The 72,089-nt window shown below is 44.3% G+C and overlaps 1 protein-coding gene across 1 annotated transcript; it reads left to right on the forward strand.

Moving 5' to 3' along the window:
• Positions 1–12,660: 12,660 nt before the first annotated feature.
• Positions 12,661–56,469, forward strand: LOC137373346 (peroxisomal N(1)-acetyl-spermine/spermidine oxidase-like). Its single transcript, XM_068038168.1, has 7 exons — positions 12,661–12,976; positions 29,477–29,643; positions 30,728–31,175; positions 32,298–32,491; positions 38,422–38,674; positions 44,176–44,236; positions 56,224–56,469. Exons 2-7 carry the CDS (start codon positions 29,478–29,480, stop codon positions 56,344–56,346), a joined length of 1,245 nt encoding a protein of 414 aa, XP_067894269.1. The 5' UTR covers positions 12,661–12,976; position 29,477; the 3' UTR covers positions 56,347–56,469.
• Positions 56,470–72,089: the final 15,620 nt, after the last annotated feature.

Raw genomic sequence — 72,089 nt, forward strand, 5'->3', positions numbered from 1 at the left:
GTTATAATGGACTGTTTGTGCATGGCATGACTTTACTTTGGAATATGGCATTTGGTGTTACAAAATCCAAGATTTCTTTAGCTTGGGCAGTCATGGGGACTTGCCAATATCCTTGTAAAAAATCAATTTTGCTGATGTAGGAGGAGTTGCCTGCCTAGTCAATACAATTTTTAATGCAAGAAATCAGATATGAATCAGTTCGAGTCTCTGTGCTAACTTTCCAATAGTCAATGCAGAGTTGCTTTGGACTTTCTGGCTTAGGAACCAATACTATAGGAGAACTCCAGTTGCTTTGACTAGCCTTGATTAGGTCATTGTCTAGCATGAAGTCTCCTCTCGGACTTGAGCCAATTAATCGGGGCTCACTCGGTATGGCTTCTGTTTAATAGGCAGGGTCTCCCCAACATCTACATCATCATGAGTAGTCAAAGAAGTGCAACTCAGTTTGTCCCTACACACTTCCCCAAACTCTCTTAGAAGTGTTGCTATGCCCTTCCTCTGTGTGCTATTTAAATAATCAAGTACTGTGCCTAGCCTCTCTTAGACTTCTGTGTTAGCTAGTTTCATAGTAAGGGGTTCAATCTGGGAATTTTCCAGGTTCTCTACTTCTCCTAGCTCCTCCTCACTATTGTTTCCACCTTCACCTGTCCTCTATGAGAGACTATTTCATGCAAAAGTCATATTGTGTAACAAACTGTGTAAGAAATGTGTTCCAAGACATTCACTCTTTTTAGACTAATTCTATCTTTAGTAATTTCTAAAAACTTGTACCATCAGTATCCGTGCCTTTCCTCTTATTTGTAAATAAATCATGGTTTTAGCCTGAACTTAAAGGTCTTACAATGTGGCATTTACTGGTTTTCAGTTTTGACAGAACATGGGGGCCATTTCGTGTGGTCTCAGGTGTGCTAATACCATCATGGGAATATAGGGGCAAGGCAAGTAAGTGGATTTGGGTAGAAGATCGGTCATGATCTTATTGAATGGTGAAGCAAGCTCAAGAAGCTATATGGCCTGCTCCTGGCCCCATTTCTTCTGTTCTCATATTAAGGGACAACTGTTATTCCTGTGGCACATTATCCCACTCATGGGGCTGAATTTAATGATCCTGCTGCTGGGATCAGTGGTGGGCGCGGATAATGACAGCAGTCCCGTGTGTCATGTGAGTGGCCATGCTGCCACGATTACGCGGCGGGCAGCCATTGAATATAATGGAGGCAGCCATCTCCCCCACTCACATGGTAGGGGTGGCAGGTGCGACACCGATCACGGCATCAGCTGACATCGGAAAATGTGTTGGCACCATCTTTAAAAGCCTGCCAGCCCCGCATTCACTCTTTCCTTGCATTCCACAGCAGCTCATTCATTGGAAGTGTTTCTCATTTAACATCACTTTCAACTTCAACAACAGCAACCCTCCCCCGCTGCTGGGAAGGCTGTTGAGGATGTCAGAGGTCAGAGCAAAAGGTGGCTCCATGCTTCACTGATGCCTCCCTGCTGATTCTCCTCCAGGCTACAAGGGAAAGGAGGGAGGTCCTCTTCCCCGGCAATGACAAGAAGAGGTCCTCCCGCCTGGCCAAGTAAACCTGGGTGGAGATCGCAGGATGTCAGCAGCCATGGGATCACCAAAAGCCACTGGGTCCAGTGTAGGAAGAGGGTCAAAGATCTCCTGCATTCTGCCAATCCAAGTGCTATGTTCCACATTTGTTGTGTGTGATTTTGGTGTCACTATATGGTGTACCACATGGTGAGGGTGCCACTGCCATTCCAAAGACAGGGAGGTAATAACATAATCATGGCAGACGACTATTCGCATCTGTGAAACAGGTCACCCTGGTTCATACCTCAGTCCCAGTAAATCCCATAACAGAGTAAGTCAGTATGAGATACATTACATTCTCCAGTTGGTGACAAGGGGCCATGGTAACAGAATAGTCATGGTGAAACATATGCCAATATGTAATTGTAACATCCTTCCTCTTTCAGGAGAAGAGGGCCCATAACATAAGGGAGGTATCCAGGACTGCTGGTGGTATCCCAGTCATATGACCTCTCAACCAGGCTGAAGAACAGCCTTAGGCTAACGGAGTGCCAAGACGGATGTGCTATATCAAACAGGGAGATCGGGGCCCCTGCCCAAGAGAGTGATTATTGCCGATCATCAAAAAATTCATCAATAATGAAGAGCTACCTTTGGCATGTTGTCCATAATGGGATATATGCAGCCTAACCCACACATGTTCTTCTTGCATCTTGCAGGTTAGTATTTATAGATGACCACAGCCCGGAGGGACTCCCGTAAACGTCTGAGGAGGAGTAACACTCAGAGGATGCACCATTCCATCAGCTTTCCTGCACCTCCCACCAGTGCAGATACTTTCACCTCAGTGGGTTTCCACTTGGCTTTAGAATCAGGGACACTAGCTAGTGACAGCACCACACACACGCTCGAACAGCTGGCTGGAGTTGAGACAGCCGAGGCCTCTGAGAGTTGGATGACTGTGGGTGTCCCAGGCTGATGATGATCCTCTGGTGACAACAGCACAGGACATGCTGGAGTTGTAGGTGGAGGGAAGGCAACATCTGGCGGAGATGCCACAGGCCATGCACAGCCTTGAGCAGATGATGGGGGAGTCCATTCAGGCCATGACACCTGCCACATCCCAGGCACATGAGCATGTGGCTTCCTCCATGAAGAGGATGGCAATCATCAAGGAGGGCCACATTCCACAGATGCGCGCACACCTGCAAACCCTCGCCTCAGACATGAGCTGGACACAGCAGTGGCTAGGCAAGAGAGGGAGCAGGGGCCTGGAGTGTGTCTCTGCTACTGTTTTTTTTAATTTCCAAAATATACTTTATTCATAAAAATCTGTAAAAAAAAACACATGACAAAACAGTTCCAAACAGCACCAAGTCAAAAATTACAAACAGTGCAAAGGAGATCAGTTTCCTTCAATACAATCATTTTTTTTTCTTATTCATTCATGGGATGTGGGCATCACTGGCTATGCCAGCATTTATTGCCTATCCCTAATTGCCCTTGAGAAGGTGGTGGTGAGCTGCCTTCTTGAACCGCTGCAGTCCATGTGAGGTAGGTACACCCACAGTGCTGTTAGGAAGGGAGTTCCAGGATTTTGACCCAGCGACAGTGAAGGAACGGCGATATAGTTCCAAGTCAGGATGGTGTGTGACTTGGACGGGAACTTGCAGGTGGTGATGTTCCCATGCATCTGCTGCTCTTGTCCTTCGAGGTGGTAGATGTCGCGGATTTGGAAGGCGCTGTCTAAGGAGCCTTGGTGCGTTGCTGCAGTGCATCTTGTACATGGTACACACTGCTGCCACTATGCTTTGGTGGTGGAGGGAGTGAATGTTTGTAGATGGGGTGCCAATCAAGTGGGCTGCTTTGTTCTGGATGGTGTTGAGCTTCTTGAGTGTTGTTGGAGCCGCACCCATCCAGGCAAGTGGAAAGTATTCCATCACACTCCTGACTTGTGCCTTGTAGATGGTGGACACGCTTTGGAAAGTCAGGAGGTGAGTTACTCGCCGCAGGATTCCTAGCCTCTGACCTGCTCTTGTAGCCACAGTATTTATATGGCTACTCCAGTTCAGTTTCTGGTCAATGGTAACCCCCAGGATGTTGATAGTGGGGGATTCAGCGATGGTATTGCCATTGAATGTCAAGGGGAGATGGTTAGATTCTCTCTTGTTGGAGATGGTCATTGCCTGGCACTTGTGTGGCGCAAATGTTACTTGCCACTCATCAGCCCAAGCCTGGATATTGTCCAGGTCTTGCTGCATTTCTACACGGACACGCTTCAGTATTTGAGGAGTCGCGAATGGTGCTGAATATTGTGCAATCATCAGCGAACATCCCCACTTCTGACCATATGATAGAAGGAAGGTCATTGATGAAGCAGCTGAAGATGGTTGGGCCAAGGACACTACCCTGAGGAACTCCTGCAGTGATGTCCTGGAGCTCAGAAGATTGACCTCCAACAACCACAACCATCTTCCTTTGTGCTAGGTATGACTCCAACCAGCGAAGGGTTTTCCCTCTGATTCCCATTGACTCCAGTTTTGCTGGGGCTCCTTGATGCCATACTCGGTCAAATGCTGCCTTGATGTCAAGGGCAGTCACTCTCACCTCACCTCTTGAGTTCCCTCACAACCCTTCCATTTCATTTCTCGTGCCATATACATTTTACAGCAAACGAAAATGTTCCCGATACAGTTGGAGGGGTTTCCCATGGATCCAGCCCCTCAGTTCAGCTTGGTGGGGGGACCTTACACAATGGTCTTTCCCCATTGAGCCTTTGCTGCGGCTGCCCCAAGCTTTAGTGTGTCCCTCAGCACGTAGTCCTGGACCTTGGAATGTGCCAGTCTGCAACATTCGGTCGTGGACAACTCTTTGCGCTGGAAGACCAGCAAGTTTCGGGCAGACCAAAGGGCATCTTTCACCGAATTGATAGTCCTCCAGCAGCAGTTGATGTTTATCTCGGTGTGCGTCCCTGGGAACAGCCTGTAGAGCACAGACTCCCGTGTTACAGAGCTGCTTGGGATGAACTTTGACAAAAACCACTGCATCTCTTTCCACACCTGCTTTGCAAAGACACATTCCAGAAGGAGGTGGGCAACTATCTCTTCCCCACCACAGCCACTGTCTCTGCTACTGGTCCTTCGCAGGAGAACAGCGAGGTTTCTACGAGCCTTGAGAGGGAGGAGGCGAGCCAGCGCTCTTTATCTAGGGTCCCCCCCCCCCCCTCAAGGTGATTCTAGTGTGGACACAGGCTCCTCAGCCCCTCCACCGGTGAATCGAGCTCCAGCAGCCATGACGTCTGAGGAGAGCCCTGCACTCGTGCAGAAGGTGCTCTAGCGGCCAGGGCCCTCCAGGCCTCGTGCGCCCAGAGAATGACCGCCCAAGTCATCCAAAGCCAAAGGGCATCCTGATCAGCAGCCTGCCTCCAGTCAAGCTGCTAGCGCAGAAGTTGCACTGCGAAGGAGCACCTGCAAACATTTACAAAAGACACCATGACACATAAGGGTTTTCACAGGTGACACGCCTATGTATTAATTCCTTCTCATTGAATGTGCTTTTCTAACATGTGTCTCATTTTTACTGTGTGAATGATGCATGCCAGCATGTGCCGATAATGTGTCTTCCCATTACATCATTGACCTGACAGAATTGTCGATGTATGGAAAAACATCATTGCCATGCCAGTATGCGTGATGTGTCACTGCGTGAATGCAGTCACATGGGCAATGGCTCAGTCAGCTGCTGCCAATAATGGTGGAGACACAGATGTCACAGATGCAGAAGACTGCCTACCAGATGAAGGGTGGTGGTGTGTGACGTGGGGAGCATATTGTGCACTTCAGGGATTGTGGAAGCGCTCAGCAATAAGGCGTTGTCGTGCATCCCTTGCTCTCTGCTCGCCATCTCTGCGTTGCATCGATGCTCTTTGCCCTCCCATGCGTGTGTGCTGCTGCAACTCCTCTGTGTCCTCATCGTCCGAGCATCTCTCATCATCCTGCAAGACCTCCTCGCTCTGTATTGCAAAGCTGTGTGGAACACAGCATACAGCAACAATGCGCCCAACCCTTTCTAGTTCATACTGTAGGGCTCCACCTGATCTATCCAGACAGCGGAAGCGCATCTTCAGCATGCCGATAGCCTGCTCGATGGTAGCTCGTGTCGAGCTGTGACAGGTGTTGTATCTCTCCTCTGCATCACTGGTGGGGTTTCTCACTGGTGTCAGGAGCCACATCTGCAAGGGGTAGCCCTTGTCCCCTAGAACCCCTGAGCTAGTGCAGTGAAGAGCTGTGGCACCTGAAAATGGCGCAGGATGAATGAGTCATGGCAGCTGCCTGGAAAGCGGGCACACACTTGCATGAAGCACTTCCTGTGGTCACAGACTAGCTGCACATTGAGGGAGTAGAAGCCCTTTCTATTGAGGTCTGGGGCTGGTTGTCTGGCTGGAGCCTTGATGGCCACATGCGTGCAGTCGATGACTCCTTGCAGCTGTGGGAGTCCCACGATGGCTCCAAATCCAAGGGCCCTCTGGGTCTGTCCTGAAGCACACATAGTCACCAGCCCTCCTGTACAAGGCATCAGTGACCTCCCTGGTACAGTGGTGCACTGCTGACTGTGAAACCCCACCCAGGTCACCGGTGGGTCCCTGGAATGATGCGGAGGCGTAGAAGTTAACAGCCGCAGTCATTTTGAGGGCCACAGGCATCGGGCGTCCAGCAAAGCCTATTGGCTGCAGGTCATCATTCAGCAGCGCACAGAGAAATTGGTGCTTCAGCTGCATTCCAGCCTCACCTAAATGGTTCGGCATGACATTGTCCATCTTAGCTTTGAATAAGAGCGGGGCAGCATGACCACAGTCATATTATTGACCTTGCCTGGATGGTACCACTGGCAACATGACCTTAAGCCTGCTGCAATTTGTGACCCCTACCCCACACAAAGTGGTCATGAAGTGCCATTGCTCCCCCCTCCCTCAAACAGCATTGGTCGATTACAAGGTCAACCCCCTTCCCACCCCACCAAACGTTAACAGGCGCAGAGTGGACCCTTTACGGAAGAAAGACATGGGGTACCTCTCTTCATGAATACAGAGTTAAAACCCCTCACATTGCAGTTCCCCACCAACCTCCTCTCTTAAATGCACAGCCCTCATATTGCAGCCATCCACCCACCTTCACACGCTCTGAGGACTGACGCCTCGCTGCCGCTGGCTTTTCACGGAGGTGAAAGTGAAGGCGCGTGAGTGCCGTACATCCGGATGAAGATCCTAACCTGCTGCCTGAATTGCTGCGGCTTGCATATTAATGATCTACATATAATCTACATATTCGAATCTAGGTCCCGTGGCTGAGCAGCGGGGCGGCTGCCACGGTGCCTCACCGCCACCGGGAGGATCAGGCTGGGCCCTGCCAGCGTCGAGGTCCATGGTAGGCCTGATCCGGAACCACCTTCAGGCCTCCTGCTGCCATAGATCCTGACGTTGAGGGCTCCTTAAAATCCAGCCCAGTGTGTCTGTTAACAGCACTCCTTGGTAGCTGCATCTCCACTCGTCTCTGCCCCAGGATTTTAAACAGAGGGAATTTTGCCCCAATAGCAACCGCAAGCCACATTTAGAAGCAAACGGCTCCATATGGAATTACAAAGTGCATTTCTGATGATTTGTGAATGAACACAATGACAGCAAAACAGTCTCCTGGTGTTCTGATTTCTTATTACACTTGCCTTGGAATGAGAGAAATCAGTTGGACAGCATTCTAACAGGTTATCAGAAATATAAGTAACACTGCACTTCAGTGCACTTCCAAATTTAAAAGGTAATTTTAGTTAAGATGCCTAAAGCTGATAAAAGGATTTCTCATTCCACACATCCATTCACAACTTTATTTAATATTTGAATATATAGATGTTGCTTCTTACTCATAGCCTGTTAAGTTTAATTAACTACTTTGCTTTAGCTTTAATGTTGCACTGAGGTGTTCAATGCTGTGTTTTTATGCTGGATTAATTTATGTAAAATTCCCCATGACTGCCATTTCGTCAACAATTTTCTTACTGGAAGCCCGATGATCCAGAATGGGTCCCGGCTCCAGACATTTGCTTGGGGGGAATGCGACATTACTGTTAATATCAGTGATCGATCAAACGATTTGCAAGGAGGTAATTACAGTATTTAATTTTAATTACATTTGGAATGTTATCATGCCCAGTGTCATGCCAAGCATTAGGCACACATTATTTTGCCACATGAACATTAAAACTTAAAATTGCTGTTGGGAAGAAAAGAGGGCCTATCACAAGGAATTGCCACGGCCCTCGCCGGAAATACCTTTTTAGCATGCTAGCAGACAGTGTTTGAGCAAAGGACCCAGTCCCTGCTTGCCCAATACACAGAAGACCTGGTCAGGCCAATTTAGTCACATGACCAACTGGCTGTTTGAATTTGAACTTGCCTTAGAAAGGCAGAAAGCTCTTGGCTGCTGGACTGAAATGACCTCTCTCCTGTCTGCTCTCATCTCTTTCTCACAGAACTGAAGACCCACTGAAGACACATGGACCCCAAGAGAGAAAAGCCTCCTACAGTGAACAAGATTTAAGAAGAATACTGGGCCCCAACGAAAAGCAAGAGTACCTATAATCAAGGAACTACAGTGAGGTCGAAGCACAGTTAAAAACCCCTCTTCAGAGATTGCCTCAAACTTTTTTACTTTATTTTTCTCCTGCTCTTTTCTGTCCCTATTTGCATGTGCGTATTGTGTATGCATGCTAGCGTGGAGCGCAGTGTGTATCTGTAGGCATTTACCATATTAGAGTTTAAGTTTAAGGTTTAATAAATTTCACTTCTTTAAACCTAAGAAAGCCTGTTTATGCTTCTTTCTTTGCCTTATAATTGGAAAGTGGTGAACAAGGATTCACTAAGGGGGAACTCAAAACACAGTGTATTTAAAATTAAACCCTGTTGCAATAAGACCAGGTAAAGACAGTAAAAGACCCCGAGACACCTTTCTCACCTGGTCGTAACACCAGAATGAGTTAATGGGCTTCCACACATTTAAATATGGTCAGCTGTAGCTCCGACCTTGAGTGTCGTTCTCTTATTAAATGCCAGTAATGGTAAACATCTCAAACTGATGTAGCTGTATGCAAATAAAGGTTAAATTCAAAAATGTCTGAAAAATCCCTTACACAACAACCCAATGATTGAGTGCCCTATTGTAAAAAGCATGACAATCTGATGTAACTTGTAAATATAAAATGGATTTATTAGCCAAAAGACAAGGTAATATTTCCTCAGTTACTGCCGGCATGGTTCATACTGACTAATTTTTGTTCTATAACTTCATATTTATTTGATCTGATGTTAGATCTGATAATGATCCAAGAGAACCAAATAAATCTACAGACTTTGAAGCTAACTTTGGCTTGAATGATATTTTCAATTTGCTGATTTAGCCCAAGAACCTGCAAGAGAAGCACACTTTCTTGGTGACCCTGGATGTAGAGAGTTTTGTAATTTCAATAAATGATTGAAACCTGGCTCCCTGTTAGACCATCTTTAGTGACATCCTTTAATTCCCTTAATATATAGGTGCTTCTCATCACAATGTGGGATATTATAAATGTGAAGGGATACCCTCCCTTATCTCAATATTCTCAAGTCAATGAAGCAAATGGTTTACAAACTCCATTCACAACTTATCATTATAAAGTCAAGTGCCACCTGCTGCTTAACGGGATGGCAAATGCCCAATGTGCAGATGGCCTTTCCATGCTTGCTAACTAGCTAATACATTTGTGCTGCTCTTCATTGATGTTTATATGCTTAGCTACTTTATTTATAGCGAGAAATGTGTTTTTAATTAGACTGTATGTTGATGGCATTAGGTGGGCTATACACTTTATATATAGATTAATGGCCCCCATGTCCATGACTAAGTGAATAAGTTTGCCAAATGTCCATGGTGCAACATATTGGTGCCTATCCCTGCATGCATGAAGGTCAGTCTTTGTTGCATTCTCATTGAGTAGGCATCAAGGTGGCTGAAAGTGGGTCATTATGATGTTGTTTCTTGCCTCATTAGTGCCTTGCTCACCACGTCTGGCCTCCATCATTGTGTGGTCACCTTCCATAGCTGCTTGGCCCTGTCTCTCCTCTATGTCCTCTTCGTCGGAGGATGTTTTTCGCTCAGGCATGTCTTCCTCATGTATGGCCTCCCCCCACTGCAGTGCTAGATTATGCAGAGTGCAGCAGACCACCTTGGTATGCGAAACCCTCCACTGGGGCATTCTGCAGGGCTTCACCAGATCGATCGAGGCAACACAAGTTAATCTTTAGAGGTCTAATGGCCTGCTCGATGGTCGCTCGAGTGGAGCTGTGGCAAGCGTTATACCTCTCCTCCGCAGCACTGTGAGGTTTCCTAACATGTCAGAAGCTATGTCTCCAATGGGTAAATCTTGTCCCTGAAGGCAAGTGGGGGGATTGAAAAGCTGAGGCACCTGGAATGTCGAAGTATGTCACCATTGTGGCTGCTTTCCAGCAAACAGGCACACACTTGCAGGAAACGCTTTCGGTGGTCGCAGACTAGTTGAACATTGATTGACTAAAATCCTTTCCTGTTGATAAAGGCGGCTGGTTGGAGCCTTGCTGACCACATGCATGCAATCTATCACACCTTGCAACTGGGGGAATCCAGCGATGGCCCCGAACCTGATTGCCCTTTCGGCCTGACTGTCTGGTACTGCACAGTGTTGCCAGCCCTCTTGAACAGGAAATTGGTCGCCTCCTTAATGCAATGGTGCGCTGTGGCCTAGGAGACCCCACACGTGTCCCAGTAGATCCCTGGAAAGATTCCTGGATGTGTATAAATTTAGTGCCATATTTATCTTTAGGGCCACTGGCATAGGCTGACCTCCCCAAATCTCATTGGTCACAAATCGTCCTGCAGAAGGCTGCATAAGTCTGTGACGCCTCCCAGGAGAGCCATAGTCTTCGCTGACAGTGTTGCTCGGACATCTGGAGGTAGGTGATGCGAGTCCTGTAGACTCTCTGGTGTACTTGGGCCCTTCTTGGCCTATACGGCTGTTACTGTTGGTGTTGTGGAGCTTCAGAGTCAAGCACAGCTGCCTTTTGGGCCCGCCTTGATCGGAGGTGCTTCAACACACCAAGTGGATCCAAAAACACAGGGTGTATGAGACCTATGGCAAGTGTCCTGAGGCCTGCAGATCGCTTTAGGTGCATGATGTGCCTCAAGACTAAAGGTTGTAGTTGATCTACCATATTTTCCAGCTGTGTGAGACATCACACATTACAACATCATTTATGATACCCTCCAATGGCCCCTGACACACTCAACCCATACCCTTGCAGAGACACCCGACACACACAATCCCTTTGTAGAGCCTCCCAAAAAACACAACCCCGTTGCAGAGACCCCGATATGCATATCCCCTTTGCAGGGCCCTTGTCACACACATCTCCCTTGTAGAGACCCCAGATAAATACAACCCCCTTGCACACTCAGCATAGCGACAATGGCTGCAGTACTTCCCGTATGCTGCTATGGTCAGGTTACCTTCCCTTTCGCGGCACTCGGTGCTGCCAGCTGTTGAGGATCGCAAAACTGAAGGCACGTGATTGCTGCACGCCAGCCACAAAATTATGGACCATTTGTAAAATTGCAAATAATTCAAATTAATGCTAAACAGCATTTCAGCAATTTAAATTAGGTTGCCATCACCTTGGGGCATCAACACTATCACGGCGGCACAGTGGCGCAGTGGTTAGCACCGCAGCCGCAAAGCTCCAGCGACCCGGGTTCAATTCTGGGTACTGCCTGTGTGGAGTTTGCAAGTTCTCCCTGTGTCTGTGTGGGTTTCCTCCGGGTGCTCCGGTTTCCTCCCACAGCCAAAAGACTTGCAGGTCGATAAGTAAATTGGCCATTATAAATTGCCCCCAGTATAGGTAGATGGTAGGGGAACATAGGGACAGGTGAGGATGTGGTAGGAATATGGGATTAGTGTAGGATTAGTATAAATGGGTGGTTAATGGTTGGCACAGACTCGGTGGGCCGAAGGGCCTGTTTCAGTGCTGTATCTCTAAATCAAATCAAAATCAAAATCATGGTACTTCCCCACCTCTGACATAATCGGCACACTGCGTTACGGCGCTGGGTTTTGGGGTGGAAGGCAATTCTCCGTCTCCCGAACCCACCTCAGACGGGAGCGCAAAATTCAGCCCATGGTATGCAAAATGGTGCAAGATCAATTCATAGGGGACCCAGTCTGCTTCTGAGTAACATGTCTCTGTCTATAAGTATCGAGGAGAAAGTCTGAACTGTAAAACTTCTGACAATGCAATACCCATAATCTTATTCACTCCAACTCCTGGTATTAGAGTCATTCAGCACTGAAACAGGCCCTTTGGCCCACCAAGTCTGTGCCAACCATCAACCACCCATTTATACTAATCCTACATTAATCCCATATTCCCTACAATATCCCCACACCAGGGGCAATTTACAATGGCCAATTTACCTAGAAACCTGCAAGTCTTTGGCAGTGGGAGGAAACCAGAGCACCCAGCAGAAACCCACACGGTCACAGGGAGACCTTGCAAACTCCACTCAGGCAGTACCCAGAACTGAACCTGAGTCACAGTTCCTGTGAGGCTGCAGTGCTAGCCACTGTGCCACTGTGCTGCCCAATACACCACTGTGCTGCCCAACTGGGCCTGAAACTTACAACTTTCTGACCCAGAGGCAACTGAGACTAACTGAGTGATGCTGATACATAAAGAACTGCTGCAAGCTGTGACAGCACTGTGTAAAGGACAAGTTATAAAGAAACAAACAAAGTATTCTTTACACATAATTGCTTGGAAGTAGAATGTGAAAAGGCTTTTGCAAGAAGTGCTGTGCTGTCATTTAGTGACAGTTGCAAAAGATTGGTGTTAAGTCTGATTTTTTTTTTAACCTCAACTGAGGTTTGGGAGTGTAAACATTTTGTTACTCATTAGCTTCTCAATGACATCTGACTTCCAGTATTTCATTACCTTGTACAGAAAAGGACGTGAGTTGGACACCACCTTTGCCCTGTTATCAATTTATGGGCATTCGGGGCAAAAGTACTTTAACAGAAGGTAGGGAGAAGGGGGCTAAGGTTTCCTGAGGAGAATCCTGTGGGAGGATACATCTGGTCTGAGAAGACCTGCCTTCTGCTGCAAGCCATTTTTTCAAGTCAACAAGTACAATTCAAAGTATGTAAGAAATTCCAAAATAGATCATACTGCCGCTAAATTATCAATAGTGAATACCAACAGATGGGTAGAATTTAGCAGCAAACCGGTTATTATATGGAGACTGCCATACAGACTCAAGCTCCATCAGCAATGAGAGAATAAATTCAAATACAGACTACAGAATGCAGCCGAACAATTTGGGCCAGGTATGGATCAAGTATTTGTTACTTTTGGAGGATGGTTACATGATTACACATCAGGAAATTATCGCTATCAAGCGAAGAATGCTATATTTTTGGGTTTCCATTTAATATTTCATTTAACTGCAAAGGTCTTTTTGCAAAATTAATTTTGCGTAAAAGTGGCTTCAAGTTGTGCAAAAAATAGTTGTTATGCTGATATTTCCCAAAGTCTCACAATTCTACAACTGCCTGGTCTTGGGGCTGATGTACAAGAGATTTTAACCGTGACTTTGTGGTGGTCAAATTTGCATTTTTCACTAGACCGTTGTGTTTAAATGTCAAACAAATTACATCTGTTTGTCCAAAAGCATTCCAACTTGACTCTAATGTGTGAAACCTGGATTCATTTCCCAGAAGTGTTGCTTTGTTTTGTAGAACTAAATGAGTCTTGATGTACTACTTCCTTAGGACATCCTTAAAGTACAAATTGTTAAACCATGACATTTAACACATGTCTCTCTTGAGACAGTTACTTCCCTCATTGCAGATTTTTAAAAAAGACAAATGCAAATGCCAGAAATCTGAAAATGTTGAAAATACACAGCAGATTCATCGGTTTCTGGAAATTAAAACAGGCTACTGCTTTGGAACCAGATGATAGATCTGGTTCTGAAAGATGAGCCAAGATTTCTCACTTCACCACTCTTGCTGCAGGCTGGGAGTGCATATAGGAAAAGTCTGCACTGCCAACTCCTGACAGCCTGACCTCCAGGTACATGATAGTGAAAAATCTGGGCTAAGGTTTCAGAAAAGCTATCCTGCCTTTTCCTCTTTTCAGATGCTGATGAACTTCCTCTAAATCCATTTTTACTTTGCTCATTCTGAGGAATTTATGTGTGACAGCTGTCAAGTAATCATAAGATATTCTTATCTTTTGGTTCACTTCTGTCTCTTGGGAAAGTGGCCTAACACATGATGCTCCTACACATTCACGAAGCAAAGTGGAACCAGTCCCCAATATGAAAATGCACCAACTTACGCCCACACGCTTTATGAGCTTTTCAGGACCGTATCCGCATGATTGAGCTGCCTGGCTGAAAATATGGGCCTCTACTGTTAATGTGTGACAGCAAGCTTGTGTCATGATGTGAATATGCTTATGCTTCAGCATGTTTCCAAGGCAGCTCCCTGTACTTTCAAAAGGGAATTGGACAAGTATCTGAAGAGAAAACAATTTGCAGGGCTATGGGGAAAAGGCGGGGCACTGGGACTAGGTGAATTGCTCTTGCAGAGAGCCGGCATGGACACAATGGGCTGAATGGCCTCCTTCTGTGCTGTAACCATTCTATGATTCTGTACTGGTAGAAGATCAGGATACCTAGGAAAAACTGGGTCTTCACTACAATCAACTGAACACAAGTCAATAGGTTTATATTTCAAAAGGCGAAACTTGAGTATGAGAGATGAAGAGCAAAGGATGCTGATGGATGGTGAGAAGTATTGAAGGTGTGACTTGTGTTTCTTCACTCCTAAACAGGGATAGCAATGAGTTATTGCACCATGGACATTTGAAGAAACTATTGACTCAGCCATGAACATGGGGCAATTAATCTGTACATAAAGTACATAGCCAGCCCAATGCCATAAAAACACCATCTGACTTCAAACACATTTCTCCCTATAAATAAAGTAGCCAAGCATACAAACATCAGTGGAGAAGAGCATAACTGTATTAGCTAGTATGTAATGCCAACGCCTGCTCCCAAATCAATTCCTACTTGAAGGTCAATTTTAAATTCATTTTGATGAATGCATAAGTACATAAAATCCTTTTCCTAACTACAGGGAAAAAGTGGAAAAATATGAAGAAAGGAGGAAAGAAAGAAATAACTTGCATTGAATACATTTAAGACTGGGAAAGATAGATTTTTGGTCTTGCAGGGAATCAAGGGATATGGGGAGTGGGCAGGAAAGTGAAATTGAAGCCCAAGATCAGCCATGACAGTATTGAATGACGGAGCAGGGTTGATGGGCCATATGGTCTACTCTCCCTCCTATTTCACCTGTTCTTGTGCATCTTTCATGGCCTCAGGATGTCCCAAAGCACTTTACATTTCTACCAAACTGAATTCAATTTTTCTGTGAATAATCTAAAGCTTTTTCTTTTCCTTTCCATCAAGGTTCTCAATCAAGTATTACATTTCACTTAGGTGCACATACCAAAGTATATTGTCTGATACGTTCAGAACCTATGGGTGTCTCCTGTTGCTTGTCAGATAACATTGTGGAATGCCTTGACCTCACTAGAGGGCCTAAAGTTCAAAATAAGTGCAGAATTTCACAATATCAAGGCATTCTGAATGGCCTTCAATTTGCTGATATCCTGATTTTGAATTGATAACTCATGATCCATTTGACTCAGCAGTAATTTCATCTAGCATCAGCATGCCATCGCATCTCATATTTTTGTACTATATAATCAGAGTGTGTCTAAGATTAAGGACAGGCACTGTTAGTGATACCTAAACAGAAGATCATAAGCACCTTTAATTACACAATTTTCCATTAGCTGATTTAGCTAGCTTTATCAGCGAGTAAAGGGTTTGCTTCTCTTGTTATATGAAAGACAATATCTATTAGATTTACTTGCACAACCTTTACTGATGTAGTTGAGGACATTTGTAATTCATTGTGTATTTGATCACTAATGCTGCATTCCTTAATTTTAATTACCCCAACAGTGTACACAGCAACTGCAACTCTCATGCATAAGGGGGAAAAAAACATTTCCTCTCAGAACATATACTTCAGCAGTTCTGATTCTTTCCTGCAATTGACTATTCCTATAAAGTTAACAAACACTAATGATGGATTTCAGAACCATATGGAAACAGTTTCATTGGCCTGTTCTGTAGTCACAGATTTGACACAGCTTTCTACACAATCTCCTTGAAGTTGCACGAATGCAAGATGTTCTTGGGCATCCAGAATCAACCAGTATGGTCACTAGTGAAGTGGTTTGCTTTACAGAGCTTCTTCTTTTCTCCAGCTTTCTCTTTTACATGAAACATATTTCTCCTGTCCCAATCTATGAGAAGTTATATGCTCTGATATGTTTCTTACTTAATGGGCTGCATTTTCAAAGCCCCCAAAATTTGCGGCCCGCACACACGGGGCCCATGGTGTGGAGTTACCGCAATTCCAAATGCAGCAGCTCATTACTATATCTGGGGCAGCCGCCCCCGACATGGAGTGGGTGGGTGAGCCGTTCCCGGCAACGCCATCCGGTACCAATGCGCAGGCGCCATTTTTAAAGGGCTTACAGCCCTCAATGAGCATCTAAATTTTAAAGATACAGTGACTATTAAGTTTTTAAAAGTGAATAAAATAAGCTTCCCATACCCTCTCCTCACAATGGCATTGCACATCATTCCTGACCTCCCCCAGGAAAAATTGACCTTTTCCCCCCCAAAAAAATTCAGAACCTTTGTCCTTTTCACCTTCTCATCATCCCCCCCCCCCCCAAACCAATCCGAAGCATTTTAACCTTGATCCCCCGCTCCCGCACGGAGAAAATCACCTTCTCCCCCTCCCCACAAGTGTTGCGCCACGTTTCTCCAAACGGGGATTCGAAGGCACGGCATTGCCGGCTGCCCGAATGAAGATCGGTGCGGTGAGTAAGGAGGCAACAGGAGCTTCATTAAGTCAGGTAGGTAAATTAATTTAAATATGGAAATCGTGGTCCCGTTGCTGAGCAGTGGGGTGGCCGCCTTGAGACCTCACCGCCACCGCCGAGATTGGTACGGGGCCTGCCGGCATCGGGTTTGGTGACGGGACTCCTCCATTGCTATCTTCATTCCCCTACCCCCGGCCACCATTCTCGGTGTCGGAGAGCCTTTAAAATCCAGCCCAATGAGTTTCATCCTTTTAGTCACTGCCTTACTCCTGCAGTTTCCTCTCAACTCTCATCATCATCTTAACTTGCAAGCAGCAAAACATGGCTCGTTTTCCCTTCAGGAGAAGCATCATTTCCCATTGATAAGCATACACCCTCACATGAGATACAGAAATAGCAACGCTTGTCTTGAGCTTTACGTGTTCTTTTTCTTTATTTGCTTTGCTTAATATTTAGCTTCTTGACAGTCCTTACATTAACAATGGTCTGTGAGTGGAGCATTGGATTTTGAAATCAGTTAGAGATCTCAGGACTGATCCACTTAAGCCATAGACAATTAAAGAAGGAAGTGTTAGTAATGTTCCAAAGTCACTCTGGACACAACTGTAGTGAGTCATTGTCATGTTTTCATAATTTGGCTAAAGTAGCACATGCTGTAACTTTCTCTGTTGACTTATATACTGCACTTTTGCAGCGCTTAAGTTATTAATACTATGCATTCTTAATTTCTCAGCTTCCTGAGACCTCTGTCCTGAAAGCCTTTACAAATCTTTTTTTAATCTTCCTTTGACTTTTTCAATTGCCCTTCTTAAGTGACGGGAGTCTGACGTTAAATACTTTTTTGGAGAACCATAAAGAATTTCTCACTTCAGCAATAACAATAACTTGCATCTGTATAGCACCTTTAATATAGTACAACATCCCAAGATGCTTCATAGGAGCATTATCAGATAAAATTTAATACCGAGCCATGTAGGAAGATATTAGGACGCATGACCAAAAACTTGGTCAAAGAGGTACGTTTCAAGATGCATCTTAAAGGAGACAAGAAAGATAGAGTGGCAGCAAAACTTAGGGAGGGAATTCCAGAACTTAGGACCTAAATAGTTGAAGGCACAGTCGCTAATGCTGGGACAAAGGAAATTGGGGATTATCAGGAGGTCAGAATTGGAGAAGCGTAGAGATCTCAGAGGATTGTAGGGCTGGAGGAGGTTACAGCGCCAAGAAGGGGGCAAGAGTATGGAGGGATTTGAACACATGGATGAGAATTCTAAACTCAAAGCATTGCTGTGTTATACTCCAGAAAGCTAGTTGATGAAAGATGACACTGGAGCCGACCTTCATTCAGTCTTATATTTATTTACAGAGTGAAACATTAGAAGCATACACCTCCTAACTCAACCTCCACACAGTTTCAGTAGGTGTTTCTTTATATGTGCTCAAGTAAGGCCCCAATTAATGCCCTCCACCTGCATATAATTAAACACAATTAATATATAATTAACATGGTAGACTGGGAGCCAATGTAGATCTGTGATGGGTGAAGGGAATGTTGGGAGTTAAGATACAGGTCACAAAGTTTTGGATGAGTCCCAATTTACAGTGGCTGGAATATGGGAGACCAGCCAGAAGAGCATTGGAGTAGTTGAGTCTGGAGGTAACAAAAGCAGTAGATGGGCTGAGGCAGGGGTGGAGATGGATGATATCTTGAAGGTGACTTACCCAGTCAAAGGTTACCCAGGTCTGTTTCTAATCTGTAACTCACATGATGTTCGGCACAGACTCGGTGGGCCGAAGGGCCTGTTTCAGTGCTGTATCTCTAATCTAATCTAATCTAATGTTAAAAAGTTGTAACAGTCAGTTTGCAAGATAGCAAGATAACCTCCTGTACTAATATCAAAATCGTTAAGATTTATTATACAACATCCTCAGTCATAAGGCTGTCTAGTTTTTAGTCTTTATCCACCAAGTCCAAAGCCGCTCAACTCAAATAAGGTCCTTCTTTGTTTCGTTGACACCACTGCAACCAGATGTAGTAAATCACCATTTTGCCAGAACCCTAAAACACATAAAGGAATAAATGCCTTGGGCTGGTAAACAGATCCCTGACATATAATAGAATATCTTAAGTTATACAGTGCTATATGGCCTGTGAAGCAGTGTAATATTAGCCTAACTACACTTTTTGGCAGGAATATTTTTTGTTGTCTTGAGTTGTACCAATTATCACATAGGTGCCGTCACTCCTTTCTGTTCAAATTTATGAGAAGAAATAAAAAAACCAGAAGGAAACCAATACCACTTTTTTAAAAAGAGGTTTTTATGTTAAAAGTTCAATTCTTGTTGCATTACTTCAGAAGTATTACAACATTTTACATATATAACAGTTCTGTATAACAGTAATCCTAGAATACTACAGCTGACTACCAGAACCAACACTGTCGCACTTAAAATGTGGCATTTAGGCACATTTTGTTTCACAGTTACTGCAGTGTGTGGAGAACACAACAATCACACCACTCTTTGCATGTAACTCTCAGATTCGAATAGCACATAGCAATATAAAATAGGAACTATGAAACATTAGGAACAAGAGTTGGCCATTTAGCCCTCGAGATAGTTCTGTCATTTAATTAGATCATGAATCAGCTCCAATAGATTTTGTAATTTTAATTGTTCTTTGTTTAAACAATTGCTTATGAGGTGCATGGTATATAAAAAAGGACTTATCTGTTGTATAACTAGAATGGCACACAAGTCCCATACTGAAACCCCACTTAACATCAACAATGAGTGGATCCCATCATGTAACACACACTTCTCCTCTGCCTTCCTACTCTCCTGACACCAGCCCAGACTTGAGTAAGTTTACAGCCACCCTCTGTGCCTCTATTGGCATTCTCTAAAAGGCCCAATGTGACACCCTTTACTGCTTCCTTTTGAGTAGCAACCCCAACTGCTCCAATATCGTATCTGACTGACCCTCAATCCTAGCGTGCCCATGGAGAGGAATAACCTCATAAACCTCCTTCACATCCTGCTCACCTTACCCATCAGTGCCTCCTTGGACTCTGCCAGTGCATTAGCAATCACTGTCCTCTGCATTTCCCTCCAGGCTGTCACCTCCATAAACCCCTCTGCCTCTCTCCTTTTCTCACTTCCTATAAGGCCAGCCTTATGACTGACCCCTTTGAGCAAGCTTTTGAAATCCCCTGCTAGTATCTCTGTATTTGGCTCAGTGTCTGTTTTTTTAATGATGCCTTTATGAAGCTCTTTGTCTATGTTAAAGGCGCTATATAAATATTGTTTGTGTGGAATGCAGTTAGGTTCACATACTAAAATGCATTATCATAACCTATGTGGTGTCTTCCATGTATCTCATGTGTTCATTAAATTTGTGAGCTTTCTTCCAACATAACGTATTAGGCCAAATGTAGTAATCTTACCAATTGTAAATCATTTTGGGAATGAAGCAATGGTTGTTACCACATCCTTTAATTGCAACAGCCTGAGTCATGAATCAAGTTAACACAAATAAAGGGCATCAGAAGATCAGCGAGACAAAAAGTATTCAAGGGCCCTGCAGACAATATTTCTACAGATAGCACATTCAGAAGAAATTGTTGAAATTGGGTGTGATTATAGAGAGACAGAGAGAGAGAAAGCAAAAGAAAAATACGATAGTGATATTTACATTTCAGTTCTTTAGGGGCAAGGAAACTAGGAATCAGAATTTTACACAAAAGCTTTCACGTTATAAGTCATTAAATTAGCTTCATATCCAAGGTTGAAATTAATCCAGACACAAAGCAATTATACTTCATGCCAAACAAACTCTAAAATGTGGATTTGAGGAGCTATTAAGTGCTAAGGATGTAATGAAAGGATGGGAACTCTCATTCACTTACTCTGGGACAGTGCAAGGATACATTCCTCATAGTCAGCAGTACCCGATTAAATCCAGAATGCACTTACAATGCATTTACCACATAAAGCAGGCTTAGCCAGTCTGGGGATCTATCAGTAATTTGTGGCCTTTAAGATTAGACAGTCTGACTTCTTATAGCACAAACATTCTGCTTAATTACTGGAGACAGACAGAAAAAAAAGGCATGTCTGTTGAAAACGAGTAATCATTAGAATTTAAGTGAATTTGACTTCTTACTGTCTCAATGGAAGGAAAAGAAAGTCACTGTTGTAATGTAGGCAGCCAGTTTGTACACAGCAAGATCTCACAAACAGAAATGAGATAAATGACCTGATTATGTGCGTTAATAAAGTGGTTTGAGGAAAGAACTCTCACTTTTCTTCGCAAGAGTCATATCTTTCATTCTGCTTTTTGAACAAGAAACGCTGATTGGAAACAAACCTAATTATCATATTTGTGGCTGAGGTCACAGGGAGTTCTGGCTGAAAATAGCAAGTGTACATAATTGAAGTTTGTATCAGCTAAACTCAAAAAACTTAAATGAGGTTGTGGTATAGGGTGGATTGTTTGTATGTAATTTGTATGTAACTGCGACACCGACCACTCCCTGGTGTGCAGCAAAGTTAGCCTCAAACCAAAGAAGCTGCATCACTCCAAGCAGAAGGGCTGCCCGCGCATCAACACTAGCAGAATTTCTCATCCACAGCTGTTACATAAGTTTCTAAATTCACTTGAAAAAGCCCTTCAAAACACTCCCACAGGGGATGCAGAGACCAAGTGGGCCCACATCAGAGACGCCATCTATGACTCAGCAATGACCACCTATGGCAAACGTGTGAAGCGGAATGCAGACTGGTTTCAATCTCACATTGAAGAGCTGGAACCTGTCATAGCCGCTAAGCGCATTGCACTGCTGAACTACAAGAAAGTCCCCAGCGAGTTAACATCCATAGCACTTAAAGCAGTCAGAAGCGCTGCACAAAGAACAGCCAGGCGCTGTGCAAATGACCACTGGCAACACCTATGCAGTCATATTCAGCTGGCCTCTGACACAGGAAATATCAGAGGAATGTATGATGGCATTAAGAGAGCTTTTGGGCCAACAATCAAGAAGATTGCCCCCCTCAAATCTAAATCAGGGGACACAATCACTGACCAACGCAAGCAAATGGACCGCTGGGTGGAACACTACCTAAAACTGTACTCCAGGGAAAATGCTGTCATTGAGACTGCCCTCAATGCAGCCAAGTCTCTGCCAGTCATGGATGAGCTGGACGTACAGCCAACAAAATCGGAACTCAGTGATGCCATTGATTCTCTAGCCAGCAGAAAAGCCCCTGGGAAGGACGGCATTACCCCTGAAATCAGCAAGATTGCCAAGCCTGCTATACTTTCAGCACTGTACGAACTGCTTTGCCTGTGCTGGGACGAGGGAGCAGTACCACAGGACATGCGCGATGCCAATATCATAACCCTCTATAAGAACAAGGGTGACCGCGGAGACTGCAACAACTACCGTGGAACCTCCCTGCTCAGCATAGTGGGGAAAGTCTTTGCTCGAGTCGTTTTAAACAGGCTCCAGAAGCTGGCTGAGCGTGTCTACCCTGAGGCACAGTGTGGCTTTCGAGCAGAGAGATCGACCATTGACATGCTGTTCTCCCTTCGTCAGCTACAGGAGAAATGCCGTGAACAACAGATGCCCCTCTACGTTGCTTTCATTGATCTCACCAAAACCTTTGACCTCGTCAGCAGACGTGGTCTCTTCAGACTACTAGAAAAGATTGGATGCCCACCAAAGCTACTCAGTATCATCACCTCATTCCATGACAATACGAAAGGCACAATTCAGCATAGCAGCGCCTCATCAGAGCCCTTTCCTATCCTGAGTGGTGTGAAACAGGGCTGTGTTCTCGCACCCACACTGTTTGGGATTTTCTTCTCCCTGCTGCTCTCACATGCGTTCAAGTCTTCAGAAGTAGGAATTTTCCTCCACACAAGATCAGGGGGCAGGTTGTTCAACCTTGCCCGTTTTAGAGCAAAGACCAAAGTACGGAAAGTCCTCATCAGGGAACTCCTCTTTGCTGACGATGCTGCATTAACATCCCACATAGAAGAGTGTCTGCAGAGACTCATCAACAGGATTGCGGCTGCCTGCACCGAATTTGACCTAACCATCAGCCTCAAGAAAACGAACATCATGGGACAGAACGTCAGAAATGCCCCATCCATAAATATCGGCGACCACATTCTGGAAGTGGTTCAAGAGTTCACCTACCTAGGTTCAACTATCACCAGTAACCTGTCTCTCGATGCAGAATTCAACAAGCACATGGGAAAGGCTTCCTCTGCTATGTCCAGATTGGCCAAGAGAGTGTGGGAAAATGGCGCACTGACACGGAACACAAAAGTCCGCGTGTATCAAGCCTGTGTCCTCAGTACCTTGCTCTACGGCAGCGAGGCCTGGACAACATACGTCAGCCAAGAGCGACGTCTCAATTCATTCCATCTTCGCTGCCTCCGGAGAATCCTTGGCATCAGGTGGCAGGACCGTATCTCCAACACAGAAGTCCTTGAGGTGGCCAACATCCCCAGCATATACACCCTACTAAGCCAGCGGTGCCTGAGATGGCTTGGCCATGTGAGCCGCATGAAAGATGGCAGGATCCCCAAGGACACATTGTACCGCGAGCTCGTCACTGGTATCAGACCCACTGGCGTCCATGTCTCCGCTTTAAAGACGTTTGCAAACGCGACATGAAGTCCTGTGACACAAGTCGTGGGAGTCAGTTGCCAGTGATCACCAGAGCTGGCGGGCAACCATAAAGGCGGGGCTAAAGCGTGGTGAGTCGAAGAGACTTAGCAGTTGGCAGGAAAAAAGACAGAAGCGCAAGGGGAGAGCCAACTGTGCAACAGCCCCGACAGCCAATTTTATCTGCAGCACCTGTGGAAGAGTCTGTCACTCTAGAATTAGCCTTTATAGCCACTCTAGGTGCTGCTTCACAAACCACTGACCACCTCCAGGCGCTTACCCATTGTCTCTCGAGATAAGGAGGCCAAAGATAGAATTTTCTTTCTCTACTCAAGCATGTACTGTTGAAACTCCAGCAGATGGGGGTGATCTTTTATTCCAAAATAATGTTTTTGGAGGCCCATTGTCCTTTCTTTTTCTCAACTGAATAGGGAATATTTATAAACTAACTTCCTAAAATAATAGGGCTCAGTTCATAATGCGTGACTAAATGGAATGAAATATGCTTGCTAATCTAAAATGAATACTATTCACAAAGCCAATACTGAATAACAGCAGAACATGTGGGGGCCGCCTGTTGGAACAAATGTTCCCCACTCTCAATGGTAGCTTTACTATCTACTGGAGAAGTTAAAGGTTAGAGAATTGAAGATTAATGGGGAAATTGTTTGAGATGCAAATTATTTCCCCGATATTAACTGGGAGACTGAGAAGGTGTGGGAGAGTCCGGACACATTGGAACAATTCAGCAAAGCTGGAATGTGGAGGCCCTACCTATCTTAAAAGAAAAGCCTCATTTCAATAATGGCAGGCAGAAACACAGGATTATGGCAAGATGCTGCAGACAAGGACCAATGGGAATAGTTCAATCAGGAGGGAAATTGAAGCTGTAGGCCATGATCAGGTTGGTTGTTGGGGGGAAGGCAGTAAGTTCGGGGCCTTCATCGGGGCTAAGGGAGGCTGAAGGCTTCTTCGTAATGTCTGGAGGGAGGGACAGGGGAGCTCTCCTGCTCCTCCTGGCACACAAAGAGTGCTAAAAGGAGCAGATCTTTAGCATTTACCTTGCTCAGTCAGAGCTGTGACTGGTGGAGTCTGAGTCACCGCCATGTGATTCACCAACAACAACAACAACTTGTATTTATAATGCACCTTTAATGTAATAAAACGTCCCAAGGTGCTTCACAAGAGCATTATAAAACAAAATATGACACCCAGCCACATAAGGAGATGTTAGGGCAGATGACCAAAAGCTTGGTCAAGAGGTAGGCTTTCAAAGAGCAAAGTGAGATGAAGAGATGGAGAGCTTTAGGGAGGGAATTCCAGAGCTTGCGGCCCATGCAGCTAAAAGCACAGCCACCATGGTGGAGCAGTTAAAATCAGGGAGGCTGAAGAGGCCAGAATTAGAAGAGGGCAGATATCTTGGAGGGTTGTGGGGCTGGAGGAGATTACAGAGATAGGGAGGAGCCAGGCCATAGTCAGATTTGAAAACAAGGATGAGAATTTTTAAATCAAGTCAGTGTCTAACTGTGAGCCATTGTAGGTCAGAAAACATAGGGGTGATGGGCAGAGGAGACTTGGGGCAAGTTAAGACACAGGCAGCAGAGTTTTGGATGAAGTGAAATTTACGGAGGAAAGAAAGTGGGAGGCTGACCAGGTTAGAATAGTCAAGTCTAGATGTAACAAAGGCATGGATGAGGGTTTCAGTAGCAGATGAGCTGAGGCAAGGAAGGAGTCAGATGATGTTACGGAGATGGAAATAGGCCATATTAGTGATGGCTGAAGATGGTCAGAAGAAGAACTTTGGATCAAATATGACACCAAGGTTGCAAACAGTCTGGTTCAGCCTGACAGTTGCCAGGGAGAGGGTTGGAGTCGGTAGCTGGGGAGTGGCATTTGTGGCAGGGATAGAAGACAATAGCTTCGCTCTTCACGATACTTAGGCGGAAGAAATTCCTGCTCATCCAGAATGTTGGTAAGCAGTGGAGAGATTGAGAGGGGTGGTGGTGAGGTAAAGCCAGGTATCGTCAGCATGCATGTGGAAACTGACCTTGTGTTTTCGGATGACATTGCAAAGTGGCAGCATGTAGATGAGAAATAGGAGGGGGCCAAGAATGGATCCTTGGGGACACCAGAGATAACAGTGCATTAGTGGGAACAGAAGCCATTGCTGATGATGCTTCAGATAGATAAGAAAGGAACCAGGTGAGTACAGTCTCCCTAAGCTGGAAAACAGTGGAGTGGCATTGAGGAGAATGTTGTGGTCAATCATGCCAAAGTCTGCAGACAGGTCCAGAAAGATGAGGAGTGATAGTTTACCTTTGTCACAGTCACATAGGAGGTCATTTGTGACTTTGATAAGAGCCGTTTCAGTACTGTGGCGGGGTGGAAACCTGATTGGAGGGATTTAAACGTGGAGTTCTGGGAAAGATTGGTACAGATTTGGAAGGCAAAAAGGACTTTTGGAGAGGAAAAGGAGGTTGGCGATGGAGCAGTAGTTTGCAAGGACAGAAGGGGCAAGGATTTTTTTGAAGAGAGGGGTGATGGCAGCAGATTTGAAGTAAGGGGAGACAGTTTTACCTGATGAAAGAGAACCGTTAACAATATTAGCTAATGTGGGAGCCAGGAAGGGAAGTTGGGTGGTCAGCAGCTTAGTGGGAATAGGGTCGAGGGAGTGGGAGGTGGGTCTCATGGACAAGATGAGCTCAGAGAGGGCACCAGGGGAGATAGGAGAGAAACTAGAGAAAGATACAAATTCAATGCTAGGGCAGGGGAGAAGTTTGGAGGAAGTTTGGCCCAGTGGGCTAGGGGGAGGGAGGAAGGGAAGTGGCAGAGGCAGCTGATCAGATGGTATCAATCTTAGTGACAAAGAAGTCCATGAGCTCCTCACACATGTTATTGTAGGTGAAGGTGGAGGAGATAGGGGAGATAGGTTTGCAGTTGAGAAAAAAAAGCCGGGTGTAGTCTTTGCACTCCAGGATGATCCGAGAATAGTGAGAAGTTTGTGCAGCCAATAGCAGGACCTGACAGTGCTTTCTGTGGTCCATCCAGATCTGGCAGTGAATAGTTAAACAAGTTGTCTGCCTTATATATTCAAGTCTGCCTCCATTGGACTTAAGGGAGCAGAGAAGAGGGCCGTATCAGGGCATCGTCCAGGGTGAGACAGTACTGGTTTTAATATTAACTAGGGCATTTAAGGTGAGGGTGTTAAGGAGCAGATTGGTAGTTGCAGAAATATTGTGGTGAGCCAAGAACCAATGGCTAGATAACTGCGATTTTGAAAGTGCACTTGTAAGTGAATTGGGAGAAAGTTTTTTCCAGGGATGGGCACAGAAGGAGGTAGGGTTTGGAAGGGGAGGGAGATATGGGTGGAGTGCGATACAAGGAAGTGATCAGAGATCGCCTTCTCCATGATTTATACAATGAGAGTAACGAGGCCTTGCCAGATGACAAGGTCAAGGGGGTGCCCATGAATATGGGTTGGGGAGTTCACGTGCAGGGAGAGATTAATGGAGGATGGAAGGGCAGTGAACTCAAAGGAGAAAAAACCTGAAGAATTGGGATGGTGGTTGAAATCACCCAGCATAAGAAGTAGCTTGGTGCAGAAGGTGAGGGAGGAAAGCCGTGAAGATAACCCGGTGAGAAAATTGGCATGGTATTTGGGTGGGTGGTAAAGAACGATGATTTTGAATGAGAGGTGAGAGGGGGGAACAAGGTGAGATGCTGAAAGGATGAGAAAGTGCCAGAGGAATAGGGGATAGACCAAGCTGTGATTTGGTGATAAAGCTCTACACCACCACCGCAATGGTCTGGGTGTGGCAAGTGGTGGAAGGTATAGCCAAGCAGGGAGGCTTCATTTGGGGGAAGGTGTCATCATTCCTCAGTTAGGTTTCCACTAAGGTCATGATGTCGATACAATCATCCACAATAAGCTTATGGATGGCAAGCATTTTGTTCACAAGTGAACGGGCATTCTGCCGGAAGATGCGCAGAAGAGCAGTGACAGCTGATCCGCTGGCTAAGTCCACAGGTTCACCAGTTGGAGGGATTTTTTTTTAAGAGATACAGCACTGAAACAGGCCCTTCGGCCCACCGAGTCTGTGCCGACCATCAACCACCCATTTATACTAATCCTACATTAATTCCATATTCCTACCACATCCCCACCTGTCCCTATATTTCCCTACCACCTACCTATACTAGGGGCAATTTATAACGGCCAATTAACCTATCAACCTGCAAGTCTTTGGTATGTGGGAGGAAACCGGAACACCCGGAGGAAACCCACGCAGACACAGGGAGAACTTGCAAACTCCACACAGGCGGTACCCAGAATTGAACCCGGGTCGCTGGAGCTGTGAGGCTGCGGTGCTAACCACTGCGCCACTGTGCCGCCCCACAGTGATTTGTATTGGGGTGGAGATTAGCAAGATTAATCCCCAGTGGGTGAGCAGGGCAGGAAGGTCAGCGAGAGTGTGGAATGGGCTCATAAGGAGGCAGCTATGAGTGCCTTGATGGGCCCTTCGGAGGATGCCAAGAGAGGCACAGAGGGAAGCTGCAGGCTTATCTGAGAAGTCAAGCTTGAGACAGCAGCAGGAGAGTAGGAAGGTCGAAGAGTACTGAAGGATTGAAATGGGAATTTGGAAGGGCAGAGTACCCAAGAAGGGAGAGATGAAAGGCAGCATGATGACAGGAGAGAGGGGCCAAGGAGGGGTAAAGAGAAAGGAAGTAGAAAAAGGGGAGAAAAAAATGGAAATGGACGTGATGAGCTCGAGTTGGAGCAGCAGCCAAAATGTGCATGGGAATGGACACAGGGAAAACTCAAGTTGGGTAGGTCTGGTTACGTAGCAATTATTAGGATTATTCCAGTAGTAAACAGAGAACATAGAGGAAGCAATATGAGAGGTTCCAAAAATGAAGTCAGAGGTTCCATGGTGGGATAAGGTTGACATGGGTAGCGTGAAGTCGACATGGAGCATCGACAAACTGTTGTCCGAATTTGGAGGCAGGTGTAGCTAGGGGTTGAGTTGCTCGATCTTGATATTTTAACCCTCTCCTATCTATTGGCGGGAGTTAAAATCGTGTCCAATGTTACTCAGGAGTCTCTTTAACTAGCTGATTATACCAGCTTGTTTCACTGTGATCATTTGGTGATTTCATGACACAGTTTTTTTTTAATGTACTTGTTACTTTTTTTAGCCTGCTTACCCTAAATTATTTTAGCTTATGTATCTTAGATCAATCTCAAGTCCCAACTCCCCAAACATTTGAGAGTGCCTATCCATGTCTTGAGATCTAGGTAAACAGGCAGCAAATCCTATTTGATAATTTCTTTTAGTTACTGGATTTTGTCTCCCTCCATCAAATTCCACTTCCAAGCTACCAAAGTAGAAGTACATTGTGTGAGTCTTTAAACATAAGAACATAAGAAATAGGAGCAGGAGTAGGCAATACAGTCCCTCCAGCCTACTTTGCTGTTCACTAAGATCATAGCCGATCTTCTAACTCAACTCCACTATCCCACCCTATTCCTTATCCCTTGATTCCCTTAACAAATAATAAATCAGAAAATTATGTAAGTGTTAGAGAGTTATAGTGAAATGTCTTTTATCTATCTATTTCAGTAAATAAAATGAGATTGGAAATCAAAGAACTAATCTCATCTTTTACAATTAAGTTTTAAATAGATCAGCTATTTTATCCATCTTTTTAAACACTGTTCTGGCTTCTCTTTGGAGATTTTGGAGCCATCTTTTCTTGTGAGAAATAGTAACTCACCAGGTTCAAACAAAATTAGCTCTTTCATATCCTGAAAAATAGCAATTGGGACCTGATGAATTTTGGCTATTCGAGATAGATATCTGTCCAGTCTAATTCAGAAAAGAACTATCAGTCAAATGCAAATTGAACCAATCATGACATCTGTAAATTGAGAATTAGGTTCTCTTTCAAACCTGTTGCCAGGGAGACATCATTAAAAAATCTTGCATTATTGCACGGGAACAGGTTTATTACATGCAATTGGCTTTGCTGGCTGCTCAAAGTCCTCTGTACAATGACTAAATATTAAAGGGGAAGTTGCCACAATAACACTAGACTGTAGTCGTTCTTTTGCACAGCAATGTTACAGAAAATTCTGTTATACTTGTGTGTGTCTTTTCTTTTGTTTCAAAGTATGAACTCCAAGAACTCACTGAAGAAACACCCAAAGGTGCTCATTATTGGAGCTGGGATAGCTGGAGTGGGAGCTGCAGGAAAACTATTCAAGCAGGGATTTACTGATGTACAGATTGTTGAGGCATCAAGTCAGCCTGGAGGACGGATCAGAGGCTGTCTGTTTGGTATGTTTAATGAAACGGAAAACATATGGTAATGTGGAAATTAAATAACATAAAACTTAGGATTTTTTAAATCAATGCTCAGGTGTGATTAAATGATGAAGTACATTAACAATGATAAATAATGAATATGTTCCCCATCACTTTCTGCTACTAAATGGATGTAGATTTTTCTTATAGATTTGTAAAGTATACCATTCAATGTGGCCATCAGAAGCTCCAGACATCCAAGGATATAATATTTTATTAAATATTTAATAAATTAGTCTTAAATATATAATATTTTATAAAACAGTGCCATAACAGAGGAATTCCAGCCAGCTCTATTAGGGCTATGCACTCACATGCAGTACACTACATGTGGTCACACTTACCAATGTTAAGTTGATATCTTTCCTAACTTCATTTGGTGGATTACCTCTCGAGAACAGCAAACGCTGGGTCTCAAACCAAAAAGAAGCTAAATGAAAATTAGATACCTTGTATTCCTGGAAGCCAATTCTGACACTTGAACCCAAAGACTTAAAACGCAAAGTTTACAAATTCTTCATGCTTTCCAGTAAATTGAAAGAAGTTCTCCTCTGAGTACGGTTCTCCCTTGGTGTAACAGTATACATCACATCCAAAATTTAAAAGAATTTTATAAAAGCATTCATTCCTTTTTGAATATATAAGTATCTTACTCATTTGAGAAGTATGGAGTATACATGGAGCTTTAAATGTGGGGTCAGTTGCATGCAGCATCAATGAGTAGATCTAAGTTTGTAGCATGTGCAAAAATTCCAGTTTTCACAGGCTCAAAACCATGATATTTTAGTTATATTTTTACATTTTAAATGAAAGAATAGAAATGCAAAATGATATGGTTGACACAGTGAAAATCAAAACTCTGGAATAGTGCTTATTTGTAAACACAGCCACTGAGTATAGATTTATGATCTTTCCAATATGTCTATAATAATATTACAGAATAAACCTTGGGAAATCCAAGTTGATGACTGATATTTCCTTAAGTGATTTTTTTTTTAAGGAATCGTTTGGTACAGTAATTACATTTAAATTAAAGTTTTTCTCTCAAAATATTTAGGCAAATCGATGGTTGATGAAGGAGCCCAGTACATTCATGGGGCGAGCATGAAGAACCCCATTTTTCAACTTGCCAAAGAGCATGGCCTCCTGCAGCAAACATATAATTCAAGCACTGAATGGTCGGTGCTCACCAACACACAGAAACAGCTCAATCCCGACTTCACTGAGGAAATGAGGAATCTAGCTAGCAGTATACTGAGGCGTGCTCGTCTTCTTGCTCAAGAAAAGGGGTACACACAAGCTAAAAGCCTTGCTGATGTCTACTTAGAGGAAGTAAAAGTGTTACTCATACAATGGAGTGGTGACCATGTTGACCTGAGGAGACAGAAGTTGGGTATGCTGAACATGTCATTAAAATTGCAATGTATCCATCTTGCAACAAATGGGCTGGGAGATGTGTCCGTACACGAATATGAAGAATATAAAAACATCGAAGGCAATGACTGAAATTCTCAAGGGTTAGTAAAGTGCAGCTGGAACTGTCTGCAGACCACCCTGACATCTTACGCAATGTTTACAGGCTTTGACATTTTTAACCATTTGTTTGGGTAGGGTAGCCTAGTGATTATGATGGTGGGGAATTGGGGGAGATGCAGAATTGAGAAATATTTCCCAGACATTTTCCTAAATTGGTCACATTTCTCACCTCCCCAGGAAAGTGCATGGCTACCAAGTGGATTAAGTAATGGATATGGATTCACCGGCCGGAATTTTACGCCGCCCCAGTGGGTCGGATGGTGGCGTGGAGGCGGCGTAAAATTGAGTGATAGGCTCTGGGAGGCCTACCAGCCAGATTCTGCCTCCGAATAATTTTACAGAGGTCCGGCGGAGAGGAGGAGGGAGGCGGGGGTGGGAAACGGCTTGCCCGCCTGAGGCCAATCAAGACCCTTAAGTAGGCACTTAAAGGCCACTTAATGGCCCTCGCCCGCCTCCACGGGTATTTTACCCATGGCAAGTGGGTGTGCTGGGGATGTGAAAGACTGCCCAGTAATAGCTGCCGGCCTTTCTGCGCCCCGGGGGGGTGGGGCATGGCAGTGGGGCACAGGGTGCCTGATTGAGGGCCGCCCCTGCCTCCCAATCCACCCCCAGGATCCAAGACGCCCCCCCCCTCCCCCCAAACGACCACCCTAGCCTCACCAGGGCATGACCGATCCTCCTGGTCATCCAACCCAAACTTACTCATTCTCTCGGCTCCATCAGGTCGGCTGGGCTGCAGTCCCAGCAGTGGCCACTGCTCCCAGTGGCACTGCTGAGACTAAGAGCTGCTTGCCCGCTGACTGGCTGGCAGCTCACTGAGGCGGGACCTCCTCCCTCAAGTGGGTGGAAGTCCCAACTCGGGCCAATTAAAGCCTGGGAATACATAAAATATGGGACAGATCCCCAGGCTGGGCGGAAGCGGGGTTGTCACCGACATTTATGTCATAGTCCGGCTCCCGTCCACCCACTGTAAAATTCCAGCCACCATGTCTGGACAGAATGGGCTTGATGGGTTTTTCCCATCTGCCTTTGTATATGTTTGTGTTGTGTTCCTAATTCTACTTTTGTGACAAAATACTGTATCATTTTAGGTTATTCCCCAGCTTATTGCAGAAATTGCTGGAGGTTATCCCTAAGAAAAAGCTGCTGCTGGAGAAGTCTGTCAAGCAGATCCTGTGGAATGGAAGCTTTGAATCGGAGGATGGCTCACTGCATCCAGTCAGAGTCGTGTGTGAAGATGGAGATCAGATTCTAGCTGATCATGCCATTGTAACAATTTCACTGGGTAATTATTATAACAGTACGTCGAGGTGCCCACTTCTAGTGAATTGTAATTATTTCACAAAACTGCAACCAGCATTGAACCACAATAATTTCGACAGAACACCTATCTGCCATTGCCAACCTGATGGGATCCTCTTAGAATCATAGAAAATTTAAGGCACAGAAAGAGGCCACTTGGCCCATGGTGTCTGTGCCAGATCCCATGGCTGGTCTCACATATGTCGTAGAATAATGACCATAATGCTGCCACTTTTGTGTCGAAGCAATTACTTTGGGTGTGCATTGCCATGGAACAGCATTATAACTTCAGGGACCGATCCCAAGGTGACACATATGCACTCTGAAGTGAAGGGATATGAGATGTCAGGAGGCCATCTCAACCTGTACCATGGTGGAGTACACCACCCATCAAATGTGAAGCCAGGTTTAAAAACTGCTGTATCGAGTTCTTAGATCTACTGGTTTCTGTATTGCAATACTATTTGGATTTAAAAAGCACATTCACCCAAAGTGAAAAATCTCTTAACAAGAAACTTAGGAGAAGGTCGATAGTTCAGGACACCGACAAAGCTGAAAACAGCAGAGGAGCTATTTGATGAATGCACACTGAAGCCTGCTGGTTGCACGTGAATAGTGCAGGTGTGACTAGCACATAGAGGAATCAAGTACTCTGCATCTTTCGTGTGCATTTGGAAGTTCAGATTTTTGAAGTGAGGACTAGCTAAATCATGAGTATTAGAGTCATAGAGTCATCGAGTTATACAACACAGAAACAGGCCTTTCGGCCCATCGGGTCTGTGCCAGCCATCAAGCACCTAACTATTCTAGTCCTATTTTCCAGCACTTGGTCCGTAGCCTTGTATGCTATGGCGTTTCAAGTGCTCATCTAAATACTTCTTAAATGTTGTGAGGGTTCCTGCCTCTACCACCACTTCAGGCAGTGTATTCCAGATTCCAACCACCCTCTGGGCGAAAAGAATTTTCCTCAAATCCCCTCTAAACCTCCTGCCCCTTACCTTAAATTTATGCCCCCTGATTATTGACCCCTCCGCTAAGAGAAAAAGTCTCTTCCTATTTAACCTATCAATGCCCTTCATAATTTTGTATACCTTAATCATGGCCCCCCTCATCCTTCTCTGTTCTAAGGAAAACAACCCTATCCTTTTCAGTCTCTCTTCATAGCTGAAATGCTCCAGCCCAGGCATCATCCTGGTGAATCTCCTCTGCACCCTCTCCAGTGCAATTACATCCTTTCTATAATGTGGTGACCAGAACTGTACACAGTACTCCAGCTGTGGCCTAACTAGCGTTTTATACAGCTCCATCATAACCTCCTTGCTCTTATATTCTATGCATTGGCTAATAAAGGAAAGTATCCCATATGCCTTACTAATTTCCTTAACTACCTGTTCTGCTGCCTTCAGTGATCTATGGACAAGTACACCAAGGTCCCTCTGACCTTCTGTACTTCCTAGGGTCCTACCATCCATTGTATATTCCCTTGCCTTGTTAGTCCTCCCAACATGCATCACCTCACACTTCTCAGGATTAAATTCCATTTGCCACTGCTCTGCCCATCTTACCAGCCCATCTATATCGTCCTGTAATCTGAGGCTTTCCTCCTCACTATCTACGACGCCACCAATTTTTGTGTCATCTGCGAACTTACTGATCATACCTCCTATGTTCACGTCTAAATCATTAATGTACACTACAAACAGCAAGGGCCCCAGCGCCAATCCCTGTGGTACACCACTGGTCACAGGCTTCCACTCACAAAAACAACCCTCGACCATTACCCTCTGTTTCCTGCCAGCAAGCCAATTTTGGATCCAATTTGCCAAATTGTCCTGGATCGCATGGGCTCTTGTCTTCTTAACCAATCTCCCATGCGGGACCTTATCAAAAGCCTTACTGAAGTCCATGTAGACTACATCAACTGCTTTACCCTCATCTACATATCTAGGCACCTCCTCGAAAAATACAATCAAGTTAGTTAGACATGATCTCCTCCTGACAAAGCCATGCTGAATATCCCTGATTATTCCCTGCCTCTCCAAGTGGAGATTAATCCTGTCCCTCAGAATTTTTTCCAATAGTTTTCCAACCACTGATGTTAGACTCACCGTCCTGTAATTATCTGGTCTATTCCTGCTACCCTTCTTGAATAATGGTACCGCATTCGCTGCCCTCCTGTCCTCTGGTACCTCTCCTGTGGCCAGAGAGGATCTGAAAATTTGTGTCAGAGCCCCTGCTATCTCCTCCCTTGCCGCATATAACAGCCTGGGATACATCTCATCTGAGCCTGGGGATTTATCCACTTTTAAGACCGTTAAAACATCTAATACTTCCCCCCTTTCAATGTTAATATGTTCAAGAATATCGCAATCCCCCTCGCTGATCTCTACACCTACATCGTCATTCTCCACAGTAAAAACAGATGAAAAGTAATCATTTAAAATCTCACCTATGTCCTCCGGCTCCACACACAGATTGCCACTTTGGTCCCTAATGGGCCCTACTCTTTCTCTGGTTATCCTCTTGCCCTTAATATACTTATAAAATGCCTTAAGATATTCCTTCATATTGACTGCCAATTTTTTTTCATGTCCCCGCTTCGCTCTCCTAATTACTTTTTTAAGTTCCCCCCTACACTTTCTATACTCCTCTTTGCCTCCGCTGTTTTCAGTGCTCCGGATCTGCCATAAGCCTCCTTTTTTATCCTGATCCAATACTCTATATCCCTTGACATCCAAGGTTCCCTGGACTTGATGATCCTACCCTTCACCTTAACGGGTACATGTTGGCACTGAACCCTTAGTATTTCCTCTTTGAATGACTCCCACTGGCCTCATGTAGACTTTCCTACAAGTAGCAGCTCCCAGCCCACGTTGGCCAGATCCTGTTTTATCAAATTGAAATCGGCCTTCCCCCAATTCAGTACCTTTATTTCTGGTCTGTCTTTGTCCTTTTCCATAACTACATTAAATCTTAGAGTTATGGTCACTATCCCCGAAATTTTCCCCCACTGATACTTCTACCACTTGTCTAGCTTCATTCCCTAGGATTAGGTCCAGTACTGCCCCTTCTCTTGTGGGACTTTCTACGTACTGACTCAAATATCTCTCCTCTATGCATTTTAAGAATTCCTCCGCCTTTAAGCCTTTTGCACTAAGACTATCCCAGTTGAGATTAGGTAAGTTAAAATCCCCTACTATTATTACCCTATTATTTTTACACCTCTCTGATATTTGCCTACATATCTGTTCCTCAATTTCTCCCTGACTGTTTGGAGGCCTGTAGTACACGCCCAGCCGAAAGATTGCCCCCCCCTTTTGTTCTTGAGTTCGACCCATATGGCCTCATTTGAGGAACCTTCTAAGATATCATCCCTCCTTACTGCAGTAATTGACTCCTTGATCAACAGTGCAATGCCACCTCCTCTTTTACCCCCTCCCCTATCATGCCTGAAGATTCTATGCCCTGGAATATTGAGTTGCCACTCCTGCCCTTCCCTCAGCCATGTCCCTGTGATAGCAATAATATCATAATCCCATGTGCTAATCAATGCCCTCAATTCATCTGCCTTATTAGTAAGTCTCCTTGCATTAAGCTATATGCAATCCAGCCTTGCATTTTTCACCTGTGCTCTGCCTTCCAGACTGACTCAGTTTCTCTTCTATATTTGGCTGTGTCTCATCCCCTACTGTACCTCCACTCTGTATCCCATCCCCCTGCCAAATTAATTTAAACCCCCTCCCCCCACCCCCAAAAGCACTAGCAAGCCTCTCAGCAAGGATGTTGGTCTCATTCCAGTTCAGTTATAACCCGTCCAACTTGTACAGGTCCCACCTTTGCCAGAAACAGACCCAGTGATCCAGGAACCTAAAGCCCTCCCTCCTGCACCATCTCCTCAGCCACGCATTCATCTGCTCTATTTTCCTATTCCTATACTCGCTAGCGCGTGGCACCGGGAGTAATCCAGAGATTACAATTTTTGAGGTCCTGTTTTTTAATCTGTTACCTAGCTCCCTAAATTCTTGTTGCAGGACCTCATCCCTCTTTCTACCTATGTCATTGGTACCAATGTGTATCACGACCTCTGACTGCTCACCCTCCCTCTTCAGAATGTCCTGCAGCCACTCCGCGACATCCTTGACCCTAGCACCAGGGAGGCAACATACCATCCTGGAGTCTCGTTTACGGCCACAGAAATGCCTATCTGCACCCCTTACAATAGATTCCCCTATTACTATACCTCTTCCCCCCCCTTTTCCTCCCCTGCTGTGCAGCAGAGCCCTCCGTGGTGCCACGAACTTGGCTATTGCTGCTTTCCTCTGGTAGGTCATCCCCCCCAACAGTATCCAAAGCGGTATATCTGTTTGAGAGGGGGATGGCCACAGGGCACTCCTGCACTACCTGCCTGTGCCTACTACTTCGCTTGGTGGTCACCATCCCTTTTCTGCCTGTGCAGCCATTACCTGCGGTGTGACCACCTCGCTAAACATGCTATCCACGATGTTCTCAGCATCGTGGATGCTCCACAGTGAATCCACCCGCAACTCCAGCTCCATAATGCAGGTCGCCAGTAGCTGCAGCTGGATACACTTCCTGAACACATGGTCCTCAGGGACACTGGAAGCGTCCCTGATTTCCCACATAGCGCAGGAGGAGCATATCATGGGGCTGTGCTCTCTTGCTACGACTTACCTTTAGATTAATTAGTTACTCCCTTAATTGAAAAATACTAATTACATTAGGGGCCTTGTTCTACCCACTTCAATCTAAAGTCCTTAATAAGTTACACTGAATTAAAAAAAAACACTTTAGTAGTACTCACCTTATCACTAGAGTTTTTTTTTTCAACGAAGGTATACTTAGGTTTTAAATTGACCTTTAGGAGAAATGGTTGACCATTCTTTGGCAATAACACACCCTACCTTAATGAATATCAAATGTCACCCCAAAAATACCAGGGTGGCAAGTGTACTTGGCCAAGCCATTTAAGGTGCAGGATTAAAGCTCTGGCCTGTTAAATGGGCTAGAATCAAATCTGACAACTGCCAGCTATATAATGATGTAAATTTAGTTGTAGCTCCCAGAAGGAAGTAAAATTTAATCCTCATTACTTCCTCATCATGTTGGCAGGTATTAATCTGTTCCCAAGATGTGCTGGCCATCTCAGGTTCAATGTCAAATGTCTATGGGAATGACAGCAGAGAGGCAGTGGGAGTCTAATCCTTTCTTTCCTCTCACATGAGTTTGCCAAAAAAGCCTTAGTTTACAGAGCAAAGTTTCCTCATCCAACTGTATTCCTGTTTTCTTCTGAGGCCCACTGATGTGTTTAGTTATCCATTGATGGCTTTTCCTCTTTGAAAAACAGGGGTGGGAGCTGGAATCAAAGACTGACAGGTACAAGCAACCAATGTCTGGTTAGTCCTCATCTTTGGAAGCACTCTTTAGTGAATCAAATGGCAGTTTTTTTAACATTGTTCCCACCTCCAAAATAGGCCATGGGGTTCAGAAGATTCAAGGAAAAGGTGAGCTTAAAGATTATTAAAAAAAAAATCAACTCCATGTTAGAAACAAAAGAAGAAAATTAGCATTAAAATGAATGAGGAGATTTGGAAGCAGTGACAATACAGGTAAAAATAAAAGGATGATGGTGTGCACACTGGTAAATGTCTTAATGGTTTAGTGTTAATATCTTAGTACTAAACCTCTTCTTGAAGGTCAGGTGGCTTTACCATCATATTAGGCACTGGTTTCAGCAGCAGTGTGTGTGAGCAGAAAACTAACAATACCAACAATACCAGGGAGATAAACATTCCCTGACCTGCCATTAGTACAAAAATTAATTTATAACCAAAATAAAGTAAGATAAATACAATTAAAAACAATATTTGATTTTTTTTTTTACTTTATTCACAGGTTGTCTAAAGGCAAATAGTCAGTCAGTGTTTCAGCCAAGGCTTCCTGAGCAACATCTGCATGCTATTCAAAACATGGGCTTTGGTACAATGAATAAGATTTACCTGGAGTATGAGGCACTGTTCTGGGATGAAAATATTGATCAAATTGGATTGGTTTGGGAGGATGAGACCCCATTGTCTGGTCAGAAACCCAATCTGGTTGAGTGGTGGAGGCGTGTTCCCATTGTTTATGTGGTCAGACCAACAGAAAGGTACTAAAAAAAGTCTTATATCGACATGGCACCATAATATGTTTTTCAGAAATGTCTTAATATATTAATTTGAAATTCAAATGTGCATAGCACACTCACGGCAAGTAGCCCTACTGTGAACATGCAAATGTGCATTGTATCTAAAGCAGTGAGTTAGAGCTTAAAATACTGGAGGGGTGCAGGGGGGTAGCGGTAAAAGTCATGATGCAGCTATACAAACCCCTGGTCAAACCTTGAGTACGGTGAGCTGTTCTGAGCACCACACCTTTGGAAGGATATATTGACCTTGGAGGGAGTGCAGCATAGATTTACTAGAATGATATCTGGGCTTCAGGGGTTAAATTAGAAGAAGAGATTGCACAAACTAGGGTTGTATTCCTGGAATTTAGAAGGTTAAGGGGTGATTTGATCAAAGTTTTTAAGATATTAAGGGAAATAGATAGGGTAGATTGGAGAAACTATTGTTGCTTTGGGGAGTCTAGGACTTGGGGGCATAGCCAAAAAATAAGAGCTAAATCTTTCAGTAGTGAAATTAGGAAACACTTCATGCAAAGGGTGGTGGAAGTTTGGAACTCTCTTCCACAATTGGCAACTGATGCTAAGTTGTTAACTTTAAAATGGAGATTGATAGAGTTTTGATTGGCAAAGGTATCAAAGGATATGAGACAAAGGCGGGTATACAGAGTGTAAGACATAACCTTTTACCCTTGATTGGTTTATTCCACAGTTCAAACACGAGAATTACAAGAAATAAGGAGACAACACTCAAAGCTCTAATTCAACACTAATGATTTTACTAGGTTTGGTGGGAATACTAGTTAACAATATAATACACCAGTTAGTCACAAATACATTACAATACATACACGATCACCCAGTGAGTGGTCAGCTCCCTGTTGGTCTTTCTCTTGAGTAGTGGCCAAACGACCTGACTGAAGCACTGAATCACTCTTTGCAATGATTTTTAAACCTTTCTTTCCAAAGTGGGCAGGATATTTCATTGACAAGATCGTACTGTCCTAACAAAATCCACCTTAAGCTATAATTGTCCAATGAGGCATCTAATTCTTTGTTCAAACTACGATGTTAAGGAATAACTTGACAATCAGCAAATGTTTACATTTCCTTCAGTAATTTTATTGCCCCTTGTGGATGTTTATCAGCACACACAATAGCAGCTTCCTTTCCTGGTCACGCACACATTTTTAAACAACAGGACAATTAAATAATCCAGATCCCTGAAATTCAGAGTTCTTACAAACTGTTGCTTGGAGAATTTCTAATCTCTGCATTTCAAAAGAAGGCAAACTCTGACATCATCAATCAACATCAGTTTGTGTCACTCTCTCAGCTTTTCAAAACACTTTGGACCACTCAGGCCAGCCGAATTAGCAATTTAAAACATGTTCAATCATGTCAATCTCTTATCTTTGTGTTTCCAGACACCATGACTCCATGTTTTTGTGTACTTCTGGCTTCTCCAAAGTCTAAACTTAGCATCAAAGTGAAACATAGCTTTGAAGTATGTCGGTTTACTGTTTTGGACTCTATTTTTATGACCTTTCTGCTTTTTGTTAAACATTTCATTGCCTAAAAGTGTTTTTTCACCAATGACTCTGTTTATCCATAATGAAAAAGCTTGTAGCTGTTAACAATTTACGTTAGCTTGAAAAGCCCTTTTGGCCTTCCCAATGCATGCTGATCAGATTTAGTCAGTTTTCTGTATATCTAAATACAGCATAGCTTCCTGTATTTCATTTAAACTATTGATGCTCATGGGCTAGATAGCCTTGCAAGTCTTAACCACAAATTTCAATTAAAACAATATCATGTCTCTTACAGACGTTAGGTTGCAGATCAGCCATGATCTCATTGAATGGCAGAACAAACTCGAGATGCTAAATGGACCACTCTTGTTCTGTTCCTAGGAGTGGATATAGGATTAAACATTGGTCCGGAATTTGTGGTCAGCGGCGAAGCAAGGCCGCTCACTGCTGACCTTGAAGAAAGCTGCATTGGGGGATCTAGCGCTCTCTGTGGTGATAACTTTAACTGTCTCGATGGCAACTAATTATAGCATAGTTTAACAGGGATTCCCAGTGTCGAGCTGCAGAAATGTCATCAAGCTGTCCAAAAAACCAAATCATATTAAAGAATTCTCACAGACAGCCAAACAGGACATGAAAAGCATTGATGATAAAATCACCTTTCAAAAACTTTACAGAGAGCAAAATAAAGATTGAGACATATACATTGGGTGAAGGTAAAACCTGAAATATCTTGAAAAAACTTTTTTTTAAATTACTAAAAAATTTAGTTTCAAAAAATCTGGTAATTAATTATAATGGAAGCATTTAACAATATTTAACATATATAAAATAAAAATTTCAGGGCCAGATCTTGTTGTTCAGCAGTAGTTATTACTCAGATCATTGCTAAAATCCACCTGCACCTCACTGAGCAAGGCTTAACATTTCATACACTTTCGAACACTGCTAAGAGCGGAAAAGGGAGCGTTCGCACCAAATCAATTAATTTCTCTAATTGACGGCTTGGTGGGATGGTGGGGGTGTGGGAGAAGGGGTCCACAGCACAGACTGTGGTGGAGCACCTGAAGTTATGGTCAGATTCACAGGGGTAATGAAGGTGAACGCTGACAGTTTGCCATCAAAAATTAGGCCCATGTATCTAACTCAAATTTTGTTTCAAAAGTTTGTACTCTCCGCAATTCTACTCCAGGAATGATGCTCTCAATTGCCTGATAACACAAGCATTTATGAAAACAGAGATAAGTGATGTTTCAGAGGTGTAATTTTAAATGAAAATTAGTATAATAATATTTACTGTTGACTTTTTTTATTTATTCATGGGATAATGGTTTCGCTGCTGGGCCAGCATTTATTGCCCATCCCCAAGTATCCTTGAGAAGGTGATGGTACGCTATTTTCTTGATCTTTTGCAGTCCTCCAACTGAGTGACTGATAAGAGTTAAGAATCAACCACATTGCTGTGGGTTTGGAGTCACAGAGGCCAGATGAGTAAGGATGAGAGGTTTATTTCCCTAAAGGGCATTAGCGAACCAGTTGGATTTTACATCAATCCAGTAATTTCATGGTCACTATTACTGATGCTAGCTTTTTATTCTCGATGTATTTGATAAACAGAATTTAAATTCCCCAACTGCTGTGGTGGATTTGATTTCATGTCTCTGCATCATTAGTCCAGGCCTCTGGATTACTAGTCCAATAACATAACCACTATGCTACCCTATGTAATAACATTCTTCTTCTTCTCTTCTTCTTCTTTGGCCTCCTTGTCTCGAGAGACAATGGGTAAGCACCTGGAGGTGGTCAGTGGTTTGTCGAGCAGCGCCTGGAGTGGCTCTAAAGGCCAATTCTAGAGTGACAGACTCTTCCACAGGTGCTGCAGATAAAATTGGTTGTCAATTGGCCCTCCCCTTGCGCTTCTGTCTTTTGTCCTGCCAACTGCTAACTGCATAATAGCATTACATTTGAATGAATATTTGTTCTGTTTAGTTTTTTGACAAGTCCCAGTGCTTTAGGAAGTTTCAATAAGATAAAACACAATTTTAAGAAGCTTTAGTTCTGAAGTAAACGTTAAGGATATGGAGTCAATATGTGCCTGATCCCTTTTAATTTCTGTTCCTATTCAGCACTATGTTCAGAGTAATGCGGACACAAGTGCACCAGTGCAGGATTGCAAATATGCATTCAACCAAAGTTTGCAACTGCGACAAAGTCTCTGTCCATCTTTGTCCAAACATAATGGCGGCATGTGGTGTCCAACATTTGTGTGACACTTTCCAAAGGAAGTCTCAGACAGACAGACCTGGTCATCTGCCTGCAGTGCTAATTCAGTCTGTTCTGGGGGAGCTGTTTTGAATATGGCCTGATCCATTACACATTCAGGGAAACTGCAGCAGTCCATCTCCTGCCACTGCCCTGTCTCTCTGACCTCCTGCGGTCTTTCTTTCACTACTAGGGGGGATACCACCTTCACCTCTGCCAGACTATCACCTAGGAGGTCAACCCTGTCCACAGGCAAACTAGGGACAATCCCTACGGTCACTGGTCCAGAAACAGGGTTGCACTCCAGGTGCCCAGGTACAGGCATACACTGCCTTCCAATACCATTCGCCCCCATTCTGGTGTTTACTGCACTCTCTGGGGGAAAGGTCAGGCCTTTTCCCAATAAAAGGGATCTAGTGGCTGCTGTGTCCCTGAGAATTACTATGGGTTTGCTTGCCCCACTTGAGGAGTGTGGGGTTACTTTTCCTTCAAACACAAAACCCTGATAGTCTTCAGGAATCCTATTAGCTTTTCCTGCACTTGCAGCTGTAAGCTTCCTGGGTGTCACTCTTACTGCAGTTAAAGCCAGTTTGTTCTGCTGTGCTTTCCATCAGGTCCCGTCTTCACTGATCAGGTGTGCCCTGATTACCCCTACAGGTTTTTGCTTTAGTTTCCAGTAGTCAGCTTTTAAATGCCCTGCTTTATTACAATGGAAGCACACAGATCTCCAGGTCACACTCTTGCTCACAGCACCTTCCCTTTTGGCTAAAGGATGGTCCCCTGTGTCTCCTGCTTTCCTTTCTCTCCCAGGAGTGCTTGGACTCCTATCACCTTCCCACCCTTTGTCCATTTTGGATTTGTGGGGGTGACTAGGAAAGGTTCTCCCCTGGGAAACTGACTTATAAATTAAAGCAAACTCATCAGCCATAACAGCCGCTTGCCGGTCTCTCAGCCCGCTGCTCCTCGACATGTGTCTTTGTGGAGAGTGGGAGAGAGTTTTTAAATTCCTCTAACAGAATTACTTCTCTGAGATTCTCATAGCTGAGCTGTTTAAGAGCCCTCAGCCACTGGTCAAAAGCCAGCTGCTTACTTCTTTCAAACTCCAGATAAGTTTGATTAGCTTGCTTCTGAGGGTTTTAAACTTTTGGCATTAGTCTTCGGGTACTAATTCATGTGCCCCAAGGATAGCATTTTTGGTCTGTTCATAATTTGATGAACTCTCATCTGGCAACAGGGAATAAACCTCATGGGCTTTTCCAGTTAGCTTGCTTTGTAGTAAAAGAAGTTAGGTTTTAGCTGGCCATTTTAGCTGCCTTTACAGTTTCTCAAAGGACACAAAAATGTTTCTACATCTTCCTCATTGAATTTTGGAATTAGTTAAGCTAGTTTTAACAACTTTGTACCCAGCCCTAAATTATGCTCTTCCATATTGACCATGATTTCACTGGGGTTACTCCGTCACCCCCTAGTTAACTCAAGCACTTTAGCTCCATTTCTTCGCATTCCTTCTGGAATATTCTTTCTCTCTCTCTCGTTCCTTCTCCTGTCTTTCTCTTTCTTCACATTCCTCTGGAAGGCTCTTTCTTTCTCCCTCTCCTGCCTCTCTCTGTCTCTCTCTTTTTCCTGTCTCTCCCTTTCTCTTTCCCTGTCTTCTAATTCAAGTTTCCTTTGTTCCAATTGTATTTTTGCTAGCGGTACCCTGTCTGAGTCTACTTCTAACACTGCTTCTGCTTTCCGATTCAAAGGAAAAATGGTCAGCCACTAGCCTGAGGAGTTCAGACTTCCTCGCCTTGCCACGTACAGTGGTCCCACACTGCTCAGCCATTTTCCACAACTTCTCCACAGACAGTGCTTTTAACTCATCCCAAGTTACTTCACCCTGGCTTGTAGAGCTACTAGCATCAGTTGCAGACATGTTAGTAATTAATCACACACAACCACAAGAAAACCTGCATTGAAATCTTGCTCTTTTCTTCCTTGGGAGCAATTTGGCTTCCCACTTCCAATTTCTCTCGTTTGGCTGTGGGTCAATTCTGGCATTAGCACCCAAATTTTTGTCATGACCAGGTGAGAAAGAGGTCTAGGGCTCCCTTTCAGCCTTCACCTGGTCTTACTCTAACAGGGTTTAATTTTAAACACACTTTGTTTTTAGCTCCGCCTTGGTGAATCCTTGTTCACTGCTTTCCAATTATAAGGCAAAGAAACCAGCACAAACAGGCTTTTGTCGGTTTAAAGAAGAAAAGTTGAAATTTATTAAACTTGAACTTAAACTCTAATTCGGTTGATGCCTAGGGCAATACAACGCGCCCATGCTAGCATGCATACGCGATACACACATGCAACTAGAGACAGAAAAGAGCAGAAGAAAAATAAAGTGGAAAGTTTTGGGGAAATATCTGAAGAGTTTTTGTTAAGGTTCTTCAAGCTCACTGTAGAGTCCTTGATTGTCGACAGATCTTGCTTTTCGTTAGGGCCCAGGATTCTTCTTAAACCTTGTTCGCTGTAGGAGACTTTTCTCTCTTGGGGTTCATGTGTCTTCAGTGGATTCAGAGGCTTGTGAGAAAGAGATGGGAGCAGACAGGAGAGATTGTCTCAGCTCAGGAGCAAACAGTCTTTCTGAGTTCAAACTGTTTGTACAATTCAGAAAACCCAGGTTCCCAAGAAGGTTAGTCATGTGACTACTTTTAAATGATTACTTTCATCTGTGTTCACTATGGAGAAGGATGATGTAGGTGTAAAGATCAGGAAGGGGGATTGTGATATACTTGAACATATTAGTATTGAAAGGGAGGAAGTATTAGCTGCTTTAGCGGGCTTAAAAGTGGATAAATCTCCAGGCCCAGATGAGATGTATCCCAGGCTGTTTTGTGAGGAAAGGGAGGAGATAGCATGGGCTCTGACACAAATTTTCAAACCCTCTCTGGTCACATGAGAGGTACCAGAGGACTGGAAGCAACGAATGTGGTACCATTATTCAAGAAGGGTAGCAAGGATAAACCAGGTTATTACAGGCCGGTAAGTCTAACATCAGTGGTTGGGAAACTATTGGAAAAAATTCTGAGGGACAGGATTAATCTCCACTTGGCGAGACGGGGATTAATCAGGGATAGTCAGTATGGCTTTGTCAGGGGGAGATCTTGTCTAACTAACTTGATTTAATTTTTTGAGGAGGTGACTAGGTGTGTAGATGAGGGTAAAGCAGTTGATGTAGTATACATGGACTTCAGTAAGGCTTTTAATAAGATCCCACATGGGAGATTGGTTAAGAAGATAAGAGCCCATGCGATCCAGGGCAATTTGGCAAATTGGATCCAAAATTGGCTTCGTGGCAGGAGGCAGAGGGTAATGGTCAAGGGTTGTTTTTGCGATTGGAATCCTGTGACCAGTGGTGTACCACAGGGATTGGCGCTGGGACCCTTGCTATTTGTAGTGTACATTAATAATTTAGACGTGAATATAGGAGGTATGATCAGTAAGTTCGCAGATGACACAAAAATTGGTGGTGTCGTAAATAGTGAGGAGGAAAGCCTTAGATTACAGGTCGCTATAGATGGGCTGGTAAGATGGGCCGAGCAGTAGCAAATGGAATTTAATCCTGAGAAGTGTGAGGTGATGCATGTTGGGAGGACTAACAAGGCAAGGGAATGTACAATGTATGGTAGGACCCTAGGAAATACAGAAGGTCAGAGGGACCTTGGTGTACTTGTCCATAGATCACTGAAGGCAGCAGAACAGGTAGATAAGGTGGTTAGGAAGGAATATGGGATACATGCCTTTATTAGCCGAGGCATAGAATATAAGAGCAGGGAGGTTATGATGGAGCTGTATAAAACGCTAGTTAGGCCACAGCTGGTGTACTATGTACAGTTCTGGGCACCACATTATAGAAAGGATGTAATTGCACTGGAGGGGGTGCAGAGGAGATTCACCAGGATATTGCCTGGGCTGGAGCATTTCAGCTATGAAGAGAGGCTGAAAAGGCTAGGGTTGTTTTCCTTAGACCAGAGAAGGCTGAGGGGATACATGATTGAGGTATACAAAATTATGAGGGGCATTGATAGATTAGATAGGAAGAAACTTTTTCCCTGAGCAGAGAGGTCAATAACCAGGGGGCATAGATTTAAGGTAAGGGGCAGGAGGCTTAGATGGAATTTGAGGAAAAATTTTTTCACCCAGAGGGTGGTTGGAATCTGGAACGCACTGCCTGAAGGGGTGGTAGAGGCAGGAACCATCACAACATTTAAGAAGTATTTAGATGAGCACTTGAAACGCCATAGCATACAAGGCTATGGGCCAAGTGCTGGAAAATGGGATTAGAATAGATAGGTGCTTGATGGCCGGCACAGACACAATGGGCCGAAGGGCCTGTTTCTGTGCTGTATGACTCTATGACTAACTGGTCTGACCACGTCTTAGATTACAGCAGTCTCTGGAATGCTCCTCTTACACACTATACCTGGTGATCAAGGTCCATTGTGGGTTTAATGTGTCTGGACTTGTCCTTTGTCCTTCCAATCACCATCTGTTAATATGCAAATATCTTTTCCAGCCACGGCTGATCTGTTTAACAAATCCTTTCTTCACTCCAGCCACAGTTTAAAATCAATGTTCATGACAAAATTAATGTGCCTCATTCTTGGCAGGTGGGGGGCCTAGCACGCCACAGCATTAAACAATTGTTGGGTGCATTAAAACAAAACAAATGAGGTATGCAGTCCTTGAAGTTTATTTTTGGTTCAAATCTCTATGTTTCTCCAGCCTATTCTGTTGCGCTGTGATCTTTGTATCAATAAGCCAAATTTAAAGGTAATAGTACCAGCAGGGGGAGCAAGAGACACAGGGAAATTGAAAGTCAGTACTAAGGTCCATGAAACAGGGCTGTGTTCTCGCATCCACACTTTTTGGGATTTTCTTCTCCCTGCTGCTCTCACATGCGTTCAAGTCTTCTGAAGAAGGAATCTTCCTCCACACAAGATCAGGGGGCAGGTTGTTCAACCTTGCCCGTCTAAGAACTTAGTCCAAAGTACGGAAAGTCCTCATCAGGGAACTCCTCTTTGCTGACGATGCTGCTTTAACATCTCACACTGAAGAGTGCCTGCAGAGTCTCATCGACAGGTTTGCGGCTGCCTGCAACGAATTTGGCCTAACCATCAGCCTCAAGAAAACGAACATCATGGGGCAGGACGTCAGAAATGCTCCATCCAACAATATTGGCGACCACGCTCTGGAAGTGGTTCAAGAGTTCACCTACCTAGGCTCAACTATCACCAGTAACCTGTCTCTCGATGCAGAAATCAACAAGCGCATGGGAAAGGCTTCCACTGCTATGTCCAGACTGGCTAAGAGAGTGTGGTAAAATGACGCACTGACACAGAACACAAAAGTCCGAGTGTATCAAGCCTGTGTCCTCAGTACCTTGCTCTATGGCAGCGAGGCCTGGACAATGTATGTCAGCCAAGGGCGACGTCTCAATTCATTCCATCTTCGCTGCCTCCGGAGAATACTTGGCATCAGGTGGCAGGACCGTATCTCCAACACTGAAGTCCTCGAGGTGGCCGAAATCCCCAGCTTATACAGCCAACTGAGTCAGCGGCGCTTGAGATGGCTTGGCCATGTGAGCCACATGGAAGATGGCAGGATCCCCAAAGACACATTGTACAGCGAGCTCGCCATTGGTATCAGACCCACCGGCCGTCCATGTCTCCGCTTTAAAGATGTCTGCAAACGCGACATGAAGTCCTGTAACATTGATCACAAGTCATGGGAGTCAGTTGCCAGCGTTCGCCAGAGCTGGCGGGCAGCCATAAAGGCGGGGCTAAAGTGTGGCGAGTCGAAGAGACTTAGCAGTTGGCAGGAAAAAAGACAGAGGCGCAAGGGAAGAGCCAACTGTGTAACAGCCCCGACAAACAAATTTCTCTGCAGCACCTGTGGAAGAGTCTGTCACTCTAGAATTGGCCTTTATAGCCACTCCAGGTGCTGCTCCACACACCACTGACCACCTCCAGGCGCTTACCCATTGTCTCTCGAGATAAGGAGGCCAAAGAAAGACTGAGGTCCTATGCAATGCTTTTATAGTGATACAATTTCTGGTCACTTGACCTCTCTCCTTATTGCAAACTACTGCCTGACTTCCAATCTCCTTTTCCTCTCCAAAATCCTTCAACATATTGCTGTTTCACAAATCTGTGCCCATCTTTCCCCTAACAAGTTTGAATCCATTCAGTTTTCTACCACTACCACACAGCTGAAATGTTCCTAATCAAAGTTAGAATTGCCACATACTGTGACTATGAGCTCGGTGCACTATCCCTCCTTGTTCTTTTCAACCTGCAACTTTTAACATGGTTAACGCCACCATCCTTCTCCATTATCCAGGTCAGTGGTTAATAAAGCATACAGCACCCAAGGCTTCATTAACAGGGGCATAAGAGTACAGAAGCAAGGAAGTTATCTTAAACTTGCATAGAACACTGGTTCGGCCTCAACTGGAGGAGTGTGTCCAGTTCTGGATGCCACACTTTAGGAAAGATGTGAAGGCGTTAGGGAAAATGCAGAAAAGATTCACGAGAATCGTTCCAGGGATGAGGAACTTCAGTTTCGTGAATAGATTGGAGAAGTTGGGATGTTTTCCTTGGAGAAGAGAAGGTTGAGAGGAGATTTGGTAGAGGTATTTAAAATCATGAGGGGGCTGGACAGAGTAGATAAGGAGAAACTGTTCCCACTTGTGAAAGGATCAAGAATGAGAGGGCACAGATTTAAGGTAATTGGCAAAAGAAGCAATGGAGATAGTGACTGGTTCGGATCTGGAATGCACTACCTGAGAATGTGGTGGAGGCAGGTTTAATTGAGGCATTCAAGAGGGAATTGGATTATTATCTGAAAAGGAAGAATGTGCAGGGCTAGGGAATAAGGCAGGGGAGTGGCACAAGGTGAATTGCTCCTTTGGAGAGCCATCACAGACATGATGGGCCGAATGGCCTCCTTCTGTGCTGTAACAATTCTAAAATTCTGTGATTTTTAAATCCCACATTAAGGGCACTGAATTGCATCAACATGCCAGAGCTTTCAGGAGAGGACAAAAAGAGGGGAGGGGGGAAATGATTTACAAAATGTACAAATTATATATTGTCCTTTGTAATTTAGCCAGCTTGTCATCTCACCAAAGGTTCTCGTGCACAACAATTAGCAGTTTGGGTTTAGTGGTTCAGCGCATGCTATTAGGCGCATAGTTACTAGGCAATCTAGATAAATAAATTGATATTGTTTATCACAAGAATTATAATTTTTTTGCCATTGACTAGAGTACAACTTTTTGTTGCAAAAGTATGGACATGTCCTTGCGGGAACAATTTCTCGATAAGAGGCAGAGTTCGTAGAATCTTTAAGTCCCGAGGAAGTGGCTTCAAATTTCACCAAGCTTTTCAGACAATTTACTGGTATGAATTGGACTTTTAGGAATATATACAATGGGATAAATGTATTAGAATAAATAGACTGGATGGGCTAACTCAAACAACTTTTATAAACCAAATCTTATGATGATGATTCTCAGTGGAAGCTCCATTGGTGTCCAACCTTGATACATACGAACATACAAATTAGGACCAGGGGTAGGCCACTCAGCCCCTCAAGCCTGCTCTGCCATTCAATAAGATCATGGCTGATCTGATTGTAACCTCAACTCCACATTCCCACCTTCCCCCAATAACCTTTCACCCCCTTGCGCAGTAAGAATCTATCTACCTCTGCCTTAAAAATATTCAAAGACTCTGCTTCCACCAATGTTTGAGGAAGAGAGTTTCAAAGACTCACGACCCTCTGAGAGAAAATAAATTTCTCCTCATCTCAGTCTTAAATGGGCGACCCCTTATTTTTAAACAGTGACCCCTAGTTCTAGATTCTCCCACAAGAGGAAACATCCTTTCCACATCCACCCTGCCAATACCCCTCAGAATCTTACATGTTTCAATCAAGTCACCTCTTACTCTTCTAAACTCCAGCAGAAGCAAGCCTAACCTGTCCAACCTTTCCTCATAAGACAACCCGCCCATTCCAGGTATTTGTCAAGTAAACCTTCTCTGAACTCCTTCCAATGCATTTACATCCTTCCTTAAAAAAGACCAATATTGTACACAGTACTCCAGATGCGGTCTCACAAATGCCCTGTATAGCTGAAGCATAACCTCCCTACTTTTGTATTCAATTCTCCTCACAATAAATGATAACATTCTATTAGCCTTCCTAATTATTTGCTGTACCAGCATACTAACCTTTTGCGATTCATGCACTGGGACACCCAGATCCCTCTGCATCTCTCACCATTTAGATATGTTTCTTTTTTATTCTTCCTGCCAAAATGGACAATTTCACATTTTCCCACATTATACTCCATTTGCCAGATCTTTGCCCACTCACTATATCCCTTTGTCGCCTCCTTATGTCTTCTTCAGAACTTATTTTCCTCCTTTTGTGTCATCAGCAAATTTAGCAATCATACATTTATATAAATTGTAAAAAGTTGAGGCCCCACCACTCGTTACATTTTGCCAACCAGAAAATGACCCATTTATGCCTACTCTCTGTTTCCTGTCAGCTAGCCAATCTTATAGTACCCCTACACCATGAGCTTTTATTTGCCGCAATAACCTTTGATGTGGCACTTTATCAAATGCCTTCTGGAAATCTAAGTGCAGTACTTCTACCAGTTCCCCTTTATCCACAGCACATGTCACTTCTTCAAAGAACTCCAATAAATGATTAAACATCATTTCCCTTTCACAAAACCATGTTGACTCTGCCTGATTACCTTGAATTTTTAAGTGCCCTGTTATAACTTCTTTAATAATAGCTTCTAACATTTTCCCTAAGATGTTAAGCTAACAGGCCTGTAGTTTCCTGCTTTCTGTCTCCCTCCCTTTTTGAATAAAGGACTTACATTCGCTATTTTCCATTCTAATGGAACCTTCCCCAAATCTAGGGAATTTTGAAAATTAAAATCAATGCATCAACTATCCCACTAGCCACTTCTTTAAAGACCCCAGGATGAAGTCCATCAGGACCCGGGGACTTGTCAGCCCGCAGCTCCAACAATTTGTTCAGTACCACTTCCCTAGTGATTGTAATTTTCTTGAGTTCCTCCCTCCCTTCCATTTCCTGATTTACAGCTATTTCTGGGATGTTACTTGTATCCTCTATAGTGAAGACCGATGCAAAATACCTGTTCAATTCATCTGCCATCTCCTTATTTTCCATTATTAATTCCCCAGACTCATTTTCCATAGGACCAACGCTCACTTTGTTAACTCTTTTCTTTTTAACTATTTATAGAAACTTTTACGATCCGTTTTCATATTTCTAGCTTTCTCTCATATTCTAATTTTTCCCTCTATAAAATCTTTTAGTCATTCTTTGCTGCTTTTTATATTCCATCTAATCTTCTGACCTGCCACCATCTTTGCAAAATTATATGCTTTTTCTTTAAGTTTGATACTATCTTTAACTTTTTTAGTTAATCACGGATGTTGTTCCTTCTCTTGGAATTTTTCTTTCTCGTTGGAATGTATCTATTCTGTGTATTCTGAAATATTTCCTTAAATGTCTGCCACTGCATCTCTATTGACCTATCCCTTAACCTACTTTCCCAGTTCACTTTAGCTAGCTCTGCTTTCATGCCCTCATAATTGCCCTTATTTAAGTTTAAAGTACCAGTGTTAGGCCCACTCTTTCCCTCAAACTGAATATAAAATTCAATCATATTATGATTGCTGCTGCCTAGGGGCGCCTTCGCTGTGAGGTCACTAATTAATCCTATCTCATTGCACAATACCAGGTCTAGTATAGCCTGCTCTCTCGTTGGCTCCAGAATGTGCTGTTCTAAGAAACTATCCTGAAAACACTCTATGAACTCCTCAGCCAGGATACCTTTGCCCATCTGATTTTTCCATTCTTTATGTTGATTAAAATCCCCCATGATTATCGGTGTACCTTTCTGACAGGCACCCATTATTTCTTCCTTTATACCCAATCCTCCCATGTGCTTAATTTTAGGTGGCCTATACACCACTCCCACAAGTGACTTGCCTTTATCATTTCTCATCACAGTGGCGCAGTGGTTAGCACCGCAGCCTCACAGCTCCAGGGACCCGGGTTCGATTCCTGGTACTGCCTGTGTGGAGTTTGCAAGTTCTCCCTGTGTCTGCGTGGGTTTTCTCCGGGTGCTCCGGTTTCCTCCCACAAGCCAAAAGACTTGCAGGTTGATAGGTAAATTGGCCATTATAAATTGTCACTAGTATAGGTAGGTGGTAGGGAAATATAGGAACAGGTGGAGATGTTTGGTAGGAATATGGGATGAGTGTAGGATTAGTATAAATGGGTGGTTGATGTTCGGCACAGACTCGGTGGGCCGAAGGGCCTGTTTCAGTGCTGTATCTCTAATCTAATCATAATCTAATCTTGACTCAAACAGTTTCGAACAAGAAAAATGGCAGTGAATCCCAGGCATTTCTAATTAGGTTCCTATCTTTGTCTCATTATCACTTAATTTTGCATCGTTATGCTTTTTGTCATTTAATCACTCCTGCCCTCCACCCTATTGCAGATCTTCCCTTCTGTTCTTTTTCTGCCCCTGCCCTTTTCCCTGGCCCTGTATTTGTTTAACAGTTGTTTACCTCGAACCTCTTCCAGTTCTGATGAAAGGTCATCTACTTGAAATGTTAATTCTGTTTCTCTCTCTACAGATGCAGCTTGACCTGCTGAGTGTTTCCAGCATTTTCTGTTTTTTATTTAAGAAGTGCAGCATAATATTTTGGCATAAATTAAGTTCGCATTGTTGTGGTTTAATCACTGTTGAAATGTTTTCTAGGGAGACCTTCACTGCCTGCACCAAAAAATGTTTTTGTAACAAAATGGTTCAGTGACCCTTACACTCGGGGCTCCTACTCCCATATATCTATCAATTCAACTGGAGATATGATTGACATGCTGGCTGAACCTCTACCACAGGCGACAGAGGGAACCTCTTCTCCAGTAAGTCACAGCACATGACAGTCTAACATTTAGAATTCTACATACCAAACAGATTATTTAGACAGAACAAGGTATATTTTTTCCCTCCAGCCTCCTACCTCCTTTCATGGAGTTTTTGACCAGTGCAAATAGCGCAGTTTCTTTCATTGCTTGCCCACCAGTACCTCAACCCAAGTGGCCCTTGTTAACACAAAAGCAAAATACTGCAGATGTTGGCATTCTTAAAATCTGAGTCCTGATAGCAAATCGCTGTAGCCTATTCAACTGTGTTTGGCTCAGCCCAATCCTGTTTCTACTCAATGTTCGTACATGTGCATATTACAGCATGAGTCACAGGATAGAAGGCCTCAACAAAAACCCTAACCCAGACTACTGAAATTGATTGTAGCAAAGCTGGACTCCAGCTTCTTTCTCAATGTTATTTGCTTTCAAGATGTGGGCAGTGATGACAAGGCTTCATTTTTGCCCATTCCTAGTTTCTTCAAGAAAGGTTATGGTGAACCCGTAGCAGTCCTTGTTCTGATGATGCTTCAAAAATGATATTAGATAGGAAATGCCATCATATTGACCCAGTAAAGATAAAGGAATGTTTCCAAGTCAGAATGATATGTCATTTGGATGATAGCTTGTACATGATGGTGTTCAATTAATTCAGGGTAAAACAAGGACTGAACCTTGTTTAATGGCTCTGTTCCACATTAGCAGTGTGACAACAATTGACCATCCAATGCAAGTTTTTTTGTGTCATAAAATTCAATGCTGTGTGTACAAAGGGGAGATAAATGGTTACCAACTGTACATGTTTGGTTTTTATTGATGTAACTGCTTAAACTTATATAAACATAGTGTTATTATGAATGTGATTCTCTCGACTCCACTCCTGAAGGCTCCTTGTTGAGGTATCATTTGATAGAGTGTCATGCACAAGTGGCTGTTAGTCATGTGTCAAATAGAGGTAAATGATTTAGATCTAATTCCATTTACAGAGACAGGGTTACAAGGTGATCAAGATTGGGAAATAAATATTCCAGGGTACACAATATTTCAGAAAGACAGACAGAATGGCAAAGGAGGAGGGGTAGCCCTGATAATAAAGGACATTAGTGAGAAAGGATCTGGCCTCAGAAGATCATTAAGTATCATCAGGAAATCAAGTTGGCAGGCAGTAAATAGTGGAGTGCTGCAAGGATCAGTGCTGGGACCTCAGCTATTTACAATCTATATTAATGACTTAGATGAAGAGACATAGAGTAATGTATCTAAGTTTGCTGAAGACACAAAGGTAGGTGGAAAGGTAAGCTGTGGGGAAGACACAGAGAGGCTGCAAAGAGATATAGACAGGTTAAGTGAGTAATAAGATGGCAGATGGAGTATAATGTAGGGAAGTGTAAAGTTATTCACTTTGGTCATAAGAACAGAAAAGCAGAATATTTTTAAAAAGTGTGAAACTTGCAAGTATTGATGTTCAAAGCGACTTGAGTGTGCTTGTACAAGGAATGCAGAAAGTTAGCATTTATTTACAGCAAGCAATGAGGAAGGCAAATGACATGTTGGCCTTTATTGCAAGGGGATTGGAGTTCAGGAATAAGGAAGTCTTGCTATAATTGTACAGGGTTTTGGTGAGACCACATCTGGAGTACTGTGCGTAGTTTGCATTTCAGAAAGGATATACTTGCATTGGAGACAGTGCAGCAAACCTTCATGAAATTGGTCCCTAGGGTGAGGGGGTTGTCTATGACGAGAGGCTGAGTAAATTGGGCCGATATTCCCTGGAGTTTAGAAGAATGGGAGGCGATCTCATTGAAACAAACATGATTCTGAAAGGTAGGCGCTGAGAGATTGTTTCCGGTGGTAGGGGAATCTAAACCACAGGGGTACAGGCTCAGGATAAGGGACCAATCGTTTGACTGAGACGAAGAGAAATTACCTCAAAGGTTGTGAATCTTTGGAATTCTCTACCCCAGAGGGTTGTGGATGCTCCATCGTTGAATATATTTAAGGCTGGGATAGGCAGATTTTTGTTCTTTCAGGGAATCAAGGTTTATGGCGAATGGCGGGAAAGTGAAGTTGAAGCTGAAGATCAGACATGATCATATTGAATGGCGGAGCAGGCTCTATGGACAATATGGTCTACTCATGCTCCTATTTCTTATGTTCTTGTCAGCCTTTTCATGACTTCACAACCTATTTGATCATGAAGGCACACAGTTATGCCCAATCTGGTCCTTACCTGAATCCACACATCAACTAGGGATTACTGGAGAGTAATCAGTAATGGGAACCCAAGTCAACTTTCTCCTCTTCAACTCTGGGATGCTAAAGTCAATTGTAACAGTTCCTTTCACTCACTGTCTTCACGGTGAGTTCAGCTAACTCATACCTTGAATCAAACCTAAGATCGTCCTCGTCTGTATTTCTGGGCACTTTTTCACGACGTCACTAACTATTTCGCAGTCTGTGCTTTTGGGAGATCTCATTCCAGTTCATATATTCTACCAACCCTCCCAGGCTGCAAATGAGGTACACTGTGAATATGTTGTATTGCAGCCTCTATTAAATGAGACCAAGACAACTAACCAAACCATTTGTTGTGGGGTAAATGGAAGATATTACATTCGTTCCAGCATTGTCATCCCTCATATTGATGAACATACATTATGTAATCATTAAAAACTGTTTGCCTCATGCATTATAATCATGTTCCTCTGATTCCAGATGTTGCAGGTTTTATTTGCTGGGGAAGCAACACATCGGAGCTACCACAGCACCACCCATGGAGCACTGCTGTCTGGGTGGAGGGAGGCAGATCGACTGATTGTTCATTACTCCACCAAATGAATCTCTAAAACTGAAGGAGAACTGAAATTTGGAACAGTTATTCTTTTTCTAATTCTTTGATTTGCTACGTTAAAGAGTAAGCATTTTTTTCTAAAAAGAAACCTTCAATAGAGAATAGTCAATTCCAAGGATGATAATAGATCCTTCATCAGGTCTGTTTTAGAACAATATTTTAAATTAAGTCAAATCAAGTACATGAATCTTCTTATATGTAATTGTTACTGCGCTTTTAACATTAATAAACCAAAGTAGAATTTTGACCATCAATTGCTCAGATTGATTTTGACATCCAAAAGAACTGCTTTATTCAAAGACTGATTAATATTTGGAATAATCTGCCAAATGAGGTAATCGAAGAACAAAACACTGATCAACTGCAGTTAAGATATTCTGATGGGAGTGCACTTGAGAAATCAGCTACCTCAAGCCTAATGACTTTTTTCTTGTACATGAGTTTTAATGTTCATATTTTTGTATCTTTTGCCTTATGCAATATAGAGATTCTTCTACAATCACTGAGAAATTTTGTAAGCTCTCTAATATTAGCTACCCGGAACCAACCAACTGTTTCAATCGTAGTCCTGCAAATTTTTGTGTGTGATAATGTTGTACCTTTAACCAATGTGAATGAACTGTTATGCATTTGTATATTGGTTGTTATTTCTGCTCAATGATAATTGTAGTGCGTCTACAGCTCACAGCCCAAAATTCCTCCCTCTCCCTGCACACAACTGGACCTCTCTTCTCACTTATTCAAGTTTATGTGAAAAGTTGACTCAGCTCTCTTGGAGCCCTTACCTCTCTCTCTGATACCATTAAAAACAGTCATCTGTACATGTAGGTAGTGCATGACCAATTGATTACATTGGATTAACAGCCCACATTATGTAACAGCCCATTTACTTAACCCTCAGTACTACCAAAGCATTCCATTCAGAAAATAAAGTAATGGTACTTGGCCCCCAAGTTAAGTACAACCAAGTGGAACAAATGGTTTAATTATTGAAGCATTGTGAAATGGAAATTGCTAAATTCCCCATTGAGATTCTGATGTGTGTGCTGTGAACGTGCCTGCATATGTAAGTCGAAGAACTGCCAAAGCTTGACAGAAAGCTTAAAGGCACCCTTCCCCCGACTGAACTGAGCATACAGCACAGCTAGTATTCTCCTCATCTTCTCCCCACCATCATACGTCCATCCACACCCCTCCAGCTGCCCAAGATTTCAGGCACTATCAGAGGAAAATCATGGTCATGGTTCTTAAATCTTTTTAAAGACAAAATAAATTGCTGTTTCATGCACATATCTCCAGAATGCATCTGGTCTCAGTCCCATGGTCAATGGCATTCAGAATTTGCACTGGTTCGGAAGGCAATTTCTTATTTTAAAACAACAAAATATTATTTAAATGGAAAGACTACAGAATGCTGCGGGACAGAGGGATCTGGGTGTCCTCATACATGAATCACAAAATGTAAGCACACAAGTACAGCAAGTAATTAGGAAGGCAAATGGAACATTGGCCTTTATTGCAAGGGGATGAAGTGTACAAGTAGGGAAGTCTTGCTACAACTATACAGGTTGTTGGTGAGACCACTCCTAGTCAGTTTTTGACTCCTTATTTAAGGAGGGACGGACATACGAACATATGAATTAGGAGCAGGAGTAGGCCACTCGACCCCTCGAGCCTGCTCTGCCATTCAATAAGTTCATGGCTGAACTGATTACTCCACATTTTCATCTACCCCCGATAACCTTCCACCCCCTTACTTATCAAGAATCTATCTACCTCTGCCTTAAAAATATTCAAAGACTCTGCTTCCACTGCCTTTTGAGGAAGAGAATTCCAAAGACTCAAGACCCTCAGAGAAAAAATTTCTCCTCACCTCTACCTTAAATGGGCAACCCCTTATTTTTAAACAGTGACCCCTAGTTCGAGATTCTCCCACAAGGGGAAACATCCTTTCAACATCCACCCTATCAAGTCGCCTCTTACTCTTCAAAATTCCAGTGGATACATGCCTAGCCTGTCCAATCTTTCCTCATAAGACAGCCCACCCATTCCAGGTATTAGTCCAGTGAACCTTTTCTGTACTTCCTCCAACGCAGTTACATCCTTCCTTAAATAAGGAGACCAATACTGTACACAGTACTCCAGATGTGGTCTCACCAATGCCTTGTATAGCTGAAGCATAACCTCCCTACTTTTGTATTCAAATATACATGCATTTGTAGCAGTTTAGAGAAGGTTCACTCAGCTGAATCCTGGGATGAAGGTTGAGCAAGTTGGGGCTATACTTAATGGAATTTAGAAGATAAAGACGTGATCTTATTAAAACAAATAAAATTCTGAGGGGAATAAAAGCAAAATACTGCGGATGCTGGAAATCTGAAATAAAAACAGGAAATGCTGGAAATACTCAGCAGGTCTGGCAGCATCTCTGGAGAGAGCAGCGGAGTTAACGTTTCAGGTCAGTGACCCTTCTTCAGAACTCAAGATTCTGAGGGAGCTTGACAAGGTAGATGCTGAAAGGATGTTTCCACTCCTGGGGGCATGTAGAACTGGGGCACAGTTTCAGAATAAGGGGTGTCCCATTTAAGACAGAAATGAGGAGGGATTTCTTCTCTCAGAAGGTCATTAATCTTTGGTATTTTGTACCTCACACAGCAGTGGAGGCTGAATCATTGAATATATTTGATCTAAAAGGGAGTCAAGTGTTATGGGGGCAGGCAGGAAAGTGGAGTTGAGGCCATGATCAGATCAGCCCTGATCTTATTGAATGGTGGAGCAGGCTCGCGAGGCCAAATGGCCTACTCCAGCTCCTTTATTTTCTGTTTTTACGTTTTAAATTTGTATACACAGTTGAAAGCTAAGTTCATGTAGGGACCCTTCTTTAATCCCCATTCCCCCAGTTCTTCCCCCTCCATCTTTCGAGTTCTCCATCCGCCTGCTGCCTAGGTCTCCACCCTCCCCCAGTTCTCCAGCCTCCCATCTCACCCTTCCCCAGCTCTCTCCCTCCTCATTCTCCCCCTCCCTCAGTTCTCACCCTTTCCCCAGTTCTCACCCTCTGCCAGTGCTCACCCTCCCCATTCCCCCCTTCCCCAGTTCTCACAGTCCCCATTCTTCCCCCCCAGCTCTCACTGTTCCCATTCTCCCCCTTACCCAATTTTCACTGTCCCCATTTCTTCCTCCCCATTCTTCCCCCCCCCCCCCCACCTCTCACTGTTGCCATTCTCCCCCTTCCCCAATTTTCACTGTCTCCATTTCTCCCCCCGCACCACAATTGGTTCTCACTGTTCCGGTCCTCTTCCCCTCAGTTCTCTGGGGTGAGGCTGGGCAAAGGATTGTACTGGTTTGGAAAGAAACGTCCCCACTGTTTAGCCTCAAGCCGAAATCATTGAGTGGGGGTGGCACATCAGTTACTTTGAATCTTTGCTTCCAAAAGAGTTATTGAACTTAGAAATAATCTGAATTTACCAAGTACACCAGTCACGAATCATTGACAACAGGATAAATACTGAAATACAACTGGAATCACCTTAAAGCAAACTGTCTCTGTCCTTTAGGTACTGAAGTAAGCAGCAGTGAAATGGAAGCCCACACGCTTCAGAATTTAGTTGGTTTTTGCTGAACTGTAGCAGTTCAAGAAGTCAGCTCACCACCACCTTCTTTGGGAGGGACGGAGGAACGGACAGACACGCGCACACAGCATTCACCATTCTCCAATTGAGTTTGATTGCATATTTCACTTACTGCGGAGTCTGTGATTATTTCAAGCATATTAGGGTGGCATTTAGCTATATTCTTTACAGAACCAGGTCATGTTGGAAACATTGCAATTAAGGGCAGCAAACATAGGCAACTTATTTGCAACTCAATAAATTTTGCCTTTGCTTAAATCCAATACACAAACAATGTTACACTTAAGTATGTCCAAAACTAACAGTCCAGATACACTTACATACATTTGATATAAATCCACAAACTTCAGTGATTTTCACTGCAATTTAATACTGCCATAGCAGTTTCCTGCGTCATTCGTCAATGAAGAAAGCATTTTAGTTATACAAAGATCTGAGTGTTCAAAACTTTGCCTGAAGCTCAGATTATTGGAATACGAGTAAATTTTCCTGTTGTGCACTCCTGCCTCGGAGGCTCCCCTGCTGGGTGCATATATTGACGCTTAAATTTTACCATCCCATTCATTTTTAAACGGCAAAAAAAAATGTGTGCAGAGTTTTCCAACATGCTTCTTTGGGTAGGTGAGGTTCTCTGCCAGATTGATAACTGTAGCTGGTAGTACATAGCTTCTGCACTGGCAGGGAAGGATCTTTCATGTTTCCTCTCTACAGGCCCATTGACTGTCTCACTATGTGTATCTTTTATTTCCATTAAACTTTTTTTTTCCAAAATATACTTTATTCCATAAAAATCTGTAAAAAATACATTACCAAACAGTTTCAAACAGCACCAAAAAACACGAACATTGCAAGGGAGATCAGTTTCCTTCAATACAATCATGAATTGCCTCACAACCCTTCCATTTCACATTTGTCATGCCAGATGCATTTTTACATTTTACAGCAAACGAAAAATTTCCCAATACAGTTTGAGGGGTTTCCCATGGATCCAGCCCCTCAGTTCAGCTTGGTGGGGGGACCTTACACAGTGGTCTTTCCCCATTGAGCCTTTGCTGCAGCTGCCCCAAGCTTTAGTGCGTCCCTTAGCACGTAGTCCTGGACCTTGGAATGTGCCAGTCTGCAACATTCAGTCATGGACAACTCTTTGCATTGGAAGACCAGCAAGTTTCGGGCAGACCAAAGGGCGCCTTTCACCGAATTGATAGTCCTCCAGCAGCAGTTGATGTTTGTCTCAGTGTGCGTCCCTGGGAACAGGCCATAGAGCACAGACTCCTGTGTTACCGAGCTGCTTGGGATGAACCTCGACAAAAACCACTGCATCTCTTTCCATTAAACATCTTGTTTGTTTCATTCTTTTCTCCCTTACTACATCAATCCTTTTGTTCCTCATCATGCCCCATTTGTTGTGGTACACCTTTAAGTGGGTGTGGTTATGTTTTCAATGTACTATGTGACTTAGAAAGAGGGAGGCTGTAGAGTAGGTGTCCAACCAGACCTATACAAGATAGCTCCTAGTTATACACCTGCAGCACAGTTATAACTTCAATAGGTGTTAACCGATCCCTTATGCATGGCTAGTTTTGTGTAGAGTCAATACGAACAGAAAGAGAAGCAAACACATCATGGTGGCAGCAGTAAAGATCTTTCAGTTCTGAATTCCATCATCTCCAACGAGGTTCATGTTCACAGACTTTGGAAGATCCTCGAGGACACAGAGGAATCTGACTTTCAACAGCATCGCTTGAAACACAGCCTGTGTAGGCAACTCTGCATTTGTACAGGGTAAGATAACTTGCACTCTCACTGTGAGGTCGGACCATTGCAGACTCGAACAAAGGGCTCAGTTCTGAAAGGGAAGAAATTCTAAAAGGACTTGACAGGGTAGATGCAGGAAGGATGTTCCCGATGGTGGGGGAGTCCAGAACCAGGGGTAATAGTCTAAGGATACGGGATAAACCTTTCAGGACTGAGGTGAGGAGAGTGGTGAGCCTGTGGAATTCACTATCACAGAAAGCAGTTGAGGCCAAAACATTGTATATTTTCAAGAAGGAGTTAGATATAGCTCTTGTTAGATATAGGCTACTGAGTTGAATGATCAGCCATGATCATAATGAACGGCGGAGCAGGCTCGAAGGGCCGAATGGCCTACACCTGCTCCTATTCTCTATGTTTCTATGAGTCCCCAGGGGCATTTCAGGGTTAATCTGGACCCACAGAGGGGAATCTGCAAGTTCATATAGACTCTCTGCACATTGGGTCGAGAGGCATTGTGTCAAATCGGTACTTGTCACAGACTTAGCTGCATCGGACCGCCGGATCGATAGCGAGTTACAGCAAGTCATTACATCGATTTTGCCAAGATCGGCGACTGCACGAGGGTATCGGGTAAATTTTTCATGTCCATTACTGACAGTGTCGTCACCAATCAGCCGAGCGAAAAGAAGAAGAATTTTTTTTTTCCCAGCGCGCGGACCGGGATTCAGTGGAGCCTTTTCACGCTGAAATCACCCTTTTTGCGTGGGGCCGACAGAAAGCGCGCAAACCTGGAGACAGTGCCACCACACAAAACCTCTCTATACTGTTCCAATGGATTGTGGCAACCTCTGGAACTGCAGGGAGTTACTGCTGTAGTGTTTTTTTTACAAAAGCAGCAAGGATTTTTTTTAGCTGCAATGAAAGCTTATACTGCCAGTAAAGCGTAAGGATGACTTCCAAGTTTCCATCCATCAACTGGAAAGCAGCTGACCTTGTCTCCGAGTTTAAGTTGCTTAAACAGTGAGTCAAGTGATGCTGCCTCGACTTGACTGTCTTTGATCCTGAAAAGCAAGCCGTGAAAATTTGAATTGCTATAGGTAATGAAGGTTTGCACCAATTGTATACAATGGGGCTCACAGGGGAGGATCAGAAAGATCCCGCTAAGACTCGGTCTACATTTAAAGATCAACTGCGGATCAAGATCAATTTCCATGTTCACTGCCTTTAATTCATGTCATTCCATCAACAGCTACACAGATCGATTGATCATTTCGCGGGCTGGTGTCATGACAAGGGACGTGTCTGCAACTTCTTTGAAGCTGAACCCGCAGAGTGAATCACAGAATTTGGTCATTGCGTCAATGCCAATTGAGGCATACCAGAACGACCTCTTGGAAACACCTAAAGGTTACACTGTTGATTCATTTGTCCAGGATGGACGCAATTATTGCAGGACAGCAAAGTTTGCAATCTCCGTGTTCTATCCCAAGAATTGGTACATTAGCGAAAGGTTCCAAATCTGGAAGACCATGTCAGAGATGCAGACTCCTACATGCACCAAGGTGCTGTCCGGCAATCTATGATGTTTGCAAAATGTGACACAAAAGGGCACTGGAAGCAGCAGTGCAAGAGAACCAAAGCTGATGGGAGCAGCAAGGTTTGTGACCCTAGTCAAATGGTCAACAAAAAAGTACAACACCCTTATAAGCATAGGGATTGTTGTAGATACAGTAAAATACAGCACATGCAGTAGACAATGGAAGTGACCAGAGTGGTGATGATAACAGTGATTCAGGTTCCATGTGACGTGAGGAGCAGGCTTTTCACATAGTGAATGCTATTGGCTGCATTGATGCCATCACATCAGTGGAAGCACTTGCGTCCATACATATCACATGTCCTAAGAAGCAAGGCAAGCATGTACTATTGGCAAAAGTTGATTCAAGAGTGAGTGCGAACATACTCCCTCTGCAGATCTTCAAAAAACGATACCCAAAGACGTGGAAAGCCATGATGACGCTTACAAGCATGTCTGGGTTCCATAAGGATAGATTGTCAGTAAAACCAATTGGCTTGGGCATCCCAACTCTCACATTGTTCAAACTACCTGGCCAGCAATTGCAGGCCTGCAGGTGTGTAGGGACCTAAACCTAGTTTTTTTTAATATTATTCGTTCATGGGATGCGGGCATCGCTGGCCAGGTCAGCATTTACTGCCCATCCCTACTTGCTCTTGAGAAGGTGGTGGTGAGCTGCCTTCTTGAACCGCTGCAGTCCTTGGGGTGTAGGTACACCAACAGTGCTGTTAGGAAGCGAGTTCCAGGATTTTGACCCAGTGACAGTGAAGGAACGGCAATATAGTTCCAAGTCAGGATTTATGTGTGGCTTGGAGGGGAACTTGCAAGTGGTAGTGCTCCCATGCATCTGCTGCCCTTGTCCTTACAGGTGGTAGAGGTTGTGGGTTTGGAAGCTGCTATTGAAGGAGTCTTGGTGAGTTGCTGCAATGCATCTTGTAGATGGTACACACTGCTGCCACTGTGCGCTAGTGGCGAAGGGAGTGAATATTGAAGGTGGTGGATGGAGTGCCAATCAAGTGGGCTGCTTTGTCTTGGATGGTATCTAGCTTCCTGAGTGTTGTTGGAACTGCACACATCCAAGCAGGTGGAGTATTCCATCACACTCTTGACTTGTGCCTTGTAGATGGTGGACAGGCATTAGGGAGCCAAGAGGTGAGGTACTCACTGCAGAATTCCCAGCCTCTGATCTGCTCTAATAGCCACAGTATTTATGTGGCTGGTCAGTTCAATTTCTGGTCAATGGCAACCCCTAGGATGTTGATACCATTGAACATCAAGGGGAGATGGTTAGATTCTCTCTTGTTTGAGAAGGCCATTGCCTGGCACTTGTGTGGCACGAATGTTACTTGCCACTTATCAGCCCAAGCCTGGATATTGTCCAGGTCTTGCTGCATTTCTACACAGACTGCTTCATTATCTGAAGAGTCACGAATTGTGCTGAACATTTGTACAATCATCAGCGAACATCCCCACTTCTCACCTATGATGAAGGGAAGGTCATTGATGAAGCAGCTGAAGATGGTTCGGCCTAGGACACTACCCTGAGGAACTCATGCAGTGCTGTCCTGGGACTGAGATGATTGGCCTCCAACAACCACAACTATCTTCCTTTGTGCTAGGTATGATTCTAACCAGCGGAGAGTTTTCCCCCTAATTCCCATTGACTCCAGTTTTGCTAGGGGTCCTTGATGCCATACTCAGTCAAATGCTGCCTTGATGCCAAGGGCAGTCACTCTCACCTTACCTCTGGAGTTCAGCTCTTTTGTCTGGCTGTAATGAGGTCAGGAGCTGAGTGGCCCTGGCACAGCTGAAACTAAGCATCAGTGAGCAGGTTATTGCTAAGCAAGTGTCACTTGATAGCACTGTCAACGACCCCTTCCATAACTTTGCTGATGATTGAGAGTAGACTAATAGGGAGGTAACTGGTCGGGTTGGACTTGTCCTGCTTTTTGTGTACAGGACATACTTGGGCAATTTTCCACATTGTTGGGTAGATGCTAGTGTTGTAGCTGTACTGGAACAGCTTGGCTAGGGGCACGGCAAGTTCTGGAGCACAAGTCTTCAGTACTATTGCCAGAATGTTGTCAGGGCCCATAGCCTTTGAAGTATCCAGTGCCTTTAGCTGTTTCTTGATATCACATGGAGTGAATCAGATTGGTTGAAGACTGGCATCTGTGATGTTGTGGTCCTCAGAAGGAGGCCAAGATGGATCATCAACTCGGCACTTCTGGCTGAAGGTGGATGCAAATGCTTCAGCCTTGTCTTTTGCACTGATGTGCTCGGCTCCTCCATCATTGAGGGTGGGGCTATTTCTGCAGCCTCATCCTCCTGTTAGTTGTTAAATTGTCCACCACCATTCACGACTGGATGTGGCAGGACTGCAGAGCTTAGATCTGATCCAATGGTTGTGGGATGGCTTATCCCTGTCTATCATATGCTGCTTCCGCGTTTGGCATTCAAGTAGCCCTAGGTTGTAACTTCATTAGGCTGACTCCTCATTTTTATGTACTCCTGGTGCTGCGCTTGGCATACCCTCCTGCACTCTTCATTGAACCAGGGTTGGGCCCCCAGCTTAATGGTAATGGTAAAGTGGGGGATATGCCGGGCCATGAGGTTGATTACACCAGTATTTTGTCCTTGTTTTGCTCAATCAGAAACCTTTCTTGTAGCTCATTGTGTTTTGTTTCTGTTTTGTTCAGGTGCTCCTCCACCATCTCAAGCAGTGTCAAACATTTCTTCAACTTTTCTATTTCTTGAGAGTTGCTCAACAGAGCGAACTGATTGTCCTCTTGGTGGTTGATCCCATGTATTGTAACTTGACCTTGTCAAGAATGAGAAACAAAGGGCAGATCAGAGAAGTTCCTGACTGTGCATCACTGCATGATTCCATAGGGAACAGGATGCGATCCAAAACCCAAGTCTGAAACAAAGTCTGCGCACGCTACTTCCAAGAGGAGTCCATATGAAACTATTCAGCAATCCGAAAGCAGATATACAGTTACCAATTTAGGGTGTATGGTTAGACCAGCACTACATAACCAAGACTTATCAGTCTATGAGTCTTATGTCACAGTCTTGTTTGATGTATATTTGTAATTTACCACTATTGCTGATTTGCATATAGATATGGTTTACTTGTTAAGGGGAATAATTTTTATTTAGAAAACATGCACTCACTAACCTTGAAAATCGAGCATGCGCACTGTCATTGTCAGCAGCTGCATCTGCACATCAAGTAGGTTGACGATGCTTGTGCAGACAAGAAGATCGCTGACCAACAGAAGGAACAGTGAATTCAGGGGGGATGGGGGAAGAGTTGGAGTTCTAGAATTGGAGAAAGTTACAGAGATAGGGAGGGTGAGACCATGGGGCTGAATTTTCACGTCTGGGTTAAAAACAGGAGTCGGAACAGTTTCCAGGTCCCAAACCCGCCCGGGGCGGGGGGAGAAAGTCACTCTTTGGGATTTTCACAGAGGCACCCTGTTAATTGGCATGGAGGCAGGTTCTCTGTCCAATTAAGGGCAGTGAGTGGCCTCTCAAGGGCTAATCAGAGGCCTTCCAGTTTGAGAGGAGCAGCAGCCTGCAGTGGTAAGTAACTGAGAGGGCAGTTGAACATGGAGGCACCTTCGCACCAACTATTTTAAAAAAAAAGTTTAATTCAAAAACAAATACAGCCTGGTCACCACAGTTGGTGGGGGGAGTAGCGAGAAATCCCTCTATCAGGCAGCCTTTGTCTGCATCTGCACCCAGGCAGGCAGGGAAGGCCTCTAGGCCTGCCTGGAGCACTGCCCCCTCACCCCACCTGCCACTGGGTGCCCGCTTCCAGACACAAACTCCCCTCGCTCCCCATCAGTCAGGAAACTGGAGGCCAACTGGAAAATTCCAGTCCGCCTCCTTTAAGTGGGCTTAACAAGGCTCTTAATGAGCCTAAATTGGCTACCTGTTTCAGGGGGGGTGGGTGGGGGAACAGTGACCCCTGCTGGCCCTGAACCAGCCTCCACCAAAACAGCCAGAGACAGGAATGACATCGGGAAACCAGCACACCAGCCAGCATTATCCAGCCCCTCCGCCTCCATTCCTGCCTTTGGCGAGGCCCAAAAATTCAGCCCAATGAGCCAATGCAAATCAGAAAGGACAGAGGAGATGGATGATCAGCAATGATTCGACAGATATAGTGGCCGTAAACATATTTTGAATGATTTGACTGGTTCATTTGACTCGTGGCCACAATTATATTTGTAAATTATTGATCAATGGGAAAAAATTAATTCAAGTAAGTTGAATTTGAATATGAGCCAATCAGCTGTGTACGACACATAAATGTACCTTATGTGGCCACGATGCCCAAATCTGCTCTGGAACACCAGAAAGGAGGGAGCTAATGTGATTCAAATCAATAGGAAATGTCTACACCACCAGACTATCTAAATCTCTGCAGAAGGGAAAGTTAACGAGCAACAGAATTTGAACCAAGTTAGAAGTCACTGTTTGTGATTTATTGAACAGAAAATTAGAAGTGCCTTAAAAGTTACCAGCATGGCTTATTAGGACCAACTTTGATTGGAGAACCGATGTCTCTGATATTAAAATAGAAAGTGCTGGAAATACTCAGCAGGTCTGTGGAGAGAGAAGCAGAATTAATGTTTCAGGTCTTTCATCAGAACTGGTAAAGGTTAGAAATGTAATAGGCTTGAAGCAAGGGTGGGCTGTGAGGGGTGGGGTGGGGTGGGGCGAAGAGAATAAAAGGGGAGGTGTGTGATAGGACAGACGGCTGGAGAGATTAACTGATAATGAGGTCATGGGCAAAGGGAGTGTGCTAATGGTGTGGTGAAAGACAAAGCATTGATCCAGAGAGAGTATTAATGACAGAATAATGAGCAGCTCCGTCCAAAAGCACAAACATGAAAAAACAAGTTTAAGGCTTGAAAAGAAAACGATAAAATAAAATAAAACAATAATAAAAAAGGGCCAGTCATGCCCTGAAATTATTGAACTCAATGTTCTGTCCGGAAGGCTGTAGAGTGCCTAATCAGAAAATGAGGTGCTGTTCCTTGAGCTTGCATTGATGTTCACTGGAACACTGCAGTAGGCCAAGGACAGAAATGTGAATTAAAACAGCAAGCAACCGGAAGCTCGGGGTCATGCTTGCGGACTGAGCAGAGGTGTTCTGCAAAGCGGTCACCCAATTTGCATTTGGTCTCCCCAGTGTAGAGGAGACCGCGTTGTGAGCAGTGAATACAGTATTCTAAATTTAAAGAAGTACAAGTAAATCGCTGCTTCACCTGAAAGGATGTTTGGGGCTTTGGATGGTAAGGGTAGAGGAGGTAAAAGGGCAGGTATTACACCTCCTGCAATTGCATGGGAAGGTGCCATGAGAAACGAACGAGGTGTCGAGGTTATGGAGGAGCGGACCAGGGTTCCGCAGAGGGAACGATCCCTTTGGATTGCTGACAGGGGAGGGGAAGATGCGTTAGGTGGTGGCATCACATTGGAGGTGGCAGAAATGGCAGAGGATGATCCTTTGGATGTGTAGGCTGGTGGAGTGGAAAGTGGACAAGGGGAATCCTGTCACGGTTCTGGGAGGGAGGGGAATGGGTGAGGGCATTAGTGCGGGAAATGGGTCAGACACGGTTGAGGGCCCTGTCAACCACAGTGGGGGGAGGGAATCCTCAGTTGAGGGAAAAGGAAGACATATCAGAAGCGTTGTTGTGGAAGGTTTCATCATCAGAGCAGATGCATCGGAGATGGAGTAACCGGGAGAATGGAATGGAGTCCTCACAGGAAGCAGGGTGTGAGGAAGTGTCGTCGAGGTAGCTGTGGGAGTCAATGGGCTTATAATGTATATTAGTGGACAATCTATCCCCAGAGATGGAGACAGAGAAGTCAAAGAAGGAAGGGAAGTGTCGGAGATGGATCATGTAAAGGTGATAGAAAGGTGGAAATTAGGAACAAAGTTGAAGAAGCTTTCCAGTTCGCGGCATGAGCAGGAAATGGCACCGATAAAGTCATCAATGTACCAGAAAGAGAGTTGGGGGAGGGTCCTGAGTAGGACTGGAACAAGGAATGTTCGACATACCCCACAAAAAGACAGGATTAACTAGGACCCATGCGGATAGCAACACCTTTTATTTGAAGGAAGTGAATGGAGTTGAAGGAGAAGTTGTTCAATGTAAGAACAAGTTCAGCCAGGCGGAGGAGGGTGGTGGTGGATGGGGACTGGTTGGGTCTCTGTTCAAGGAAGAAGCAGAGAGCCCTCAGACCATCGTGGTGGAGGATGGAGGTGTAGAGAGATTGGACGTCCATGGTGAAGAGAAGGCGGTTAGGGTCAGCAAATGGGAAATTGTCGAAAAGACGTAGGGCATCAGAAGAGTCACGGATCTAGGTGGGAAGAGACTGGACCAGGGGAGAAAATATAGAGTCAAGATAGGAAGAAATAAGTGCAGTGGGGCAGGAAGAGTCTGAAACGATTGGTCTACCAGGACAGTCCTGTTTGTGGATTTTAGGAAGGAGGTAGAAGTGGGTTGTCCGGGATTGCAGGACTATGAGGTTGGAAGCTGTAGAGGGAAGATCTCCGGGGGAGATGAGGTCAGTGACAGTCCTGTGGACAGTAGCTTGATGTTCGGTGGTGGGGTTATGGTCCAGGGGAGGTAGGAAAAAGTGTCCGAGAGTTGGCACCGAGCCTCTGCAAGATAGAGGTCGGTACTCCAGACAACAACAGCACCACCTTTGTCAGCAGGTTTGATCACAATCTCGGGGTTAGACCTGAGAGAACGGAGTGCAGCAAGTTCAGAAGAAGACAGGTTAGAGTGAGTGAGGGGAGCAGAGAAATTGGGATGGCCCATGTCTCGCCGACAGTTCTCAATGAAAAGATCAAGAGCTGGTAAGAGGCCAGAGAGAGGGGTCCAGGTGGAGGGAGAATGCTGGAAGCGGGTGAATGGGTCCACTAGTGGGGGGGAGGACTTCTGGCCCAAGAAGTGAGCCCAGAGGCGAAGGAGACGGAAGAAGAGCTCAACATCATGCTGAGCACAAAATTCTTTGAGATGGGGGCATAAGGGAATAAAACTGAATCCTTTGTTAAGTACAGATCGTTCAGCGTCAGAGTTGGGAAAGTCAGAGGGTATTGTGAACACATAGCAAGGGGTCAGATTAGGAGAAGGGATGGGGTCAGAGGGAAATGAAGAAGGATCTGGAGGGGCGTAGATGCCCCTGAGCTGCTGGAGCTTGCGTTCCTTAACACCTGAAAGGAAGAGAAAATGTTTTTTGTTAATGTGTTGGATAAGACGAAGGATGAAATAAAATTGTGGAACAGAACAGCTTTGAGACAAGTTGAATTGGTGTTTAGGAGAGAAAGGTCGAGTGTGTACATGTGGTGGCACATGGCACTGAGTGTGGATCTCAGGATGCGGCGCGAGCAGCAGTCCAAGGAACATTGGATATCTCGGAGATACCTGTAATCCTGGGTGGATTCAAAACATGAAGGATGGAACTTCAGTTGGAATCCACGTGGAACAAGTCAGAGCTGGAGACAGTCGTTGAGGAAGGAGTCCCCCTGATGTACTTGGGGGAGGGGAATACCAGTCAGGCAAACAATATATGTGGCATTTAACCATTATTAAGAACACACATTGAGCCCAATAGCATCCTCCCTGTCACCCTTCCCCAGCTCACTACCTCACAACATCCCCCTTTCTCTCTTCCCTCCTCCCATTATCCCTGGCTGGGTCACCCAAAAATCTTGCTCAACCTGAATACTGCACTTGGTCTTGATTCTGTTTGCAATATTGTGGGAGATCAATTGGTTATAGATTAAAATCCATAGGTTCTTCTTCTTTGGCCTCCTTGTCTCGAGAGACAATGGGTAAGCGCCTGCAGGTGGTCAGTGGTTTGTGGAGCAGCGCCTGGAGTGGCGATAAAGGCCAATACTAGAGTGACAGACTCTTCCACAGGTGTTGCAGATAAAATTGGTTGTCAGGGCTGTTGCACAGTTGGCTCTCCCCTTGCGCTTCTGTCTTTTTTCCTGCCAACTGCTAAGTCTCTTCGACTCGCCACACTTTAGCCCCGCCTTTATGGCTGCCCGCCAGCTCTAGCGATCACTGGCAACTGACTCCCACGACATGTGATCAATGTCACAGGACTTCATGTTGCGTTTGCAGACATCTTTAAAGCGGAGACGTGGATGGCCGGTGGGTCTGATACCAGTGACGAGCTCGCTGTACAATGTGCCCTGGGGGATCCTGCCATCTTCCATGCGGCTCACATGGCCAAGCCATCTCAAGCGCCGCTGACTCAGTAGGGTGTATAAGCTGGGGATGTTGGCCGCCTCGAGGACTTCTGTGTTGGAGATACGGTCCTGCCACCTGAAGCCAAGGATTCTCCGGAGGCAGCGAAGATGGAATGAATTGAGACGTCGCTCTTGGCTGACATACGTTGTCCAGGCTCACTGCCGTAGAGCAAGGTACTGAGGACACAGGCTTGATACACGCGCACTTTTGTGTTCCGTGTCAGTGCGCCATTTTCCCACACTCTCTTGGCCAGTCTGGACATAGCAGTGGAAGCCTTTCCCATGCACTTGTTGATTTCTGCATCGAGAGACAGGTTACTGGTGATAGTTGAGCCTAGGTAGGTGAACTCTTGAACCACTTCCAGAGCGTGGTCGCTGATATTGATGGATGGAGCATTTCTGACGTCCTGTCCCATGATGTTCGTTTTCTTGAGGCTGATGGTTAGGCCAAATTCGTTGCAGGCAGCCGCAAACCTGTCGATGAGATTC

This window comes from Heterodontus francisci, chromosome 9 (assembly GCF_036365525.1).
Source record: "Heterodontus francisci isolate sHetFra1 chromosome 9, sHetFra1.hap1, whole genome shotgun sequence".
Taxonomy (NCBI): Eukaryota; Metazoa; Chordata; class Chondrichthyes; order Heterodontiformes; family Heterodontidae; genus Heterodontus; species Heterodontus francisci.

What these genes read in the sequence shown, in the direction of transcription:
- LOC137373346 (XM_068038168.1), top strand. Translation starts at nt 29,478, where the DNA reads ATGAACTCCAAGAACTCACTGAAGAAACACCCAAAGGTGCTCATTATT. An exon ending in GATCAGAGGCTGTCTGTTTG is followed by an intron (nt 29,644 to 30,727) that starts GTATGTTTAATG and finishes CAAAATATTTAG; the next exon opens with GCAAATCGATGGTTGATGAA. An exon ending in TCCGATTCAAAGGAAAAATG is followed by an intron (nt 44,237 to 56,223) that starts GTCAGCCACTAG and finishes CTCTGATTCCAG; the next exon opens with ATGTTGCAGGTTTTATTTGC.